We start from the raw sequence: 72,089 nt of genomic DNA, 5'->3' as shown, positions 1-72,089 counted from the left end.
GATGATCTTTGTTATTTGTCCAGTGGCTTCCCCTGTTTGGGAGAGCGCCTTCCAGGCCTTAATAGCCGCGGAGGAAATTTGGGCATAAGCTCCCCAGTGATAATTTGTTTGATCAGCGGTATAAGCTCCCTGACCCGTTAACAGGTCAAAGGTCCAATCTCTCTGCTCTGGAGTCAAAGCGGCAGCATTTGCTCGGGCCTGCGTTTGTGCAGCCTCTTGCCATAGTGCTCTCCATTCCATATATTTGCCCGCACTGGGGAGAGTGGCTTTTGCAATCATTTGCCAGTCGGCAGGAGTTAATGCCTCGCCAGCAAGCCTGTCTAACTGCACCAAGGTAAAATTAGCATTGGCTCCATATTTACTGACCGATTCGGCAAGCTCTTTAATCTGTGTATAATCTACCGGAGCATGAACACGTCCACCCTCGGCTCCTTCAAAGACCGGAAATGCCTGTTGTATCTTCCTTTGTACCTCTCTTGAAATGAACGAGTCCTCGCACTGCCTCTCTGCACAGGGCTGACTCACTACGCAGGGCGGGGGCTCCACATAGGACGGAGGTGCACTATGACTTTGAAGCCGACTGCCCGGAGGTCGAGCAGCAAGCTGGCCTTTGCCAGCCGCTTTTGGCTTCTTTCTTGACCTATAAGCTGGCATTTCTCTCTCATAACGAGCTGCTTCTTCCTCCAAGTCTGTTTCCTCAGAGGGGCTAATTTCTTCATCTGATTCACAGCTACTAAGAACTGGCTCTTTAAACTCATCTCTTTTCTCCTCTTTCCCTCTAATCTCTCCCCAGGTATTTTTTCCCTGACATTAACTTTTCCTCGGGTTCAAGACCCGTGGAAAGGCCTGTATACTTATTTGGTGCACCATGTTTCCTCTTTTTTCCTGCTCTCTCTCCCCGCTTTACTTCTGATAGACTGTCTTGAATTTTGTCCAGAATTCTCCATCCCACCTTAACCACTTGTTGACATATGAAAAGGAACAAAAAGGCTTTTAACACTAGAGAAAGTTCAAGACCAGACATACCTTGTAAAGCTGTAACGCGTCTCGCTGCAGTTCTGGTTCCGCTCCGTCCCCCAGCTGAAGAGTTCTGAATCCACACCGGATCCTTCTCAACAGTCTGTTTTGCAGGAACACTTCATTACCACAGTTCCCCAGCTGAAGAGTTCTGAATCCACACCGGATCCTTCTCAACAGTCTGTTTTGCGGGAACACTTCATTAACCGCTCCTTCCCCGTGATGCAGTAGCTCCCGGGTTTCGGCACCGTTTATTGCCCGCGCTTTTGTTCCCCCTGGTAAGAACACGCTCAGGGCAACCGGAATCTTCTGCGGCACAAGCTTTATTGCTTACCCCTTCAGGAGCCAGTGGAGAAGAGAGCCAGAGAGAGAGAGATAGAGAGATCGATAGAATGGCGGAAACCCATCCCTTTTATGGAGGACTGTCCTCCGCCTCGGACGTGTCGCTCCCTGATTGGCTGCAGCCCATCGGCCGGAGTTGTCGTCACAGGGAAGGCAGAGCACATGGGGTGGGAAACTACCCTGGCGCATGCACAGATGGTTCGATTACACGGGTGCCAGTGCCATCAGCACCATCTTGTAATGGCGAATGTGAGGGCGGCTCCTTACAATCAGGGAAATGAAAATCAAAAGGACCCCTGATATTCCACCTCACACCAGTCAGAACGGTTAAGACAAAAACCTCAGGTGACAGAAAATGCTAGAGAGGGTGTGGAGAAAGAGCAATACTCTTCAACTGTTGGTGAGATTGCAAGGTGGTACAACCACTCTGAAAATCAGTCTGTCATTTCCTCAGAATAGTGGACATAGTACTATCTGAGAACAAAGGTATACCACTCCTGGGCATATGCCCAAAAGATGCTCCAACTTCTAATAAGAACACATGCTCCATTATGTTCATTGCAGTCTTATTTATAATAGTCAGAAGCTGGAAACAACCCAGATATCCTTCAACAACTGAATGGATACAGAAAATTTGGAACATTTACACAATTGAGTACTACTCAGGTATTAAAAACAATGACTTCATGAAATCCTTAGGCAAATTAATGGAACTAGAAAATACCATCCTTAGTGAGGTAACCCAATCTCAAAAGAACAGACAAGGTATACACTCACTGATAAGTGGATATTAGCCCAAAAGCTTAGAATACCCAAGATACAATTCATAGACCATATGAAGCTGAAGAAGAATGAAGAATGAAGCTCAAGAAATGTAGTTGTGTTGGTCCATCTTAGAAGGGGGAACAAAATACAGAGACAAATTGTGGAGTAGAGACTGAAGGAAAGGCCATCCAGAGAGTACCCCACCTGGGGATCTGTCACATATAGAGTCACTATCCACAAATCAGTCACTATTGTGGATGCCAAGAAGTGCATATTGACCGGAGTCTGATATATCTGTCTCCTGAGAGGCTCTGCCAGTGCCTGACATATTCAGAGGTGGATACTCTCAGCAAATACTTTGGACTGAGTCCAAGGTCCCCAATGGCAGAGCTAGAGAAAGGACTGAAGAAGCTGAAGGGGGTTGAAATCTCATAGGAGGAATAATAATATGAACCAACCAGTACCCCCGGAGCTCCCAGGGACTAAACCACCAACCAAAAGTACACATGGAGGAACCCATGGCTCCAGCTGTGTATGTAGCAGAGAATGGCCTTGTTGGACATTAATGGGAGGAGAGGCTCTTGGTCCTGAAAAGGCTTGATGCCCCAGTATAGGGGAATACCAATATAGGGAAGCAGGAGTGGATGGGTTTGTGATTAGTGGCAGAGGGGATGAGACAGGGAGTTCTCCGAGGGGAAACCAGGAAAGGGGATAATATTTGAAATTTAAATAAAGAAAATATCTAACAAAAAATGAGAGAAGAGTTACTTGGTGTTGTGAATGCTTGATGCCCCAAAGTAGGGGAATGGAAGTGTGGGGAGGCAGGAGTGGTTGAGTCTGTGGGGGAACACCCTCACAGAAGCAGGGGAAGAGGGATGAGATAAGGGATCTTGGGGGGACAGGAAGGGGGATAACATTTGAAATGTAATTAACAAAAATATTCAATTAAAAATACAAGAAAAACCCATAGAAATGCGCTGAAGTTTCATGAGTTTATCTATTGTTCTTGCAGCTAGAGACATTGTTATTCTATTCATTAACCTTTCTCCCATACCAATGCATTCAAGGGTATTTCCCCCTTTCTCTTCTATGAGACTCAGTGTATCTGGTTTTATTTTTAGGTCTTTCATCCACTTGGACTTGAAGTTTGTGCAGGTTGATAAGTTTGAATCAGTTTTTATTCTTCTACATGTAGACATCCGGCTAGTCAAGCACCATTTGTTGAAGATGTTTTCATTTTTACATTGTATGGTTTTGGCTTTTATATCAAAAAATCAAGACTATAGATATATGCATTTGTTTCTGGGTCTTCAATTTCATTCCATTGCTCAATGTGTCTGTTGCTGTACCAATACCATGCTGTTTTTATTGGCAGCCCACAGATAGGGATATCTTTATCAACCCTACATTTGACAGAGGGCTAATATCCAAAATTTACAAAGAACTCAAGAAGTTAGACACCAGCAACCCAAATAACCAAATTAAAATTGGGGGTTCAGAAATAACAGAATTCTCAACAGCTGAATCTCAAATGGCTGGGAAGCAGTAATAGAAATGTTCAATGTCTTTAGTCATCATCAAAATGCAAATTAAAAAAACTTTTAGGTTCCATCTCAAACATCCATCCAAATGGTTAAGATCAAAATGTCAAAAGATAGCACACGGTGGTGAGGATATGGAGCAAAGGGAACACTCTCCCTTTGCTGGTCGAAATGTAAACTTGTACAACCACTTTGGAAAACAATTTGGCAGTTTTTTTTTTTTTTCAGAAAACTGGGAATAGTTCTACCTCAAGATCCAGCTATACCATTCCTGAGCATACACCCAAAAGATGTTCCACCATCATACAAGGACAATTGCTCAATTATTTTCACATCAGCCTTATTCATAATAGCCAGAAGTTGGAAAAAAAAAACTAGATGTCCCTCACCTGAAGAATGGATAAAGAAAATGTGGTAAACCTACCCAATGCAATACTATTCAGCCATTAAAAACCAAGACATTATGAATTTTTCAGGTAAATGGATGGAACATGAAAATATCATCCAGAGTAAGGTAACCCAGACCCAATAGGAAATTCATGGTATATACTCTTTATAAGTGCATATTAGCCATAAAATACAGGTACCATGATACACTTCATTGACACAAAGAAGCTAAAGAAGGAAGGTCCAAGCCAGGAAGCTGAAACCTCACTTACAAGGGATAATACAATAGTCATAAGAGGCAGATGGGATGGGAAGAAGAATTGGAAACTAAGGATCAGGTATTGGAATGACATGAGATATGGCTATTTGGCCTTGAAAATGAATGGAAATCTGCAAAATTTGGAAGGAGGGATGCACCTCCAGTACATGACATGACATAGGACAAGAGAGGTGCCCAAAAATCAATGGGGGTGATCTTAACTACGACTCACTACATTGGGAATGTGGAAGATGAAGAGTACACCTACTGTATACAGACAGGAACACCAATGCAGCCATAGATACACCAACTCACCTACCAAATTTCAATCCCAAATTTTCCTGTCTACAAGTAATGCAGGCATCTGGGAGGGAGCAGTGACTGAGGGAAGTCAACCAATAACCATACCCTCTAGAGACCCAACCCATAGGCAAGCACCAGTCACTAACACTATTAATGATACTCTATTATGCTTGCAGACAGGAGCATGGTGTCCTCTGAGAGGCTCCACCCAGCAGCTGACTCAGATAAAGATACCCACAACCAAACAGTGGGTGGAGCTTGGGGATTCTTATGGAAGAATTTCATCTCTTGAAGGGGATAGAAACTCCACAGAAAGACCAACAGAGTCAATTAACCTGGACCTTTGGGGATCTTAGAGTCTGAAACACCAACCAAAGAACATGCACAGACTGGTCCTGGGCCTCCACTCCTGTATGTAATAAATATGATGCCTCCCGTGGGTTCTGGACTGCTGGAGTGGGGCTTATCCCAAAAGCTGTTTCATCTACATGGTGAGAGACCAAATCTTTTGGATTCAGATTACATCTTAGAGAACTTGACCTAGGTTAAACTCGAGTTAACTAGCAAACTGATACCTAGCAACAGTTCCAGTTTACTCCCCGCAAAATGTGAACCTTGAGGTTTCATGTCTGTCCCTGGCAATTCACTTCTGAACAACCACCAGTCAGGATGGAAACAGAAGTTAAGTTTATGCTGTGGCTCCCAGCACCAACCAATTATGTTAAAGGCCATAATGGCCCTGCAGTCAAATGTGTCACAGCCTAGAAACCCCCTTACTTCTTTGCTTGCCTCTATAAATGCTTTCCTGAAACTAGGCTTGGGGCTCTCCACCTTCCTGTCCTGCTATGCTAGGTTTGACAGGAATCTCAAGCCTAAGCCTGATTAGAGACCCTAAAGTGATTGCATCTGAATCGACTCTTTGGTGGCCTTTTGGAGTTAAAGAACACGTCCCAGCACAACACTATCTGATTCACAATGGGGTCCAAAACTCAAGCTCTGTTTATTTCCAGAATCCCAAGATAGGTAATTTTAAAAGTATGTAAGATATTTGTATTAGAAGATAATAGGGTCTATGAAAGAAATCGTTCTCCCCTCTGAAGTTTCTATAGCCCAGGAACACATTAAGATTACTGCACAATTCTGTGTTCTAAAGTGAACATAGTTTTATAAAGTTTTTAATACATTTATAGAACAAAGGAAAATACAAACCAAGGTAAATTTAAAGTGCATTGGTGGACATTCAAGAGAGGTGGTTACACTGAGACAGGGCAAACTGTTTATAGACCAAAGATGTTATCTGATGACATTGTTAGCCCTTGGATAGGTGGGGGACAAATTAACGGTGTCTAATAGGATTTATGTATTATCATGAGATGTTAATTTCAATTAACAGCTTCTAAAATATATTTCTATCTTGCATCATGAGGTGATAGTTTGAATATAGAGTAGGAAAAGGAATGGATATTCCAGAGGCTAAAATAATGTCATGAGTATCTGTTCCTAAAAGTGTCCAGCTTCTCTACAGATCTGAAACTGCAGTCTGTCAACATGTCTCTGCCAACACAGACTCAACCAGAGGATTTTGGTTTATAGCCAGACACACACTCTTTTCAGCAATTCTTATTCACAGCAGAAACTGCACATTTGTTCCCTCACTTCCCATATAAAGGCTATTATGTTTAGAAAGAACAAATGGAGGCCACTGGAGATGCTTCTACCATGGAAAATGTTGAACACAAACCAATATCACATTCAGAGAAAGATTGGAGAAATCAATGCCAGCATCTATGATTAAAAAGTTGCAGAGGTTGATTCTTTGAATACTTTTTCATGTTTCCACTTGGTTGATTTCGCCCCTGAGTTTGATTATTTCCTGCTGTCTACTCCTCTTGGGTGAATTTGCTTCCTTTTGTTCTAGCGCTTTTTGGTGTGTTGTCGACCTGCTAATGTGTGCTCTCTCGAGTTTGTTTTTGGAGGCACTCAGAGCTATGAGTTTTCTTCTTAGAAATGCTTTCATTGTGTCCCATAAGTTTGGGTATGTTGTGGCTTCATTTTCATTAAACTCTAAAAAGTCCTTAATTTCTTTCTTTATTCCTTCCTTAACCAAGGTATCATTGAGAAGCATGTTGTTCAGTTTCCACGTGAATGTTGGCTTTCTATTATTTATTTTGTTATTGAAGATCAGCCTTAATCCATGGTGATCTGATAGGATGCATGGGACAATTTCAATATTTTTGTATAGGTTGAGGCTTCTTTTGTGACCAATTATGTGGTCAATTTTGGTGAAGGTACCATGAGGTGCTGAGAAGAAGGTATATGCTTTTGTTTTAGGATAAAATGTCCTGTAGATATCTGTTAGATCCATTTGTTTAATAACATATGTTAGTTTCACTGTGTCCCTGTTTAGTTTCTGTTTCCATGATCTGTCCATTGGTGAAAGTGGTGTGTTGAAGTCTCCCACTATTATTGTGTGAGGTGTAATGTGTGCTTTGAGTTTTACTAAAGTTTCTTTAATGAATGTGGCTGCCCTTGTATTTGGAGCATAGATATTCAGAATTGATAGTTCCTCTTGAAGGATTTTTACCTTTGATGAGTATGAAGTGCCCCTCCTTATCTTTTTTGATGACTTTGGGTTGGAAGTCGATTTTATTAGATATTAGAATAGCTACTCCAGCTTGTTTCTTCAGACCATTTGCTTGGAAAATTGTTTTCCAGCCTTTCATTCTGAGATAGTGTCTATCTTTTTCTCTGAGATGAGTTTCCTGTTAGCAGCAAAATGTTGGGTCCTGTTTGTGTAGCCAGTCTGTTAGTCTATGTCTTTTTATTGGGGAGTTGAGTCCATTGATATTAAGAGATATTAAGGAAAAGTAATTGTTGCTTCCTATTATTTTTGTTGTTAAAGTTGGAATTCTGTTCTTGTGGCTGTCTTCTTTTAGGTTTGTTGAGGGATTACCTTCTTGCTTTTTCTAGGACGTGGTTTCTGTCCTTGTATTTTTTTTTTCTGTTATTATCCTTTGAAGGGCTGGATTCCTGGAAAGATAATGTGTGAATTTGCTTTTGTTGTGGAATACTTTGGTTTCTCCATCTATGTTAATTGAGAGTTTGGCTGGGTATAGTAGCCTGGGCTGGCATTTCTGTTCTCTTATTGTCTGTATAATATCTGTCCAGGCTCTTCTGGGTTTCATAGTCTCTGGTGAAAAATCTGGTGTAATTCTGATAGGCTTGCCTTTATATGTTACTTGACCTTTTTCCCTTACTGCTTTTAATATTCTATCTTTATTTAGTGCTTTTGTTGTTCTGATTATTATGTGTCGGGAGGAATTTCTTTTCTGGTCCACTCTATTTGGAGTTCTGTAGGCTTCTAGTACGTTCTTGGGCATCTCTTTCTTTAGGTTTGGGAAGTTTTCTTCCATAATTTTGTTGAAGATATTTGCTGGTCCTTTCAATTGAAAATCTTCATTCTCATCTACTCCTATTATCTGTAGGTTTGGTGTTCTATTGTGTCCTGGATTTCCTGGATGTTTGGAGTTAGGAACTTTTTGCATTTTCTATTTTCTTTGATTGTTGTGCCAATGTTCTCTATGGAATCTTCTGCACCTGAGATTATGTCTTCCATCTCTTGTATTCTGTTGCTGATGCTCGCATCTATGGTTCCAGATTTCTTTCCTAGGGTTTCTATCTCCAGCGTTGCCTCACTTTGGGTTTTCTTTATTGTGTCTACTTCCCTTTTTAGGTCTTGGGTGGTTTTATTCAATTCTATCACCTGTTTGGTTGTGTTTTCCTCCAATTCTTTAAGGGATGTTTGTGCTTCCTCTTTAATGTCTTCTACCTGTTTAGCAGTGTTCTCCTGTATTTCTTTAAGTGAGTTATTAAAGTCCTTCTTGATGTCCTCTACCATCATCATGAGATACAGTTTTAGATCCAGGTCTAGCTTTTCGGGTGTGTTGGGGTGCCCTGGACTCGGCGAAGTGGGAGTGCTGGGTTCTGATGATGGTGAGTGGTCTTGGTTTCTGTTAGTAAGATTCTTCCGTTTACCTTTCGCCATCTGGTAATCTCTGGAGTTAGTTGTTATAGTTGTCTCTGTTTAGAGATTGTTCCTCTGGTGACCCTCTATCTGTTACCCTCTATCAGCAGACCTGGGAGACTAGCTCTCTCCTCTGAGTTTCAGTGGTCAGAGCACTCTCTGCTGGCAAGCTCTCCTTTTACAGGGAAGGTGCACAGATATCTGGAGTTCGGACCTCCCTCCTTGCCAAAGATGGAGGCCCAACACAGGAACTATCCCAGAATCTGTGTTGCTTTGGCCTGTCACAGAAGCTGTTAGCTTCTGTAGTCCACACCCTCACCTGTGCAGACTACTTTCAGCAGAGTCTCTGAACCGAGATGTCTTCTGCCAATGCTGAGGCAAAGCCCTCCAGGACTGGGCAGACACCTATCCTCTGGCCAGGAAGGTGGCTGGATGTCTGGAGTCTGAAAAGGGGGCTGCCTCAGAAGCTCTGTGGCTCCCGCCTGTCCCAGAAGCTGTTAGCTTCTGTAGTGCACACTCTCAGCTGTGCAGACTATTTTTGGTGGAGTCCCGGAACCAAGATGGCAGTTCCTCAGAAAATTGGACATAGTACTACTGGAGGATCCCGCAATACCTCTTCTAGACATATATCCAGAAGTTGTTCCAACCAGTATGAAGGACACATGCTCCACTATGTTCATAGCAGCCTTATTTATAATAGCCAGAAGCTGAAAAGAACCCAGATGAGCCTCAACAGAGGAATGGATACAGAAAATGTGGTACATTTACACAATGGAATACTACTCAGCTATTAAAAAGAATGAATTTATAAAATTCATAGGCAAATGGATGGACCTGGAGGGCATCATCTTGAGTGAGGTAACCCAATCACAGAGGAACTCACACACTATGTACTCACTGATAAGTGGATATTAGCCCAGAAACTTAGGATACCCAAGATATAAGATACAATTTGCTAAACGCTTAAAACTCAAGAAGAACGAAGACCAAAGTGTGGACACTTTGCCCCTTCTTAGAATTGGGAACAAAACACCAATGGAAGGAGTTACAGAGACAAAGTTTGGAGCTGAGACAAAAGGATGGACCATCTAGAGACTGCCATACCCGGGGATCCATCCCATAATCAGCTTCCTAACACTGACACCATTGCATACACTAACAAGATTTTGCTGAAAGGACCCAGATATAGCTGTCTCTTGTGAGACTATGCCGGGGCCTAGCAAACAGAAAAGTGGATGCTCACAGTCAGCTATTGGATGGATCACAAGGCCCCTAATGGAGGATCTAAAGAAAGTACCCAAGGAGCTAAAGGGACCTGCAACCCTATAGGTGGAACAACATTATGAACTAACCAGTACCCCGGAGCTCTTGACTCTAGCTGCATATGTATCAAAAGATTGTCTAGTCGGCCATCAATGGAAAGAGAGGCCCATTGGACTTGCAAACTTTATATGTCCCAGTACAGGGGAACGCCAGGGCCAAAAAGTGGGAGTGGGTAGGGGAGTTGGGGGGGTATGGGGGACCTTTGGGATAGCATTGGAAATGTAAATGAGGAAAATACCTAATTAAAAATATTAAAAAAAAAAGGTGCAGAGGTAATGGCTACCCCACACAAGCGTATATATTATTTGACCTCTATGGAACACATCTGGAGAATTCCATGGTGGAATATTCATTCATGGAAAATTTCTCTTTTCTGTTATTAACTCAGTGAGAGAGTAACTCCACTCCAATTGATAAAGCAGATATGTTTTCTTTTCTTGGACTGATTACAGATTACAGATTACTTTCTGATTCTTGTAAGCAGATAGTGATCTCACAAATGCTTTATAAAAATACTTGCTCATAAGTCTAACTAAAGGCATTTTGTTTTTATTTGCCATCCAAGGAGCAAATTCTTATATTTCTACCTCAAACTATGTTAATTCTCCAGCCCTATTTCATAAAATTGTTCAAAATGGTATAAATCCTGTGCCTCTTCCTCAATATATCATGCTGGTCCACTATATTGATGACAATATATTCTGAGATCAGGTAAGCAGAAAGTAGCAGCCTTTGAGGACTTGCTGATAAAAATACCTGCACATTAGAAGATGGGAAAATAATTCCAGCCAAAATTCAAGCAGTGTCTTCCTTAGTCAAATTACTAGGAATCCAGTATCCTGTAGTGTGTTAAGTAAATAAAAAAAGATATGCTGGTGCAATAGTGTCACAAAGCTTGTGAGAGTAACCAACCAATATCTGATTTGAATTAAAGCATGGAGTCCATGGGGTTGAATCCATACCCAGCACTGTTTGGGTTGTCAAGAACATGAAACTTTTATATAGGCCTGTGACCAAGGAGAAAACCAAATACTAGTGTCCTAGTAAAAGAATGTAGCAATAAAATGACTACTAATGACATACTTATAAATCTAAGTCTCAGTCAATCATCATCAGAGCTCCCTCAGGCAGAAGACGCAGATAAAAACACAGATTCACAGCTAGAAAACATGAAGAGAGTGGGGAACATTAAGACAGCTAACCATACATGGAAAGTCTCCATCAAATTCTTTCTCTCAGTGCACAGGGAACTTTGTGGAAGATGTGGTAGAAAGACTAGAGGAGCCAGAATTGATGGAGAACACCAAGGCAAAAAGCTTTCTAAACACAACCCAGTGGACTCACATATAAACTCAGAGTCAGTGACAGCACACAGAGGGACTGCAGAGGCTTGTACCCAACAGGGTCCTACAACAGCCATAGTAGATACACATCCCTTCCATAACTGAGAAGCTATCTCGTTTTGATAGCCACCTGCAATAAAAATTTAGTTTTCTCCAAGGGAGCCTTTCTGGAGAAACTAACTTCCCCTAAGGATAGGCTCCATGCCATGCAGTCATACCCAACACAAATTAACTTAACAGAGTCTTACTGATCCTTTGCATATATATATTATGACTTCTGTTTTTGTATCTTGTGAGATCCCTGTGTAAGAACTTGTGTGTTTCTCTTTTTAGTTGTTGTACTTTTGCTTTGGCACCTTTCCTTCTGTGTGTTTTGTCTTATTGTGATTCATTTAATTTGTCTTGTTTATTTTATTGTTATTACTAAGAAGCATGTAACTTTTCTAAAGAGAGAAAGAAATGGTGTCAATTTGAATGGGGTAGGAGGTGAGGAGGAACTGGAAAGATTTAGGGGAGGGGAAACTCTAATTAGACTATACAGTATGAAATATTTCCTCAATGAAAAAGGAATAACTTTTAAATGGGGGAATGTATGGTGGTGAACATTTCTAATACTAGAGCTAGAGAAGCAGAGACAGGAGAAGCCCTTGGACCACCATCTTGACACAGGTCACAGAGAGAAAGATGCTCTATTAAGGCAGCAGGCAAATGGCAATGACAAAACAAACAGAAACAGCAGGTGTCTCCTGGCTTCCATGTGTATACATACATACATACTTCATCTGTGCACACACATACATACATGCATACAGGTACACAATGAACACATTTACAATATGTGTGTATCTAAACAATTTTTATTTACTAATAATATTTTAATACATGTAAATGAAATGAAGTACAAATAAACAGGCACATGATATTTTCATATAAAATTGATTAAGTAAATGTAGTAAAAATGAACACATTTACAATATGTGTGTATCTAAACAATTTTTATTTACTAATAATATTTTAATATATGCAAATGAAATGAAGTACAAATAAACAGGCACATGATATTTTCATATAAAATTGATTAAGTAAATGTAGTAAAAAAACATTGGAACCCTAAACTCACAGTATTTTTATGGACCAGAAAAATTATAATTAGGGAATAGAATTAAAGCTACAATAAAATATTTAAGCTATTCTTGGTGAGAGAGAGTAGACTGAAATCTTTTGGAGAGAAAGCTTAGAAAGTCACTATTAGCAAGGGTCTTCTTTGGAGTAAACTCAGCAGCAAGGGAATATTCATTTTACAAAGTACAAAGGAGAAAGAGAGATTTCATGTAGAAATATCAACTTATCGTGGACAATTAACTTAAAAACTCTCTAGTACTTAGCAACAGAAATGTCAAAAAATGTCTATGAATGTCTATGTGTAATAATGCAAATTTTTATTAAATCATATGAACAATCCTGCTTTGCTACCTGAAACAATGAGTTTAATTTTTTTATTAGGTACTTATTTCATTTACATTTCCAATGCTTGTCCTTCTTACTGGGTGGAACATCTTCTTGATATATTCCCAGGAGAGGTATTGCGGGATCTTCCAGGAGTACTATGTCGAATTTTTTGAGGAACAACAACATACCCAAACTTATGGGACACAATGAAAGCATTTCTAAGAGGGAAACTCATAGCTCTGAGTGCCTCCAAAAAGAAACTAGAGAGAGCACACATTAGCAGATCGACAACACACCTAAAAGCGCTAGAACAAAAAAGGAAGCAAATTCACCCAAGAGGAGTAGACAGCAGGAAATAATCAAACTCAGTGGCGAAATCAACCAAGTGGAAACAAGAACTATTCAAAGAATCAACCAAAGGAGGAGCTGGTTCTTTGCGAAAATCAACAAGATAGATAAAACTTTAGCCAGACTCACTAGAGGGCACAGAGAAAGCTTCCTAATTAACAAAATCAAAATGAAAAGGGAGACATAACAATAGACCCTGAAAAAATCCAAAACACCATCAGATCCTTCTACAAAAGGCTATACTCAACAAAACTTGAGTTTAATTTTTAAGGAACTTCATTTATTCATTCATTCATTCACTTAAATATCAACCAGGATCCCTCTCACAGGGTTCCATCTCATGTCCCTTATCTTTTTCTCATCTGAGACGGTGCCCCACACAATTGTAATACCACAGTCAGGCACATAAAGTCTCTGCAGGGTTAGGTGCATCTTCTCCAGCTGAGACTAGAAAGGCAGTTCTGTTGGGAATGGATTCCATGACAGACAGCAGCTTTAGGAACAGGCACCACTAGTTGGGGGAATCCACATGAAGGCTGGTTTGTACATCTGCTACATATGTGCTGGGGACATTAAAGTTTTAAAGAAACTGTATTTTAGAAAAAAAATAATTGGTGCTTTACAGAATGACTCCTTACAGCCATCTATAAGTCCAATTTCAGGGAGTGTCATGACATCTTCTCACCTCTATGTGTAGCAGGAATGCACTCATAGATACATACTGGCACAACACTCACACGTATAAAAAAAATAATAAATTAGTAGGTTTTTAAAGAAATAAAAAAATCGTTTCAAAAAAACCTCTGGTGGTGCTTTGAGTGCATGTTTTTCAGCATAATTATTCTGTTATCAGAACTGATTTGTATCAAAGGAGTAATTGTGGGAAAGGCATACATTACAAACTTCTGAACCCTCAGGATGACTGGGTCATACATCCACAACAGGACTGATATAGCTGAGATGATGAAGTCTACCCAGTACATGACCACAAAGAAAATAACCAGCAGCAAGATCGCCTGAGTGGCTCTTTTCTCAGGGGAAGCTCTCAGGTGGTTGATGCTATGAAGATGCTTGCATTGCCTCTGATGTCTGCACAAAATAATCACCATGTATGTACTTGTGATCAGCGTGACTCCTACAAGAAACACATCTCTGGAGATTGACACTGTAAACATCAATCCCCTGATGATATAGTTCATGGGGAAGAGTGAGCAGGATTCAGTGACCTGCATCTGGTTAGTCTCACTCACATTAGTAAAACCATGAACATAGAAGAACCAGTTACTACTGTAGGACAAATTGAAAGACCAAATACACAAGAAAACATAGGTCATGTGTTTTTTTTAGTTTTTGTTTAAAATTTGCCAACATTGAGGTATTGGGACTGATAGTGACAGCCTGGAACACACGCAGGAAACAAGTGATACAGATAGAGAGGCCTCTTGTCACCCTGCTTATGTAAAATGTTGCCTTACATATGAAGTCATTATCAATATTCAGCGATGCAAATATGTCTGTAATTAACAGGTTGCCTCCAGTGAGGAACATCATCATTTGAATAAAGGTGAGTTGACAGGAGATCAAGTCCGTGGGTTTAAGTCTGTTACCTATGAGTATGAAAATATAGAAACAAAGAAGAAACATATTGGCTAAGCCTCCCAGTCCAGCTTGGAAATAAAGGACATTCTTGAATGCAAACATAAGTTAAACTTGGATTCATCTTAAGAGCATGGTGGATGTTCATTTCAAATATCTGAAAAAAATAGAGTATAAATCAAGCTGTGATACACTTGATAATAAGACTCTATCCTCATTTTATTTTCCTTACTACTTGAAGATTGCCTTGTCTCGTTAACATTTTATGTTCCAGATTTTACATCATAGCCTGCATTTTATATGCTTTCCATGTATTTCCTATACACATACAATATTATAGACAATAAATACATTCACACATACATAATTCATAATTTGTGAGCTTTTATTAACCTTGATTCTCACACCTTAGAAATCCAATCCTGTTGATTTATATTGCTCCATTTCATACTTAACATACAAAACAGTCATGGTGAGCACAGAATATTAATCACATTTGTACACCTGAATAAACTTATAGTGATTTGGAAAATAGTTACAAAAGGTATCAAAAATATTGAGGCGAGCTCATAATTTTACTGAGCTCTATTTTATAACCATCTATGTTATGACTTATAATTCTAATGAAAGCATGGTGCAAATTCATGATAATCCTATCATTTTAATTAGTAAATTTCTTCCTAAATTCATCTCTGTTTATGTTCCATTTCCAAAGAAATCTAATATGAATTTAAGACTAGATATATTTGAAGACCAGTAGTGTGCTTTCTACATGATATAACCAATAATTATCATTATAAATATTCATAGGTGGCACCCAATTGAGTTCCCATCCCATCACCTTTTATGGCACTGAACCTCAGGTTTAAAAAAACTAACTCCCAGTTTCCATGGCAAATATTGTTTTTATTTTGTTTTGAAGAGAATTGAAAATTAACAGAATGATAAATTATGGCTTTTCAGAAATTCATGTTGATATTTTACCTAACGACCTCTTTCTTCTGTATTTATCTCCCTCCACTCTCTATGGAGCCCCCCCATTTCTATTTTCCTGTTAAGATACTTGTACTGTGCAATTCTGATTTTTATTGCTCCCACCCCCCAACCCTATCCTGGCAATGGTTTTGTTTTCCTGGTTTCTTTTTTTTTTTTTTTAATATTTTTATTACATATTTTCCTCAATTACATTTCCAATGCTATCCCAAAAGTCCCCCATAGCGCCCCCCACTTCCCTACCCACCCATTCCCGTTCTTTTGGCCCTGGCATTCCCCTATATTAGGGCATATAAAGTTTGCAAGTCCAATGGGCCTCTCTTTCCATTGATGGCCGACTAGGCCATCTTTCAATACATACGCAGCTAGAGACAAGAGCTCCAGGGTTCTGGTTAGTACATCATGTTGTTCCAACAATAGGGTTGCAGATCCCTTTAGCTCCTTGGGTACTTTCTCTAGCTTCTCCATTGGGAGCCCTGTGATACATCCAATAGCTGACTGTGAACATTCACTCCTGTGTTTGCTAGGCCCCGGCATCGTCTCACAAGAGACAGCTATATTTGGGTCCTTTCAGCAAAATCTTTCTAGTTTATGCAATGGTGTCAGCGTTTAGAAGCTGATTATGGGATGGATCCCTGGATACGGCAGTCTCTAAATGGTCCATCCTTTCATCACAGCTACGAACTTTGTCTCTGTAACTCCTTCCCTGGGTGTTTTGTTCCCAATTCTAAGAAGGTGCACAGTACCTTCTCCTGGATATATGCCCAGGAGAGGTATTGCTGGATCCTCCGGTAGTACTATGTCCAATTTTCTGAGGAACCGCCAGACTGATTTCCAGAGTGGTTGTACAAGCTTGCAATCCCACCAACAATGGAGGAGTGTTCCTCTTTCTCCACATCCTTGCCAGCATCTGCTGTCACCTGAATTTTTGATCTTAGCCATTCTGACTGGTGTGAGGTGGAATCTCAGGGTTGTTTTGATTTGCATTTCCCTGATGATTAAGGATGTTGAACATTTTTTCAGGTGTTTCTCTGCCATTCGGTATTCCTCAGGTGAGAATTCTTTGTTCAGTTCTGAGCCCCATTTTTAATGGGGTTATTTGACTTTCTGGAGTCCACCTTCTTGAGTTCTTTATATATATTGGATATTAGTCTCTTATCTGATTTAGTATAGGTGAAGATCCTTTCCCAATCTGTTGGTGGTTTTTTGTCTCATTGATGGTGTCTTTAGCCTTGCAGAAGCTTTGTAGTTTCATGAGGTCCCACTTGTCAATTCTCGATCTTACAGCACAAGCCATTGCTGTTCTATTCAGGAATTTTTCCCCTGTGCCCATATCTTCAAGGCTTTTCCCCACTTTCTCCTCTATAAGTTTCAGTGTCTCTGGTTTTATGTGAAGTTCCTTGATCCACTTAGATTTGACCTTAGTACAAGGAGATAGGAATGGATCAATTCGCATTCTTCTACATGTTAACAACCAGTTGTGCCAGCACCATTTGTTGAAAATGCTGTCTTTCTTCCACTGGATGTTTTTAGCTCCCTTGTCGAAGATCAAGTGACCATACGTGTGTGGGTTCATTTCTGGGTCTTCAATTCTATTCCATTGGTCTATTTGTCTGTCACTATACCAGTACCATGCAGTTTTTATCACAATTGCTCTGTAGTAGAGCTTTAGGTCCGGCATGGTGATTCCACCAGAGGTTCTTTTATCCTTGAGAAGAGTTTTTGCTATCCTAGGTTTTTTGTTATTCCAGATGAATTTGCAGATTGCACTTTCTAATTCGTTGAAGAATTGATTTGGAATTTTGATGGGGATTACATTGAATCTGTAGATTGCTTTTGGCAAGATAGCCATTTTTACAATGTTGATCCTGCCAATCCATGAGCATGGGAGATCTTTCCATCTTCTGAGATCTTCTATAATTTCTTTCTTCAGAGACTTGAAGTTTTTATTATACAGATCTTTCACTTCCTTAGTTAGAGTCACGCCAAGATATTTTATATTATTTGTGACTATTGAGAAGGGTGTTGTTTCCCTAATTTCTTTCTCTGCCTGTTTATTCTTTGTGTAGAGAAAGGCCATTGATTTGTTTGAGTTAATTTTATATCCAGCTACTTCACCGAAGCTGTTTATCAGGCTTAGGATTTCTCTGGTGGAATTTTTAGGGTCACTTATATATACTATCATATCATCTGCAAAAAGTGATATTTTGACTTCATCTTTTCCAATTTGTATCCCTTTGATCTCCTTTTGTTGTCGAATTGCTCTGGCTAGGACTTCAAGTACAATGTTGTATAGGTATGGAGAAAGTGGACAGCCTTGTCTAGTCCCTGATTTTAGAGGGATTGCTTCAAGCTTCTCACCATTTACTTTGATGTTGGCTACTGGTTTGCTGTAGATTGCTTTTATCATGTTTAGGTATGGGCCTTGAATTCCTGATCTTTCCAAGACTTTTATCATGAATGGGTGTTGGATCTTGTCAAATGCTTTTTCCCCATCTAACGAGATGACCATGTGGTTTTTGTCTTTGAGTTTGTTTATATACTGGATTACGTTGATGGATTTCCGTATATTGAACCATCCCTGCATCCCTGGGATGAAACCTACTTGGTCAGGATGGATGATTGTTTTGATGTGTTCTTGGATTCGGTTAGCAAGAATTTTATTGAGGATTTTTGCATCAATATTCATAAGGGATATTGGTCTGAAGTTTTCTATCTTTGTTGGGTCTTTTTGTGGTTTAGGTATCAGAGTAATTGTGGCTTCATAGAATGAGTTGGGTAGAGTACCTTCTGTTTCTATTTTGTGGAATAGTTTGTGAAGAACTGGGATTAGATCTTCTTTGAAGGTCTGATAGAACTCTGCACTAAACCCATCTGGTCCTGGGCTTTTTTTAGTTGGGAGACTATTAATGACTGCTTCTATTTCTTTGGGGGATATAGGGCTGTTTAGATCATTAACCTGATCTTGATTCAACTTTGGTACCTGGTATCTGTCTAGGAACTTCTCCATTTCATCCAGGTTCTCCAGTTTTGTTGAGTATAGCCTTTGGTAGAAGGATCTGATGGTGTTTTGGATGTCTTCAGGATCTGTTGTTATGTCTCCTTTTTCATTTCTGATTTTGTTAATTAGGATGCTTTCCCTGTGCCCTCTAGTGAGTCTGGCTAAGGGTTTATCTATCTTGTTGATTTTCTCAAAGAACCAGCTACTTGATTGGTTGATTCTTTGAATAGTTTTTCTTGTTTCCACTTGGTTGATTTCACCCCGAGTTTGATTATTTCCTGCCGTCTACTCCTCTTGGGTGAATTTGCTTCCTTTTGTTCTAGTGCTTTTAGGTGTGTTGTCAAGCTGCTAATGTGTGCTCTCTCTAGTTTCTTTTTGGAGGCACTCAGAGCTATGAGTTTTCCTCTTAGAAATGCTTTCATTGCATCCCATAAGTTTGGGTATGTTGTGGCTTCATTTTCATTGAACTCTAAAAAGTCCTTAATTTCTTTCTTTATTCCTTCCTTGACCAAGGTATCATTGAGAAGAGTGTTGTTCAGTTTCCACGTGAAGGTTGGCTTCCTATTAATTATTTTGTTATTGAAGATCAGCTTTAGTCCATGGTGATCTGATAGGATGCATGGGACAATTCCAATATTTTTGTATAGGTTGAGGCCTGTTTTGTGACCAATTATGTGGTCAATTTTGGAGAGGGTGCCATGAGGTGCTGAGAAGAAGGTATATCCTTTTGTTTTAGGATAGAATGTTCTGTAGATATCTGCCAGATCCATTTGATTCATAATTTCTCTTAGTTTCTCTGTGTCCCTGTTTAGTTTCTGTTTCCATGATCTGTCCATTGGTGAAAGTGGTGTGTTGAAGTCTCCCACTATTATTGTATGAGGTGCAATGTGTGCTTTGAGATTTACTAAAGTTTCTTTAATAAATGTGGCTGCCTTTGTATTTGGAGCATAGATATTCAGGATTGATATTTCCTCTTGGAGGATTTTACCTTTGATGAGTATGAAGTGTCCCTCCCTGTCATTTTTAATGACTTTGGGTTGGAAGTCAATCTTATCAGATATTAGAATGGCTACTCCAGCTTGTTTCTTCATACCATTTGCTTGGAAAATTGTTTTCCAGCCTTTCATTCTGAGGTAGTGTCTATCTTTTTCTCTGAGATGAGTTTCCTGTAAGCAGCAAAATGTTGGGTCTTGTTTGTGTAGCCAGTTTGTTAGTCTATGTCTTTTTATCAGGGAGTTGAGTCCATTGATATTAAGAGATATTAAGGAAAAGTAATTGTTGTTTCCTGTTATTTTTGTTGTTAAAGTTGGCATTCTGTTCTTGTGGCTGTCTTCTTTTGGGTTTGTTGAGGGATTACCTTCTTGTTGTTTCTAGGGCGTGGTTCCTGTCCTTGTATTGGTTTTTTTCTGTTATTATCCTTTGAAGGGCTGGATTAGTGGAGAGATAATGTGTGAATTTGGTTTTGTCGTGGAATACTTTGGTTTCTCCATCTATGTTAATTGAGAGTTTCCTGGGTATAGTAGCCTGGGCTGGAATTTGTGTTCTTTTAGTGTCTGTATAACATCCGTCCAGGATCTTCTGGCTTTCATAGTCTCTGGTGAAAAATCTGGTGTAATTCTGATAGGCTTGCCTTTATATGTTACTTGGCCTTTTTCTCTTACTGCTTTTAGTATTCTATCTTTATTTAGAGCATCTGTTGTTCTGATTATTATGTGTCGGGAGGTATTTCTTTTCTGGTCCAGTCTATTTGGAGTTCTGTAGGCTTCTTGTATGTTCATGGGCATCTCTTTCTTTAGATTTGGGAAGTTTTCTTCTATAATTTTGTTGAAGATGTTTGCTGGTCCTTTGAGTTGAAAATCTTCATTCTCATCCACTCCTATTATCCGTAGGTTTGGTCTTCTCGTTGTGTCCTGTATTTCTTGGATGTTTTGAGTTAGGATCTTTTTGCATTTTACATTTTCCTTGATTGTTGTGCCGATGTTCTCTATGGAATCTTCTGCACCTGAGATTCTCTCTTCCATCTCTTTTATTCTGTTGCTGATGCTTGTATCTATGGTTCCAGATTTCTTTCCTAGGGTTTCTATCTCCAGTGTTGCCTCATTTTGGGTTTTCTTTATTGTGTCTACTTTCCTTTTTAGGTCTAGTATGGTTTTGTACATTTCCATCATCTGTTTGGATGTGTTATCCTGTTTTTCATTAAGGACTTCTACCTGTTTGATTGTGTTATCCTGTTTTTCTTTAAGGACTTCTACCTGTTTGATTGTGTTATCCTGTTTTTCTTTAAGGACTTGTAACTCTTTAGCCATGTTCTCCTGTAATTCTTTAAATGAGTTATTAAAGTCCTTCTTGATGTCCTCTACCATCATCATGAGATATGCTTTTAGATCCGTGTCTAGCTTTTCCGGTGTGTTTGGGTGCCCTGGACTGGGCGAAGTGGGGGTGCTGGGTTCTGATGATGGTGAGTGGTCTTGGTTTCTGTTAGTAAGATTATTACATTTACCTTTCGCCATCTGGTAATCTCTGGGGTTAGTTGTTATTGTTGTCCCTGTTTAAAGATTGGAGCAGAAGCTGTGTTCCACTCACCAGCAGTTTCAAAATCCTGCGGTGGGGGTCGTGGGAAGCTGGCGGTACCCTGGTGCTGGTCCAGCCGGAAGAGGCCTGTGGTCCTACTCAGGCCGGTTTTCTGCTTCCCTAACTAATGCAGTCTCAGGTCCCGCGTGCAATTGGATTGGAGCAGAAGCTGTGTTCCACTCACCAGAAGTCTTAAGATCCTGTGGAGGGTGTTGTGGGTAGCTGGCGAGTGTCAGCCGACCCTGCGCCCTAGCTGCCCCAGTGCTTTTCTGACCGGAAGAGGCTTGTGGCCCTATGTAGGCCGGATTTCTCTCTCCCCAACCAGAGCAGTCTCAGGTCCCGCGTGATTGGACTGGAGCAGAAGCTGTGTTCCACTCACCAGCAGTCTCAAAATCCTGTGGCAGGGGTGTGGGTAGCTGGCGGGTGTCAGGCGACCCTGCGCTCAAGCTTCCCCTGTGCTGATCTGGCTGGATGAGGCCTGTGGCCCTACTCAGGCCGGTTTCTGCTTCCCTAACTAATGCAGTCTCAGGTCCCGCGCTCAATTGGATTGGAGCAGAAGCTGTGTTCCACTCACCAGAAGTCTTAAGATCCTGTGGCGGGTGTTGTGGGTAGCTGGCGAGTGTCAGCCGACCCTGCGCCCTAGCTGCCCCGGTGCTTTTCTGACAGGAAGAGGCTTGTGGCCCTATCGTTTTCCTGGTTTCATTTTTACACGTGAACACGTAGCATTTGGAGCCTCCAACAAGAGGCACCAAGTTACATTCAGAAAACCACTATTTTCCAAACATTATTACAAACATTCACTTGCTGAAGATGACCTGATTGTGATGCATCTGGAAATTTCTTGTTTAAAACAGATTCCTTCCCATGTAATGGAAAACAAAGTCCCCAGTGTTATTAATATGTCATCAGCACCCACATATGTTCAATAGTTTCACTCAACAGTCTTACCTTTAGTGCCCATGATTTTTATTTGGGTGGTTACTAGGATCATTTTATTATGAAATTAAATTACTTAGTACTTTAAAGTCAGTTTGTGAGAAAGAAATAGAATAAACTTTATTGGTCAGATTCTTGTGAGAAGCCTGATTATATTTTCAACTTCATTAGAATAGTTCATATATATATATATATATATATATATATATATATATATATATATATATGAATGCATGCATATATGTATAGAAAAATGCAGAACATAGTGCCTGAGACCATTCCTAAGTATATTTGAACTTACTAGACTGGAAAAACACTGATAAACATGGTTTTTTTTTTTTTTTTTTGGTTTTTCGAGACAGGGTTTCTCTGTATAGCTCTGGCTGTCCTGGAACTCACTTTGTAGACCAGGCTGGCCTCGAACTCAGAAATCCGCCTGCCTCTGCCTCCCGAGTGCTGGGATTAAAGGCGTGCGCCACCACGCCCGGCTCTGATAAACATGTTTTATACCCTTGTCTAAATTTCATATAAATAAAGGCATACAGTCAGTTACCTTAAGAAAAGTAGTCAGAGAAAATACAAATTACAATTTAAATGTACCTTAATATGTACACCTGCACACCAATAAAAGTCTGTGCTCTGTTTTTACCCCTATGATATATCCCAGGTATTTTGATACAGGGATGGAAAAGTAACACAGTTGACCATACCTAGGTCTAACCATGATCTTAAAATCATAAGAGCACATTTTCAAGAGAATCCTCTTTCAGATATGTGTATTGGAAAGTTGAAACTGGAGCTATATTTTAAATATATATCAGCATACAGTCATTGTAAAAAGTGATGGGCTTGATGACATTTTCATTTAGTATATAATACACATTTATCATCTTCGTGCTATGAGACTTTCCTGTCTCTATTCTCCCTTCTGCTGGGCTCTGCTCTCTTACCAATACCCACTTTTACTGTCACATACAAAGTAAGAAATTATATTAAGTAAAATCCATGTTGTTATTAACTATTACACTGATATTTTATGCCTGAAAGCATCTCTTTTATTTGCTTATGGTATAATATAACTCAAAAATAAAATTCTAAGCAGTGACTTCCCTAATCATTTATTACAGAATCATTCTAACATCTACTTACAGCTCTTACTATAATAAAGAGAAAAAGAAACACCCACCCACCTGAGTCTTTGAAAGACATCTAGGCAGAATGAGACCCGACGAAGTAGTTATATGGAAGAAATGTCATTAGATCATCTCCCTCTACACCCATACTTATCATGTCATCTGGAGAGGGCAGTTTTGACTTTATGGTTGTTAGAAAGTGTCACCATCAAATGAAAAAGTGAACTTCCCTAATTCCAGGAGAACAGTGGAGTAGAAACAGCTGAGCTCGGGGTTTCCCAGCTGTGAGCTGTTCTCTCTAGGCATTAACTGTGTGTGTGTATTAATTGATACAAGTCCTTGTGAACAGTAAAACTAAAAACAATAATATTCCATTTAAAATAAGTAGAAAACATTTTACATCCCCCAAGGTATTCATCCAGCTTCCAAAACATTCATGGCACCCTCCATATGTGCTTGACAGTGGCTTCATGGATTCACCTAAAAAATAACATCTCTTTTGCTAAAATAAAAAAATGTTACCTCCAGCAAACATACTTGGGGGAAGCCATTTTTCTTAGAAAGGAAAAAGACAGGAGGTAATATAACTCTATCAGTGGAAATAAAGCTGTTGTGATAGAAATGTGGTTACTTGGTAGAGTACATAGAAGTATTGAGTATGTAGGACCTCATGACATACATCAAAACTTGAAATTATAATCACAGGCCAGAGGGCAAAGAGAAGTCAATGTCAGAGATGTATTTGCAACTGGGATGTGGAGCAGTCAGAGGGTGGATGGGGAGGGGGATGGAATATGGAGTGTAAAAAATAAATTAATTTTTTAAAAGGAAGAGTGCAAATATGTACGTACTTATCACAATACACAAAAGCCAACTAAAAATGGATGAAAGTGCTCAATGTAAGGCCAGACACACAGAACATGAAAGAATAAAACCTTGATAATAGCCATGAACTCCCTGTGCCTGGAAAAGCACTTTCCTACTAGAACACTGCTTACACAGGTACTAAGAACAACAATTAATTAATGGGATCTTGAACTAAAAATCTTCAACATGGAACAACACATATTCATTCAACCAAATAAGACAGAATGAAATAAGATAACTTTACCAACTGAACATCTCCTATATGGCTTGTCCTAGGGTTTTTATGCAGTGATAAAACTAAGTTGTGGAGGAAAGAGATTATTCAACTTATACTTCCACATTTCTTTTCATCACCAAAGAAGTCTGGACAGTAATTTCCACAGGACAGGACAGGATCCTAGAGGCAGGAGCTGATGCAAAACATCAAGGAGGGGGATACTTACTAGCTTGCTTCCTCTGGCTTCTATCACCTCTTTTGTATAGGACCTGGTATCACCAGCCCAGGGATGGTACCACTCCAAATTGGCTGGGTCTTCTGCCATTGATTGTGAAAATTGGGAAAATGCTTTACTCAATTTGATTGACCTCCTAGGGACATTTCCTCAACTGAGGCCCCTTGCTTTTTGATGACTGTAGCTTCTGTCAAGTTGACAGAAAATAAGCCAGCACAGGGCTAATATACAGAACATGTAAAGAACTTAAAAAATTGACATCAAACAAACAAATAATTCAGTTTAAAAGTGGAGTAGAAACATAAGCAGAGAATTTTCAAAAGAGGAAACTCAAATAGCTTAGAAACATTAAAAAAACTTTAAACTTCACTCGTCATCAGTACATGCAAATTAAAGCTACTTTAAGATTTAACCTGATTCTTGACAGAATGGCCAACATGAGTAATAGCAATGGCACCACAGACAGGCAAAGATGTGGAATAAGAACACTCATGTGTTGCTCTTGGTAGTACAAACTTGTTCATGCACTGTGGAATCAGAGTGGTGGATTCTCAGGTCTTTGGGTATAGATCTAGTTCAAGACACAACTATGTCACTATTGGTCCCAGAGGACACACAATCTAATACAGGACTGCTTATTTATAAATATTTGGATACTGGAAAAAAAACCTAGATATCCCTAAACAGATGAATGAGTAAAGATGAATGAGTAAGCAGATGAATGAGTGAAATGTAGCATATGAAGTGGAAATTTCTCGTTCCGCTGGAGACTCAGTTGTGTCATGTGATATTCTTCTGGAAACAGGCTTATGAAAGGTTGTTTTGCTAAGAACAGACACATGATGTTTTTCATGAAGCTTTCTGGTGAAAGGGTATGTAATGGTTCATTTGAGTGGATGCTTAAGATGAAATGTGATGTTTGGAAAGAGTATATGTATAACCCAATGGACAATGGATTATGCTCTTGCATTCATTTGTCTTGCTTACTTCACTGATTTTTGTTTTGTTGTGACTTCATAGAGAGAAACGCACCAAAGACTGGTGATAATCCAGCTGCTTCTTGCTGCTTCTGCAGACTCAGGCAGACTGGTGTGGCCTGGTCTTTTCTTCTGGATTGAGCTGCTACTGTGATTCATTTTTAGTGATGTGAAATGGACTGGACTGCTGACAATGAAAATTGATTCCATCCCAAAGAACTATCTTTAAACATGTTCAAATCCCAGTTTCTTATTAACTTTCTTTTCCTCTGCCTCTGTGGGTGGTAGTCTAGAAGGGAGGCTGAAGCATTAAAGAACCATAATTAAAGTAGGTTTTGAAATCTCTAAGCATGAAGGTAGCTGTCAATATTGCTTAGGTATAATGGGTAACCCTACTTCTAAAGTATTAGTGGAATAAACAGGTTTTAGATGGGCTAACAATGTTATATTTGGACATTGGCAAAATTGCAGCTACTGTTGCTGGGTGATCTCCTGCCTTGCTCCTCCTGGAGGGTTGTTTGTTTGTTTGGTTGGTTTGGTTTATAGTCTTCATGAATACCATTTTGAAAAAATATTCAGGGGAAAGATGAAAATTCAGAAGGATCCCTCAATTACCTTGTGTTAGAGAGAAAATTTGAAAAGATGGTTATGCACTTAGAGAGTTTGCAAATAGATAAAGTTCAGAAAGTAAAAAGAGCCAGTTGGAGGTGAACAACAGGGTGCAGACTTGGAGTCTGAGTCTGGAAATTTACCACATGATGAAAGAGGGAAGCAAAGTATGCTGGAAAACTGCTACCCCACCCTGGTCCATGTACTTTCACTGCCAGGTGAGTTTCCCTTGTCTCAGTGAGACAAGGGGCTTTGTAGAGCAAGAGGAGGTAAAGGGACAATGGGTAAGTGTTTAAACAAGTGCTCCATCTGAACAGTTGCTTGGGTGAATACAGGCACCTTCATTCTTTCCAGTGTTTGTATAGCTTTTGCCTGCTAATGGTAGTGGTCATGTTTATAATGAGCTGACATAGCATCCAGTAGAAATGACAGATTTATAGCATTTTAAAGAGGCCATTATAGTATATGGCTTGCATTCTCCATTTGTTAAAGAAATGTTAAGTAACTGGGCTACCCAGCACAGAGTTTCCCAAGAATGGAATGGGTTGTCATCTGCACTCGAAGGTAGATAATATTTGTCAGGGAATTAAGTCAGAAAAATACATGCATAATTTAGCAAGGGGGATAAATGTTACTAAAGAACAACTGCTTAGTGAAGGGCATTATGCTGACTTATAAAAACAAATCAGATTTATAATGTCATAATTGAACTATGTCATGTTGTGAGTGTACAATGTGGATATGACTGAGAAGCCAGGTGAGGCTGGGGGATCCATCTCATTTACTAATGTAATACAAGGTCTTGCAAAAGCCTTTACAGACTTCTTACAGAGACTGGGTTCATCTGTAAATACAGTAATATCAGACTCTGAAACTCGATAGTCATTGATAAAAACTTTTGGACTTGAAAATGAAAATGCAGAATATAAGAGAGAAATCAGAGCATTGAAAGCACATGGAGCCCTGATAGATGGATGGATAAAAGAGACAACTGGTATTGGTTCTCAGGAGCATAATGCCACCATCATGGGGCAACTTGTAGCTAGAACTTTTAGGAATCAAAGTGACAGATGCTTCAATTTTGATGACTTTGGACATTTCCATAGAAATTGTATGGCTAGTAGATTCAGAGGACAAAATAGAAGGCATATTGACTGTGGAGAATATGGTATTCTTATAAGAAAACAAGCAGGTTGTTGCTGCAATGAAGCACAAAGGCATTCAGGGTATTGCAGCAACTGTGGAAATAGCAAACATTGGTCAAAGGATTACAGGTCCAAGAGAAACATACAAGGTAACATCTTGCCATTGGGAAATGAACAAAAGGGCCTGTCAGCTCAAGGTCCTGCAGCAAACAATATGAGCCATCCTCCTTTGGTCAGCCTGAAGGTACCAAGTGGGCAAGAAAATCAACACTAAGTATTTCTGATCTTATACATACTACAGAAAGAAGTGCAGACTTGTTTCATGGTCTTATACCTTAAGGGATAGTAGGAATAATCTTGGGAGGAAGTGGATTAACTTCTATAATTTGATGTATTATCTACATATAGTAGATCACGATAGCAAGAAAGAAATAAAAATAATAGCATATGTGAAAAAAGATGCAAATTGATATAGGGGATAGAATTGCTGAACTATTGTTTCTGTACATCAAGGGCAAGACTCTCAAGTAGGAAAAAAACCAGGACTTTTGGAGTATTGGAAAACATGTGCTCTAGGAATCAATGATTAATGATGAGAAACCCAAATTAATGGTAGAAACACAGTACCTGAAGTTAGTATACTTTCCTAAAATTCTTGGAATCTAGGTTGGCCACTTCACAAATTTTACATACAACTTATTGGAGCTGCTAAATTATCATGAATAAGAAAAAGTACCTGATAGATTAACTGTATGGGACCAGAGGGGCAAACAGGAAAGTTGATACCTTATGTGGCAGACATAGACATACATTTATGGGGAAGGGATCTTTTACAACAACGGATATTCAAAATAATCCTGAGATTCCAAGAACAGTAAATGAAAAAATTAGGGTTGATATGATAAATGCTCTTGATATTTTATATATTGAAGGTATTGATATGGGTAATTTATACCAACTGCATGCTGTCCCAAAAATACAAACACAGGACATCATAGAGATTGCATTTCCAAAAATTTAAAAGGACCCACTGCTGACATACCAGCAGCCTTGCCCCTAAAATTGTTATCAAACCTACATGGTGACAGCAGGGGCTCATAACAAACAAAAAATTCCAGGCACTTGAATTACTGGTAAAAGAACAGAGGGAGGGTCAACATATAGTATAGTCCACCAGCCTATTGAATTCTGCTGTGTTTGTTGTAAAACAAAGAAATCGGGAAAATGGAGTATGATCATTAATTTAAAAGTAGTTAATAGATGTATTCAACCAATGGTTTCTTTACAGCCTGGACTTTCTTTACCTACTTTGGTACCAAGATCCTGGAGTATAATAATAATCGACTTGAAAGACTGCATTTTTTTATAGTACCTTTGCATGAGTGTGATAGGGAAAGGTTTGCTTTCTCTAAAAAAGAGTTGTCCAATAATAAGATACCACTAGCAGGTACTTCCACAGGGAACATTAAATTGTCTAACGTTATATCAATATTTTGTGCAACAACCATTAGAAATAATTGTTAAGCAATTTCCTTAATTTATTATCATTATATGAGTGACATTTTGCCAGCTGATTCTGATATGTTTTAGAGAATATGCTTAAGGAAATACAAAGTATTCTGCCATGTTGGAAGTCATGAAAAAAAAAATACAAAGAGATTCACTGAGTTAATTGGGTTTTTAAATCAGTTCACAAATATTTGACCAGAAAATGTACATATCAGTAGGAACCAATTGAAAACTCTTAACGATTTTCAAAAATTAATGGGAGATATTAAGTGGCTGAGGACTACCTTTGGATTAGGTCTAAATGAGTTAAGCAATTTGTTTCAATCAATACAAGGAGATTCAAATTTATCTCCTTAATGTATCAAATAGTTGAAGCAGTAAAAGTGCAATTTCCTGTAGACCAAAGACTGAAAGATGCATATGCAGTTAGTGTTGATCCTAAATTTGATTATATTTTGGTCATTTTGCCTTCAATTAATAATCCTTTTGAGCTCATTATGCAAAGGGAAGACATTATGGAATGGATTTTCTTAGTTCATACACAATGTAAACATAAAGACATTTAGAAAAGACTTATTAATTAATTATATAAGGCAGAATAAGTCTATGTCAATTGTCAGGAAAAGATCCAGCCAAAATTGTAGCACTTCTTACTAATTCTGACGCTATGCCATTATGGTTTATTAATAAAGATTGGCAAAGAGCTTCTAGTAACTATTTGGGAGAAATTCATAACAAATGTCTGCACAACCAACCTATACAGTTTATAAAATGAAATAAATAGATTCTTCCACATATAGTAAAGATAACACCAATTCGAGAGGCACCAGCATTTTATACAGATGCAAACAAGATGTGTATGGCTGGATAGAAGTCAGACAAAACAGGAAAGGTGATCAAAAGTCCATCTACCTCAGTTCAAAAATCAGAATTGTATGCAATCCTTATGATATTGCTATTTTATCCTGAATAAGTTAGTATAATTACTGATTCTTTATATGCAGAAAGTTGTTTTGCATATAGAAGCTGCTGATTTTTTTCCTGATTACTCAGAATTAACTTTTAGTTTGTACACTTTCAACAGGGTATCCAATGTAGAAACTCTTCTTTTTATTTTACTCTACTTGGTCTCATACAGGTTTACCAGTTCCATTAGTACAAAGAAATGAGCAAATTGACAATTGCTAATGTGAAATGTGTTAGGAACCTCTACATTTCATAAGAAGCCTCATGTTAATGGAAAAGGCTTAAAGAAGAAAATTCCATCACTTAGGAAGAAGCCACAGATATAATTTTTAAATAATTATCTACATATTCTCTATACTACTAAAGTTTGTTATCTGCTGGTTAAAACCCTACGGGTACCAAAATAAATAATATCAGGCAGGTAGATGTTTTTCATTTTGCAGAATTTGGAATACAAAAAAATTGGAAAAAAATATACCATACCATTGATTTGTACTCTGGGCTACAACGGGCGAATGCTTTAAGTTCTGAAAAGACTGATTGTATAATTACACATATTGGAAATATGGTAATTGTGAGGATACCTGCACAAATTAAGATTGATAATGCTCCAACATATGTACCCAATAAGATGAAGCAATTCTTTTCCAAAATCCTAAGATATATAATTAAGCTATCATCTTAGAAGTTGGCAGCATTGATGAAAGGAATAGCTTTTACCTCAAAAGTGCTTAATGCCCAAGAATACAGGTAGAAATTACTCCAAAATTCTCTCTTCCAGTGTGGAAGCAGTCTTATAAACTTTTTATATTTTTACAGAACAAAGAAAACTATCAAACAAGGCAAATTTAAAATGCATTTGTAGTCATGTTAGAGCAGTGGGAACACTGAGAAAGGGGAAGCTTGTTTATTGTCCCAAGATAATATCTCTTGATATTCTTAGCTCTCAGATTGGTGAAGGCTAGTGTCCTGCTAATTTAATAGCTTCTAATAGTTGTATTTATTATCATAAGAGTTCAATTTAAATAAATGGCTTCTAAAATATTTTTTTCTATCTAGTACCATGAAATGTTTGTTTAGATACAGTGTGGGTAAAGGAAAACTTGTTCCGGAGGCTAAAATTTTCCCGAGATAATGTTATAAATCTCTCTGATCCTACAAAATCTCTTCACACTACTGAAATTCCAATCTGTCCACAAGTCTCTGCAAACACAGACTCTTCAAAAGGGTTTTTAGTTCACAGCAAGACACAGCCTCTTTTCAAGAATTGTCATTCAGCCGGGCGTGGTGGCGCACGCCTTTAATCCCAGCACTTGGGAGGCAGAGGCAGGCGGATTTCTGAGTTCGAGGCCAGCCTGGTCTACAAAGTGAGTGCCAGGACAGCCAGGGCTATACAGAGAAACCCTGTCTCGAAAAACCAAAAAAAAAAAAAAAAAAAAAAAAAAGAATTGTCATTCAGAGCACAATCCCCACATTCATAACCTCACCTGCTGTGTGAGAACTATTATGTTTGGAAAGCACAAATGGAAGCCACTGGAGTTGCTCTTTCCAGGGAAAATAGAGAACATCAAACAATACGACATTCCCAGAGGGTCTTACAGAAGTCTATGCCACCCTAAAGGATTAAAAAGATTCAGAGGTAATTGTTTGTACCACATCTCTCTATATTCTTTGGCCTGTATAGAAAACAGATCCAGAAGTCCATGGTGGAGCATTCATTCATGGAAAATGACTGTTGACTATGATGAAGCTAGTGAATAAGTGATGTAAAGGTATTTTAAAATTATATTTATGAACTCTATTAGTTGTTATTTTGACCCAGCCCACCCTGTATTAATAGAGAAAACATCCTATGCACTTTTAAATAAGCTTTAGTTAATTATTGGGCAAATTTTCCCTAATCCAATTTCTCTAAGCTAGACTGTTAATTCCCCAGCTACACTCCCAAAGTACTTTCTCTTGGGTGTCATTTCTGTTCAGTCAGTCTGTCCTCAGGGGATATTTCATTGTGCCATGTGCTCCTGGTCCATCATGTATAATGGAGAACTTCTGTAGTCTCTCTCTTCTTTCTCCTCCCTCCTTCTCTATTCTCCTTCTTCTGTCTCACCTCTTTTCTCCTTCTGGATCTACCTGCAATCTTCAACACAGTAACTAAAATCTTGCCAACCTTTCTATTCTCTACAATATTTGCCCGTAGCCACTTTTACTTAACCAATAACTTTAAATTTGGGAGTAAGGTTTACATGACAAACGCTACTGTACTTGAGAATTTGGTTCTCAAGGGAAAACAGATCTTAAGATGCAGAATTTAGTACATGTATACACAGCAGAGCCAGAGCAACCACCAACAGTGTGACTTCAATTGTACTTTTTATATCAGATTGATTTGTTTTCTTGAGCAGATTAACCTAACTTTAATATCTGTAAGATGCTTTTTAAAAATATTTGTTCATCAATAAAAGAACTTCAGGACAAATCACCATCTCTGACCTCAAGCTCTACTACAGAACAATAGTGACAAAAACTGCAAGGTATTGGTACCCAGAAAGAAAGCCACATACCTCTGAAGACTTGAAATTTTTTTTAAAATCCAAAACCATAAAATTGAAAAAAGAAAACACCTTCAACAGATGGTTCTGGTCTAACTATATCTTTACATGTAAAAGAATGCAATAGAACCATATTCATCACCCTGCACAAAACTCAAGCCCAAGTGGAACAAGGAATTCAAGATAAAAGCAAATACACTAAATCTAACAGAAGAGAAATTGGAAAATAACTTTGAACACATTGGTACACATCCTTGAACATAACAACAATGGCTCAGGCTTTAAGATCAACAATTGATAAATGGAACCTTGTGAAACTGCAAAGTTTCTGTAAGGCAAAGGGCACTGTAAATAGGACAAAAAGATAGTCTACAGATTGGGAAAAAACCTATATCTGACAGAGGACTAATCTGCACAATTCACAAGGAACTCAAGAAGTTAAACACCAACAACCCAAATAACCCAATTAAAAAATGGGGCATAGAGCTACAGAGAATTCTCAACAAAAAAAATCTTGAATGGCTGAGAAGTACTTAAAGAAATGTTCAACGTTCTAACGTTCTTAGTCATCATTGATACACAAATTACATAAATCTCAGATTCTTTTTTTTAGTTTAATTTTTTTATTTATGTTCCACTTGTTGCACCCCTCAATATCCCTTCCTATAATTCCTCATCCCATTCCTCCTCCTTATTGCCTCTGAGAGAGTACACTTCTCCCCACCAGGTCTACTCCTTCCATGGGGCCTCAAGACTCTCAAGGATTCAGCACATCATCTCCCACTGAGTCCAGATAAGGTAGACCTCTGCCAGGGGCCTGGGACCAGCCAGTGTATGTTGTATGCTACTGGTAAGTAGCTGAGTCTCTGGGAGGTTCATTGAGACGGCTGGTTTTCCTATAGAGTCACACTCCCATTTTCAGCTTCTTTAGTCCTTCCCCTACCAAAGGGGTCACCAACTTCAGTCCAGTGATTAGTTTTAAGTACATGCTTCTGTCTCACTCTCTGGGGACAGCCATGCCAGGCTCCTCTCGTAAGCACATTATAGCACAGTAATGTCAGGCCTTGTCAGCCCCCACTCCATGCCATGAGATGGATCCAAGGTTGGCCCAGCCATTGGAACTCCTTTCCTTTAGTCTCTGCTCTGCTCTATTTTTGTCCCTCCAGTTCTTTTAGACAGGAGCAATTCTGGGTCAGAAATTTTGACTGAAGGTTAGTAACCCTGTCCCACCACTTGAGGTTCTATCTATTAGAGGTAGACTTTTTGAGTTCTCTTTCACCAGTGTTGGTCATTTTGGCTAAAGTCATCCTAAATGAGTCCTGAGAGTGTCTTACCTCCTGGTCTCTGGTACTGTATAGAGGGTGCCCTTACCTCCCACTCCTGGATGCTTCTTATTTTTATTTATTCTCTTAACCATTTAGGCTCCTGTCCACTCCTCCCATATCCCTTACTGTTTTACTTTTACTTTCCCCCTCTCCCCTCTCACTTAGTTTCTTTCCTCCATCTGCATCCTGTGAATATTTTCTTCACCCATCTAGGAGTGGTTAAAGCCTCCTCACTTGGGCATTTCTGCTTCTTATATTTCTTATGGTATGTAGATTGTACACTATGTATTCTATGATTTTTGCTAATATCCACTTAACAGTAAGCACATACCATGAATGCCCTTTTGTTATGAGTTACCTTCTCACTTAGGATGTTATTTTCTAGTTCCATCCATTTGCCTGTTAAATCCATGATGTCCTCATTTTTAATAGCCAAATAGTGTTCTATTGTGTTAATGAGTCACATTTTCTGCATCCATTCTTCAGTTGAGGGGGCATCTGGATTATTTCCAGCTTCTGGCTATTACAAAGAAGGCTGCTATGAACATGGTAGAGCATGTGTCCTTGTTGCGTAGTGGGGCATCTTATGGGTATATGTCCAAGAGTGGTGTAGCTGGCTCTTCAGGCAGAACTATTTCCAATTTTCCAATGAAACACCAGATTGATTTCCAAAGTGATTGTCTCAGTTTGCCATTGCACAAACAATGGAGGGATGTTCCTCTATTTCTACATCCTTGCTATCATGTGCTGTCACTTGAGTTTTTGATCTTAGACATACTGATTGGTGTCAGGTGGAATTTTGGGGTCATTTTGATTTTTATTGCTTTGATGACTGAGGATTTTGAATATTTCAAGTGCTCCTCAGCCATTCAAAATTCTTCTGCTGTGAATTCTGTTTAGCTCTGTATCCCATTTTTAATGGGCTTATTTGGGTTTTTGGAAGTTGACTTCTTGAGTTCTTTATATATTTTGTATATTGGTCCTCTGATGAAGGATTAGTGAAGTGTTTACCTCAATCTGTAGGTTTCTGATTTGTCGTAGTCACTGTATCTTTTGCTGTTCAGTTTCATGAGGTTCCCATTTGTCAATGGTTGATCTTTGAGCCTGAGGAATTGGTGTCCGTTCATGAAATATCCCCTGTGCCAATGTGTTTTAATCTCTTTTCTACTTTCTTTTTTATTAGATTCAGTGTATTTGATATTATGTAGAGGTCCTTAATCCACTTGAATGTGAGCATTGTGCGAGGTTATAAATATGGATCTATTTTCACTCTACTATATACAGACCAAAGTTAGAGCAGCACCGTTTATTGAAGATATTTTCTTTTTTGACTGCATGTTTTTGGCTTCTTTGTCAATGATCTAGTGTCCATATGTTTATAAATTTACTTCTGAGATTTTGATTAATATCCCATTGTTTGACCTGTCTGTCTCTGTATTAATACCCCGTGGTTTTCATCACTATTGTTTTGTAGTACAGCTTGAGATCAGGTGTTGTGATTCCCCCAAAAGTTCTTTTATTGTTGAGAATTGTATTTGATATCCTGGGATTTTTGTTTTTCCATATGAAGTTGAGATTTACTCTTTTCTTCTTATCTGTGAAGAACTATGTTGGAATTTTTATGAGGATTCCATTGAATCTATAGATTGTTTTCAGTAAGATTGCCATTTTCATTGTGTTAATCCTGCCTATCCAAGAGCATGAGAGATCTTTCCATCTTCGTAGGTATTCTATTTATTTTTATAAGGATTTGAAGTTCTGGTCACACAGATCTTTCACTTGCTTGGTAAGAGTTACACCAAGAAATTTTATACTATTTGTGTCCATTGTGAGGGATGTTGTTTCCTTAAGTTCTTTCTCAGACCATTTATCATTTGTATAAAGGAAGGCTACTGATTTGTTTGAGGTAATTTTTTTATCTTCCTCCTTTGGTGAAGTTGTTTATAAATTGTAGGAGGTCTTCATATAATTTGGGGGGTTGCTTATGTCGACTATCATATCATATACAAATAGTGATACTTTGAATTCTTTCTTTCCAATTGGTGTCCACTTGATATCTGTTTGTTGTCTAATTGCTCTAGCCAGAACTTCAAGTACTATATTGAATATATATATATATATATATATATATATATATATATATATATAGAGAGAGAGAGAGAGAGAGAGAGAGAGTGGGCAACTTTGTCTTGTCTACTTTTTCTCCATTTTATTTGATGTTGACTGTTGTTTTGACATATATTATTTTATTATGTCTAGGTATTGGAAACTGGTACAAACACTTTGAAAATCTATCTGGCAGTTACTCACCAAATCGGAAATAATTCTACCTGAAGACCCAGCTATACCAGTCTTGGCATATACCCAAAGGATGTCACACCCTACCACAAGGACACATGTTCCACCATGTTCATAGCAGCCTTATTTGTAATAGCCAGAAGCTGGAAACAACCTGGATGTCCCTCAAGTGAAAAATGGATATAGAAAATGTGGCTTATTTACACAATGGAATACTATTCAGCTATCATATACAAAGACATCATGCATTTTGCAGACAAATGGATGGAACTAGAAGATATCATCCTGAGTGAGATAACTCAGACCAAAAAGGAATTATATGTCCTCACTAATTAGTAGATATTAGCCAAAAAGTATAAAATACCTAGGATACAACCTACAGACCTTAGGAAATGTAAGAAGCAGAAATATCCAAGTGAGGAGATTTCAACCCCACCTAGCAGAGGGAAGGAAATAATCATCTGAGGCAGAGTGAGGGAGGAATCTAGGTGGGAAAGGGTGAAAGAAAAAAGGGAACAGAATCAGATATGGCAGAGGGTACAGAAGGGATGCCCAGAGGTCCAAGAGAATGAATAGAAATGAGCAGCCTCAGGGAGTGGGAGGTGGGTAGACTCCCTAGAAAGAACCAGAGACCTGGAAAGTGAGACACTTTCAGGACTCATTGGTTTGATCTTAGCCAATGTGTCCAACACTGGGAAAGCAAACTTGAAAGTCTATCTTTAGTAGATAGACAGGGCCTCAAGTGAAGGGACAGGTTTACTAAACCATTGTCAAAGGGATTGCAAGGCACTTTGGCTTCTTCAGTTCTTCCCTTAACTCCTCCACTGAGGTTCTCAGTCTCATGGTTGACTGGGAGAATCTTCATCTGTATTGTTCACGCTCTGGCAGATCCTTCCAGGAGACAGAGATAACAGGCTCCTTCTAGCAAGTACTTCTTGGCATCAGCAATAGCATCTGGGCTTGCTGTCTGCAGATGGGATATATCCCTAGGTGGGTCAGTCTCTTGATGGCCTTTCTGTCATTCTCTGCTCTACTCTTTTGCTCCTGCATTCCCTTTAAAATAATAATTCTGAAGAAAAAAAAAAAAAAAAAAAACAAGGCCGGGCGTGGTGGCGCACGCCTTTAATCCCAGCACTCGGGAGGCAGAGGCAGGCGGATTTCTGAGTTCGAGGCCAGCCTGGTCTACAAAGTGAGTGCCAGGACAGCCAGGGCTACACAGAGAAACCCTGTCTCGAAAAACCAAAAAAAAAAAAAATAAAATAAAATAAAATAATAATTCTGGGTTAATATTTTTGAGATGGGTATGTGGCCCCCATCCCTCAACCGGGGGATGTAACTAACCTCTGGATATGGTTTCTACAGGTTCTCTCTCCCTTTTGTTGGGTATTTGAGCTAATGTAATCCCCACTGGGTCTTGGGAGCCTCTTACTTTTCTGGTATCTGGGACTTTCTAATGGCTACTCCTAGTTCCCCATCCTTCTTGCTAAATATGTCCATTCAATTTCCTGACCCTCTGTACTTCTCCCCCATCTCCTCCCACACCTGATACTGCTACTCTTTTCCCATTCCTCCCTCTACCTCCCAGGTTCCTCCCTCTCTGTACCTCCTGTGATTATTCTGTTGCCCGTTCTTCTATGTAGGACTGAAACATCCCCACTTTGGTCTTTTTGTTTGGGCTCCATATGGATTGTGAGGTTTTTTTGATATTACAAAAACACCATGTTTTCAAACTCTTTTTACAAAAAGCAAATATCATGACATTAATTAATTAAACCCTAAAGATGGAATTAAAAATGTAAGCAGGTTAATTTAAGGGGTCACATGGAAACTTAATACAGTAGAAACTTCCTAAAATATATACAAATAAAAAGGAAATCTAAATGAAATGACCACATAATGGGGATACAGAGTCCAAAGTTAAATCTATCATTACCAAATGCAACTCCCAGTACTAGGAGTTATTTAAATTTAATTGAGATTTTTAAAATGAGGTTACATGGGAAACTCCAAACAACACAGTGAATTGTCAAGGCTATTGTTTGCTCTCCAAAAACTGGTCGTAAGGCCATATTTCTGAGGACATCATTTCTACGACTCATTTGAGCATGGAGAAGTCGAAGTTGCAAATACCTAGATCTTTTACCATAACTGTTCAAAGTTCAGGATATTTGAATGTACCATGCACACTACGTGCCAACCCAGCTAAGAAACCCTCAGACTCCTTGCTAAAGTGAGCCTTGATCTAGATGGGAGAGAAGATGAGGGAGAACTGGGAGAAGTAGAGGAAGGGGAAAATCTAATCAGAATATAATATGTGTAAAAACTTTTTCCAATAAAAGAAGTACATTATTGTTAAAGTGTTGGCATGGTTGAACCCTAGTGATCCTAGAACAGAAAAGGCAGAGATAGGAGAATCACTATCTGTTAACCTCATATTAGGTAAGAGCCTATATGGTAGGCTCCAAGTACAGAAGAGACACACTATCAGAGCATAAGGTGAATGGCATCTGAGGAATAGCAGCCAAGGTTGTCTCCTGGCTTCAATGTGTACATGAAGACACCTACTTTGTCTGTGCACATGTATACAAGACACATATTCTCAAATCCCATATTGTACATATGTATCTGTATATAAATACTTTTATTTACCAATAATATTTCTTTTAATGGCAGATAATATTCTTTTATTATTGGTATTTTATTATTTATTGGTAGTTAATATTCCTTTTATTTCTTCTTTTGAATAATCCCAGCATCAAGAACACTTCTAAGATGAAGCAACAAGTACAAAAAAGAGAATTTATGTGGAAAGAGCAACTATGCTGTACAATGAATGTAAGAAGTTTATAGTACCGTTGTCAACGATTAAGTGACCATATGTGTGTGGGTTCATTTCTGGGTCTTCAATTCTATTCCATTGATCTAGCTGTCTGTCACTGTACTAACACCATGCAGTTTTTATCACAATTGCTCTGTAGTAGAACTTGAGGTCAGGGATGGTGATTCCACCAGAGGTTCTTTTATTGTTGAGAATACTTTTTACTATCCTAGTTTTTTTTTTTTCCCCCGATGAATTTGCAAATTGTCCTTTTGAGCTCTGTGAAGAATTTAGTTGGAATTTTGATGGGGATTGCATTGAGTCTGTAGATTGCTTTCATCAAGATAGACATTTTGAAGATATTAATCCTGCCAATCCATGAACATGGGAGATCTTTATATCTTCTGAGATCTTCTTCAACTTCTTTTTTTTTCAGAGACTTGAAGTCCTTATCATACAGATATTTCACTTCCTTAGTTAGAGTCACACCAAACTATTTTATATTATTTGTGATATTTTGAAGGGTGAATGGAAAGAAGACAGCATCTTCAACAAGTGGTGCTGGCTCAACTGGCGGTTAGCATGTAGAAGAATGCAAGTTGATCCATTCTTATATCCTTGTACAAAGCTCAGGTATAAGTGGATCAAGGAATTCCACATAAAACCAGAGACACTTAAACTTATAGAGGAGAAAGTGGGGAAGATCTTCGAAGATATGGGCGCAGGGGGAAAATTCCTGAACAGAACAGCAATGGCTTGTGCTGTAAGATCAACAATAGACAAATGAGACCTCATAAAATTGCAAAACTTCTGAAAGGCAAAAGACACTATCAATAATAAAAAACGGCAACCAACTGATTTGGAAAAAATCTTTATCAAACCTAAATCTGATTGAGGGCTAATATCCCATATATAAAGAACACAAGAAGATGGACTCCAGGAAAAAAATGACCCTATTAAAAAATGTAATACAGAGCTAACCAAAGAATTCTCAACTGAGGAATACTGAATGATAGATAAGCACCTAAAAAAATGTTCAACATCCTTAATCATGAGAGAAATGCAAATCAAAACAACCCTGAGACTCCATCTCACACCAGTCAGAGTGCCTAAGATCAAAAACTCAGGTAATAGTAGATGCTGGCGAGGATGTGGGGAACGAGGAGCACTCCTATATTGCTGGCAGGACTGCAAGCTTGTACAACCACTCTGGAAATAAGTTTGGTGGTTCCTCAGAAAATTTGACATAGTTCTACTGGAAGATCCAGCAATACCACTCCTGGGCAGAAAATGCTACCCAGAAAATGCTCTAACATATAATAAGGACACATGCTCCACTATGTTCATAGCAGTCTTATTTACAATAGCCAGAAGTTGGAAAGAACACAGATGTCCCTCACCAGAGGAATGGATACAGAAAATGTGGTACATTTACACAATGGAGTACTATGCAGCTATTAAAAACAATGAATTTATGAAATTCTTACACAAATGGATGAATCTGGAGGATCCTAAGTTAGGTAATCCAATCACAAAAGAACACACATGATATGGACTCACTGATAAGTGGATATTATCTCAGAAGCTCAGAAGCCTTCTTAGAAGGGGGAACAAAATACCAATTGAAAGAGTTACAGAGACAAATTTTGAAGACTGAAGCAATGATTATCCAGAAACTGCTCCCCATGGGATCCATCTCATAAACAACCACCATACCCAGACACCATGGCAGATTCCAAAAAGAACTTGCTGACAGGCGCCTGATATTGCTGTCTCCTGAGAGGCACTGTTAGTGCCTGGCAAAAACAGATGTGGATGCTCACAGTCATTCATTGGATGGAGCACAGTTTCCCCAATGAAGGAGGTAGAGACAGTACCCAAGGACCTGAAGGGGTTTGCAGCCCCATAGAAGGAGCATCAATATGAAATAATCTATACCCCATAGCTCCTTGGGACTAAACCACCAATCAAAAACAAAACAAAACAAAAACAAAACAAAAAACAAAAGCAAACAAAAAAACAAAAACAAAAACAAAAAACAAAACAAAACAAAAAAACACATGGTGGAATTCGTGGTTGTACCTGCATATGTAGAAGAGGTTGGCCTAGTCAGTCATCAATGGGAGAAGAGTCCCTAGGTCCTGCGAAGGTTCTATGCCCCAGTATAGAGGAATGCCAGGGCCAGGAATGAGAGAGTGTGGGTTGGGGAGCAGCAGAAGGGGGAAGGGTATAGGGAATTTTTGGAGTGGAAACTAGGAAAGCAGATAACATTTGAAATGTAAATAAAATATGTAATAGAAAAAGAAGTTTGTAGTACTCAGCATCTGTAATGTCAAAAGAATGTATATTTGTAATACCACAAACTACTTGCATAATAAGAATGTCACTGTGCTACATGAACAATTGAATATTAAGACAGAGTTGTAATTCAGAACAATTGTGACACCTGTACATATAAATAAAAGTAAATGAATAATTTTTTAAAAAGAGAAATAATCATTTTTAGAAAATTTAGTGGCACTTGGAGTGGAAGTTTTTCAGTATGCTGATTACTCTCTTATCAGAACTGATTTGTAGTAAAGGAGTAATTGTGGGATAGGCATACATCACAAATTTCTGAACAGTCAGAACATCTGAGTCATACATCCATGACAGGGTTGAGGTGATGGAGATGATCAAGTCCAACCAGTACATAACCACAAAGAAAACCACCAGCAGCAAGATTGCCTGGGTGGCCCTTTTCCCAGGTGATGCTCTCACATTGCGGATGCTATGAAGATGCTTGCATTGCCTCTCATGTTTGCACAAGGTAATCACCATGTATGTGCTTGTGGTCAACATGACTCCTACAAGAACTACATCTCTGGAGATCATCACTGTTAAAATCAGTTCCCTGATGATGTTGTTCATGCGGAATAGTGAGCAGGTTTTAGTGACCTTCATCTGGTAGGTCTCACTCACGTTGATATAACCAGCAACATAAAAGATCAACCTACTACTGAATGACAAATTAAAAGACCAAAAATAGAAAAAAGCATACATGATATGTGTTTTTACTTTATTCTTATATTTTCCCAACAAGGAGGTACTGGGACTGATTGTGACAGCCTGGAACACACTCAGGAGGCACGTGATGCAGATAGACAGGCCTCTCATCACTCTGTTTATGTAAAAAGTTGTCTTACATTTGACGTCATTCCCAAATTTAAGTGACTCTAATATGTTTGCAAGCAAGTTATCTCCTTCACTGAGGATCATCATTATGTGAATGAAGGTCAGTTGACAGGAGATCAGGTCCATGGGCTTAGATCTGTCTCCTAGTATTATGGAAGTATAGAAAAAAAGGAGAAACATATTGGCTAGGATTCCAAGTCCAGCTTGGATATAAAGGACATTCTTTAATGAAGACATAAGTGGAGAGTATATTTATCCTAAGAGCATAGTAGAAGTGTATTTCATATATCTAGAAAAAAAAACAGTGTATATGTTAAAATTGGGATTCGTTGGAAAATGTATTTATATCATTCTATTTTATCTACTAATTCTTCACTAATATGTCTCTTCAATTTCTAATATTCCAGACTATACATCATAACCTACATTTCCATATACCATCCATGTATCTCCTAGATATAAATATTAGAGTTAATAAATGCCTTCACAGACATATCTGTAGAAAATGAACAGATTTTCCCATGCACCTTAGTACAATGCCTTAGAAATCCAATCCTATTGAGTTCAATAATATCATTGAATATTTAACTCCTAAAACAGTAGTGATGAGTTCAAAATATTAATCATATCTATATACCTAAACAAAATTCATGTTAGTCTGGCAAAAAAAAATCACAAAAGCAATTCAAAATATCAGGCATTTATGCCCATATTCTATAATTTTACTATTGTCTTTTGCTTCTATTCATGTTTTGACTAATAATTCTGATATAGTCACAGTAATAATTCATGATTATCTCACAAATTTAATCAAATTGTCTATCTCAATTAATTGTTTGTAAATATTTTTTCTTCATGAAATTTTGCATTCTTAGAATTTAGAATGGAAGACACAGGTAGATAATCGTCCTTTCCCACCCTATTAATAATTTAACTATTGTAGTTATTGATGTTACTAGATGAATTCGAGTTCACATTAAAACCCTTTGTGAACTTCAATTAAGGATTAAAAACCTACCATTTTTCCTTCCTTTTGTGGGGAAGAAACGTAAATCATTAACAAGATGATTCTTTATGTGTAGCCACCCATGTTATTCTACCTATCTACCCTCTTCTCTGTATTTGTCTCCCCCACCTTTTCCTAAGAAGCCACCCATTTTCCCATTTTCCTCTATGATAAATTGTGTCCTCCTTACCTTCTTCCCCACTTCTTCTGTATGTACTCTGCCTCTTAGTAGCACTGCCGTTCCCATTTTCTTGATCAGATACTTTTATCCTGCAATTCTGCTGTCTATTGCTCTCACACTCACCCCTATCCTGGCAATGGTCCGGTTTTACTTTCCTGGTTTTCATTGGTTTCTAAAGGTTACATAATTACACCTGATGAAGTGGAGCTAGGAGCCTCCAAGAAGAGAGAACATGTGACATTAAGACAAGCACTATTTTCCATATATTATGACAAACATGTAATTCTGAAGATTAGTATGTTGATATTCTGTTTGGGAATTCCTCTTTAAGATCCCATACTGTCAAAAAAAGGTCTCAAGTGGTATCATATATCACCAGGTCCAGAAATTTTAATTTCACTCAACAGTCTTCCTTTTTGTGCTTATGTAAGCTACTTATTCTGGTTACCAGGATCATTTTATCATTGAATTGATTTATTTCAGTACTTTAAAATCACCTTTGTGATAAAGAAATCGAAAATGACTACACATTGACACAGAGTTTTGTAAGAAAAAGAGTCCCTAATCATATTGTCAACTTCACTTATATATTCCACATATAGAGACACATGTATGCATGTATGCATACATGTGTAGAAGTAATGCAGAAGTTAGTTGAAGAGACCTCCCTATAATGTCCCCAGGAAGATGACATGATAAATCAAACATTTTATATTCATAGTATTTTTTACTCCTAAAATGCTTAATCTAGTAAAGAAATGGATTCATCTCAATTGCCAGAGGAAATCAAGTAATTCTCTCAACATGTATTTACAGTAGCTGCACACTAATATTCTCTTTGCAGAAAAGCTTTGGAATTAATGCTTTAGATCTGGAATATGGGTTAAGAGCAATTTTTTATTACATATTTTTCTCAATTATATTTCCAATGCTATCCCAAAAGTCCCCCCTCTCCTCCCCCCCCCAGAGATTACCAGAAGGGTTAAGAGCAATTTTAACTCTTGCAAAAGAGTAGGGTTAGATTCCCAGCAATGACATGATGGCTCATGGCCAACTGTGACTCTAATTTGGGGCAATCCATTGCCTGTGACACAGAATGTTGGTCATACAAATAAATGTAAGCAAGCAAAAGAGTTGCATATGTAAAATATAATAAATGAATCTTAAATAAAAAACTCCAGAATGATACTTAAGCCCTGCTCTCCAAATTGAAAGAACAATAGTCATATACCAATTTTAAAATTGCAAATGCACAAAATATATGGATAATGATTTTGTATTACTTTTACCTCTAAAATATATTAATATAGCACATTTAATGTGAGTAATATATAAAAAGGATAATATAAGATAATAGATAGTAATCTGAATTGATTTTTCTTTTCCCAAAGATATGTTCTTTAAAGATTCTTCACATCCATTGCTTTGTAAATGTTTGTCATGTACAGAAAATGACACATCTTCTAAATGATCAATTGGCATCTTTCTCTGGAGTTCACTGAAGGTGAGAGTGGACCAGAAAAGATTATAGCTACCGTGACTACAGAGTTGTTAACATATGCATCCACTGAGAAAAGTCACTTTTTTACTTGAAAAACAATTGCAGTTCTGGGGCCTTTCACAGTAGCTTAAATTGTAATATTTAGTTGTAAGTACTAATACCCAAATTGTACGGATAAAAAATCATAAGATTGGAGAAGCCATCACTATTAAGTTGACCCAGACTGAAAACCAAAGCATTGTGCACAGAACTGTCTCAAGAGATGTGCAATAAGAGACCAAGAGCTGCTTTATACCTAGCTCTACATTTTAAAAGAAAGATTATCTTACCTCCTCATTCTCACAGTATTTGGTTGGGAAAGTTTTTGTTTATGAATTTATGGTTATCTTTGCCTTCTGCTTTGTAGAGATTTAGTGATCTAAGGGACATACAAACATAATAGATGACAAGTATCAATTTTATTTTAGCTTCACCACAATTAGTGTGTAATGACCTAAAAGCAGTAACCATGCTCAGAGAGAAGGTAATGTGAGTATCTGACTTTCAGGTGACAAGATATCACCTGAAAGATACAGTGTTGGCTGATGTTCTCTCCACTGTCAGCAGCAAGAATAAGTCTTCAAAAATCTCAGGAGATGAAGACCTTAGCCACCCAAGCTATTCCATGGAATCTTTATGGAATAGATAATGACAACAGAAATAAACACTGATCACTTATTACGAAGGTACTAATTCATAGCTATTACCTGATACACTTAAATAACTAAAATGTGTAAATTCTTCTTTGAAAATTGAGTTTACTATGGGTATAACAGTAAGCTCACAAATACTGACTAGAATATTACAACCTCACATTTATGAGCCATTTCCCCTGAGATGAAGCAGCAGCAGCAGCAGCGGAGGTGTCACTGCAGAGACTTTGTGGAGCTAGTCATACTCAGATCTTCATTACAAGTTGCATGGCATAATTTTGGAAAAGATATGAAAATGTTCACTGGGAAATTGCGCGCGCGCGCGCGTGTGTGTGTGTGTGTGTGTGTGTGTGAAATTATTAAGCTACTGAGATGAACTATCAAACAATGACATTGTGTGGACCAGGGCAGATCACATAAATACCATTACATCAATGATTGAAAACTGGAATTAAATAAAAATATATACATGAAGTAACATAAGTAAAATGAACTTTAAGGAAAATGGAGAATGTGTCCTCTGTTTCTGATTGACTTGATCAAAACCACGGGCCCAGCCTATAGTACCAGTGCAGACATGTAATGTGAACTACTAAAAATAAACTAAAAAAATCTTTATTGATTGCTAACATAAACTCAAGAATTATCATTTGGCTATTTTAGTATTGATAATATGTGGCTGGTCACATAATGAAATTAACGGGCAATATTTTGTTCCATTTTTTAAAAAATTATCAATTTCATAATTCTATATTACCTGTTCTAAAGTTCAATATTGTTGGTGTGTGTGTGTGTTGAGGAAAGTTAGGGAGGGAAATAATGACCTGTATAATTGTACAACAGAAATTATGTTTTGTAATTATTAAAGGAAATATTGGGGGACTTGACCTTAAAATTTTTATACTGTTTGAGAATAATAAATCATTTTCTCACTACTAATGAAGTGTTTACTGAAAAATGTACCAGTAGCAATGTTAAAAGGTTTCATTGAGAAAATTTAAAATATGAAAACTGAATTCATTTTCATTGAAACACTTAATTTTCTATTGATACTTATACAGTTCACCTGTTTGAACAATAGCTTTACATGGATTTTATAAATAAGTGACATGAGACTTCCAGATCCTTTTGAAATATACAGAATGATTTACTTTATTAAAAATCTTTTGCAATAGAATAAACAAGTCTCTCAAATTAAAAAAAAAAAAACTTATTATATAATGTTAACAATGTCTTGAAAATTCCTAGGCCTTGAGTTGAGACTTTCCTAAGAATTTTCAAATGTATGCAATCATAACAAACTAGAAAATTACAGATAAACACTAAATTAGTTAATATTTCTTGAATATTCCTAACAAGTTTTATTGTATTAAGTACATACAGTCAGTTAACTGGAGAAATGTAGTAAGATGAGAAAATTCAAAATATAATTGAAAAGTAGCTTAATATTATAAAATGTATTCCTGCACACCAATAAATGTGTGTTCCTTTTCACCCTAGAAGGTATTTCAGTGTTTTGTTACAGGAATTGAAAACTAACACCATTGGCTATTGGAATTCATAGAGTACACACTCAGGAGAATTCTCTGTCAGATGTGCTCTCTACATTACTGCATGTGGACTGACTTTTACATGCCCATTAATTGGAAAATGATAGTTTTCATGACATGTTCATTCAATATATATATGAACATGATGAACTTCACCCTTTAGCCATTCCTATCTTTCTCTCCACCATTCTGCTAGGCCCCTGTCCTCTTTCTAAAAGCCCCTTATACTGTCACTTTGTCAGTTTATCACATTAAGTGAAATCTATGCTCTTTATAAATGGTTACAGCTGATACCTTCATGCCTACAACCATCTATTGAATGCTTATTGTACAGTATGGCTCAAAAGTAATATTCTAGGCAGAGACTTCTATAATCCTTTACTACAGAATGCCCTGCTTCCTTCTATCACCTACTTACAGCTTTCACTATAATTAAGTGAAGATGAAACACTCACCAGACTTGGCCTTTGAGAAGCATCCTTGTAGAATGAGTCCCTATGAAGTAGTTATAATGAAGAAATGGCATCAGCTCACCTCCCTGTAGTCCAATAATAATCATGTCATCTGGAGAAGACAGTTTTCACCTTGAGGTTGTTACAACATGGTGTCATCAAGTGGAAAAGTGAACTTCCCTAACTCCAAGAGAACAATAGAGTAGGAACAGCTGAGCTCTAGGTTTCCCATGTGTGAGTTATGTTCTCCAGGACACGTCTGTCTGTGTGGATTAACTGATTCCAGTCCTTGTGAACACAACAAACTAAAAATAATAATATTTCACTTAAGAGAAGTAGAAAACATTTTACATTCCCCATGGTATCCTTCGTGCTTCCAAAACTTTCACGGTCTCTTCCATAATTACTTGACAGTGGCTTCAGTGTCTCACTTTCAAATTAGCAGCTCTTGTGTTAAAATTAGGAAAATGCCACCTCCTCCAAACACACTCAGAAAAAGTGATCTTTCTTACATAGCACACAGCAATAAGGTACTGTAACTGTATTATCAGGAGAAAGTGACATGTGCTGGGATGTAGCTCAATGACAGAGTGCAAGTCTAGAAACTATTATGAATCAAGTTATAGGCACAGGTGATGGAACATAAACCCAAGTCAATGACAAACACAAGAAATTCAATAAAATCAAAATGAAACTAGCCTTTTTTAGCTGTCTCCTGAGAGGCTCTTCCAAGCCTGACAAATACAGTGACAGACGTCCTAGCCAACCACTGGACTGAGCACTGAGACCCCAATTGACAAGTTAGAGAAATGACTGAAGGAGCTGAAGAAGTTTGAAATTCCATAGGAAGAACAACAATATTAACCAACCAAACTGCCCAGAGCTCCTAGGGACTAAACCACCAACCAAAGAGTACACATGGAGGGACCCATGACTCTATCTGCATATGTAGCAGAGGATAGCATTATCTGGCATCAGTACTAGCAGAGGTCCTTGGTTCTATGAAGGCTTGATTCCCTAGTGTAGGGGAATGCCAGTGGGATGAGGTAGGTGGGCATGGGTAGGTGGTTTGGGGAGCACCCTCATAGAAGCAGGGGGAGGGAGGGTGGGATGGGTGGGAGCTCCAGAGGGGAAATTGGGAAAAGGGATAACATTTGAAATGTGAATACATTTAATATCCAATAAAAATTAATTATATAAAAAAGAAACCATCCCAAAGACACACCCATATACCACAAGGAGCACAGAGAAAACACAAAAAAGAAAAAAGCAGAAACAAAATTTTCAATGCATGTTGTAGGTCAAACACTAAGTATATATAAAAAGGAAACGTGGAATGAAAAATCAAAGAAAAAACCTGCCAGTTACAAATAAACAAAACCCATCAAATGGAAAAGTGAACTTCATTAATTACAGCAAAGTGTTGGAGTAGAAACTGCTGGTTTCTCCAGGTAAACTTTCAAAGCCATGAGACTCTGTAGCAATATGTCCCGAGTGTTAAATGACAGCCAAACTAAAACAATATAGTGAGCAAAACTACTGCCTTCATGATGGAAGAACAATTTTCCAGAACATAGACAGTCAAAAGAAATTTTGGCTGGCGGTGGCTGCTGGAGAGGCCCCTCCTTCTTGCTCTGCTCCATTCCCTTGCTAGTGGTCAAGCGGGCTCACAACCCTTGGCTGGCCACGTCTGGCAACGTGAAGAAGAGCTTGGGCGCAGGCGGCGCGGGGTGGCTCTGGGGGCTTGGGAGTGGGCAGACTGATCTGGCTCATGAAGGACGCCTTCCAGCTGCACCGCCACCACCACCACCATCACCTCAGCCCGCACCCTCCCTGCACAGTGGACAAGAAGATGTTGGAGAAGTGCTGGAAGCTCATGGACAAGGTGGTGCGGTTGTGTCAAAACCCAAAGTTGGTGCTCAAGAACAGCCTTATATCTTAGACCTGCTGCCTGACACCTACCAGCACCCCCACACTGTCTTGTCAAGATATGAGGGGAAGATGGAGACGCTCGGAGAAAATGAATATTTCAGGGTGTTCATGGAAAATTTGATGAAGAAAACTAAGCAGACTACCAGCCTCTTCAAGGAGGGAAAAGAAAGGATGTATGAGGAGAATTCCCAGCCTAGGCGAAACCTGGCCAAATTATCCCTGATCTTCAGCCACATGCTGGCAAAACTGAAAGGCATCTTTCCGAGAGGACGCTTCCAATGAAACACTTTTCAGATTACTAAAGCTGATGCTGCCAAATTTTGGAGAAAAGCTTTTGGTGAAAAGACGATAGTCCCATGGAAGTGCTTTCGACATGCCCTGCATGAAGTGCATCCTATCAGTTCTGGGCTGGAGGCCATGGCTCTGAAGTCCACTATTGATCTGACCTGCAATGATTATATTCCTGTCTTTGAATTTGATATTTTTACACGGCTGTTTCAGCCCTGGTCCTCTTTGCTCAGAAATTGGAACAGCCTTGCTGTAACTAATCCTGGTTGCATGGCTTTCCTGACATACGATGAAGTGAAAGCATGCCTGCAGAAGTTTATCCACAAACTGGCAGTTACATCTTTCGGCTGAGCTGTACTCGGTTGGGTCAGTGGGCTATTGGGTATGTTACTGCCGATGGGAACATTCTGCAGACAATCCCACACAATAAACCATTCTTCCAAGTACTGATTGATGGCTTCAGGGAAGGCTTCTATTTGTTTCCTGATGGACAAAATCAAAATCCTTACCTGACAGGTTTATGTGAACCAACTCCTCAAGATCATATAAAACTAACCCAGGAACAATATGAATTATAGTGTGAAATGGATTCCACATTTCAACTGTGTAAGATATGTGCTGAGAACAATAAGGATGTGAAGATTGAGCCCTGTGGACACCTCATGGGCACATCCTGCCTCACGTCGTGGCAGGAATCAGAAGGTCAGGGCTATCCTTTTTTGCCGATGTGAAATCAAAGGTACTGAGTCCATGGATCCGTTTGACCCCAGAGGCAGTGGCAGCCTATTAAGGCAAGGAGTAGAAGGTGCTCCTTCCCACAATTACGATGATGATGATGATGATGAACGAGCTGATGATTCTCTCTTCATGATGAAGGAGTTGGCAGGTGCCAAGGTGGAAAGGCCTTCCTCTCCATTCTTCATGGCCCCACAAGCTTCCCTTCCTCCAGTGCCACCAAGACTTGACCTTCTACAGCAGCGAGCACCTGTTCTCGCCAGCACTTCAGTTCTGGGGACTGCTTCCAAGGCTGCGTCTGGCTCCCTTCATAAAGACAAACCATTGCCAATATCTCCCACACTTTGCGATCTCCCGCCCCCGCCCCGCCCCGCCCCTCCAGACTGGCCTTACTCTGTTGGAGCAGAAACAAGGCCTCAGAGACACCCTCTGCCTTGTACACCAGGCGATTGTCCATCTAGAGACAAACTACCCCCTGTCCCTCCTAGCCGCCCTGGGGACTCATGGTTGTCTCAGCCAATCCCTAAAGTACCAGTAGCTACTCTAAACCCTGGTGATCCTTGGAATGGGAGAGGATTGACCAATTGACACTCGTTTCCATTCTCATTGTCCTCACAAATGGAACCCAGAGCAGATGTCCCTAGGCTTGGAAGCACATTTAGTCTGGATACCTCCATGAATAGGAATAGCAGCCCAGTCGCAGGTCCAGAGAGTGAGCACCCAAAAATCAAGACTTCCTTGTCTGCCAATGCCATTTACTCTCTGGCTGCCAGGCCTCTTCCTATGCCAAAACTGCCACCCGGGGAACAAGGGGAAAGTGAAGAGGACACGGAATATATGACTCCCACATCTAGGCCTGTAGGGGTTCAGAAGCCAGAGCCCAAATGGCCGATAGAGGCAACCCAGAGTTCACGAGCATGTGACTGTGACCAGCAGATTGACAGCTGCACCTATGAAGCAATGTATAGCATCCAGTCCCAATCACTGTCTGTAGCAGAAAACAGTGCCTCTGGGGAAGGGAATTTGGCCACAGCCCACACTAGTACTGGCCCCGAGGAATCAGAAAACGAGGATGATGGCTATGATGTGCCTAAGCCACCTGTGCCAGCTAGACTGGCCCGCCGGACCCTGTCTGAAATCTCCAATGTCAGCTCCTCCTTTGGCTCGTTGTCTTTGGATGGTGACGCCACAAACTTCAATGAGGGTTCCCAAGTTCCTGAGTGCCCCTCCCCCCAAACCATTCCCTCGGAGAATCAACTCAGAACGAAAAGCTAGTAGCTATCAACAAGGCAGAGTTGCCACTGCTAATCCTGTGGCCACAGCATCCTCACCGCAGCTCTCAAGTGAGATTGAATGCCTCATGAGTCAGGGCTATTCCTACCAGGACATTCAGAAAGCTTTGGTCATTGCCCACAACAACATTGAGATGAATAAAAACATCCTCTGGGAATTTGTTTCTATTTCTTCTCCTGCGCACGGTAGCCACCTAGCACATCTCTCCCTGCCATGGCTTCAGAGGGCCCATGAGTCAGGCTCTTAATCAAGGAGCACCTAGGAAAGCAGTGGCTTCTTTTGGGACGTCACAGTAAGATCCTGCCTTTCCTGTGGGGATCGACACATATGGTTTCAAGATTTTAAAGCACTGGAATGAAAATGGAGCAGCTAATGTGTTTCATTATTGTATTGGTCTTAAGAGTGTTTTTGTAGTTCTGCAGTCTCCAGTAGGAGAGAGTGGGTTTTTATTAAATGGCAACCTACCCCAGAAACAGCACAGGAAGCAGTAGAAGTGCTGTGCTGTGGCCCTAATTAAGGACTTAAGGCTTTCCTGTTAAGGGTGTGTGTCTCTGTGTCTGTGTGTCCTGTCATTATAAGATTATCCTGCTGTGTGTGAATCCAGGCAGGGAGTTAGCACAAGAGCTTCAGGAAGGAATCGCTGAAGACTCCCATCTTCTGTGGTATTGCACCTAGCCCTGCTGGATACTGCAACCTCAATCCTCCCCTTTGGCTTAGATTATCATGTACTTAGCCATGTTTTATATTGTTAGAATACCTGCTGTCCTTTCCCTTGGAAACTCCTTACTTCGCCTCCTCCTCATTGGTGTTCTGTAGGCTTGCTGTGACCAGTCTTACTGAAACCAAGCAGCTTATAGGATGGTCTTTCTAATGTGTGATGGTGTTGGTTTGTTTGGTAGACTACGTGGGAAGGAAAGTACTGTTCTGTGGTTAATTGATGCTAGTGCCTAACACTGGTCACTCCAAAGTGCTGTTTCTATAGGAATGTTGAATTTGGTTTTTGTTTTTTAGAGAAGTTTTAATTCTCCTAATAATCTAATGACTAGTTTGAGATAGAGGTCTTCATATACATTTTGTGTCCTCCCCAGGACATAGCCCGTGGGAGTCGGTTGCCTTCATGCCAGGTATATGTCTCTGATGTAGGTCATGAGTGTTTCTGCCTAACAGGAACAGAACATTTGTTTCCAGGGTGGCTTTCCAGCCTAAAACCATAGAGCTTTTAGGAAACGTCAGTCATATATGCTATTTAGATTTACAAGATAAACAGTTAGGACTTATCTGTTTAATCTTTCTTGCCAGTGACTAACTTCAGCTTAGGGATTTCTCCCTTGAATAGGAGCCAGGTAAGCCTTTCAGAAATGATTTCTTCCTTTGCCCTCTGAGGAACTGAGCTAACACCAGTGAGGACAGCATTTGCTGATGGCTTCTCTAGATTGGTGCACCCAGTGACTTGGTTGTCCATGTGCCTAGCTTGTCCTTTGGAATGGTCTCTCTTTCCTTTTCCTTGCCTTTTTTATTAGGTACTAGATATAACCACTGTGTCATCCATCTACCGTATTTAGATATCATTCATTGAAATTCTTTAGACAATTTGGGACAATGTAGTAGTTTGTGTATTTACAGGTTCATCAAGGAGATGTAGAGTTGTTATGGAGAGTACGTTCCTAAGTCATTGTAGTGACCTCTTGGGTTCAGTTTGTTCTCTGACTGGAGTCTTGCTGGCTTCTCTGACAGAGTTGCCCTTTCTCCTGTTGAGTGTGAGCTGGCTTTCACATGAATCCTCTCTGTTCTTTATGTCCAGGTAGAAATGACCCACCAAGAATCTGCTTTCTTTCCAGTCTTTTGCAACAAAAATCTTTTGAACTCTTCTTTTAGTTTCTTGATGCTTTAAGGTCTGGATTTTATCCTCTTACCTTAAGGCTATTCACAAGGCAGATACAGTATCTATGGTTAGCCAGTGTCTTCTCTACATAGCAATGAGTAGAAAACAATAGCTTGTCATCCACAAAAAGTTTGTGATATTCAATTTTGTGTTCATTTGAATAATGAAAGCCTAAGCCAGGCTTGGTGGCATCTCAGTACCTGAGAGATGGTGGCAAAATGATCAGGAGTTCAGCACCAGCTCAAAGCTCCTGAAACCCTGTCTCAAAAATAACAGGGATTAAAGAGATGACTTCAGTTAAGAGCAGCTGTTCTTGCAGAGGATCTAGGTTTGGTTCCTAGCACCCATATGAAAGGTTTCTTAGATGTATAAGCAACTCACAACCATCTATAACTTCAGTTCAGAGGAATCTGATGCCCTCTTTTGGCTTCTGTGGGCACCAGGCACACATACAATGTGCATATATACATGCAGGCAGAGCATTAAATAAGTACATATGAAAAAATTTAAAAATGAAAATTAAAAGCCTTAAAGGAGAAGTAGGGAAAAGCTGCAGGCTCTAGTCTGTCTATATTGGAGTGTCTTTTTTCCTTGTAGCTATTGCCCAGAATCTGAAGATGTATCAAGGAAACAACACTGGCTGCAGGGCTTTTGCCTTCTTTGTGCATCTGTCTTGTGTGGAGGCTAAGGAGATAGCTCAATTGGTTGAGTGTTTGTCTGGCATTCACAGAGCCATGGTTCAGCCCCCACTCTGCACAGAAGAGTGTGCTAAGGCACACCTCTGATCCTTAGCACTCGAGAGGTAGAGACTGCATCAGAAGCTCAAGGCACTCCTGGTTTAAAACTAGCCTGGACTACATGAAACCCTGCCTCCAAAAGAAAACAAAAACCAAATCCGTGGGGATTACTACCCATACTATTTAGGGAAATAACAGTTTTGTCCTGCTGTCTGCTGAGGTATGAGCTCTGGAATGGGTGTGGATAGGGTAGGTGGGTATTGAGTCCCTAGACTAGACAGGCACGTCTCTGATTGACTTGGGTGTTGGTTTATCAGATGTATACCTGCAGGCGTTAAGGTTTAAGGCCATTGTGTGTAGGCCTCCTCTGAGTTTACCTAAAACTGCCTTTTCATAAACAAGCTTTATTTTGAGTCTCCCTAGCTATTTTTGGCAAGCTCACCCCCTTTCAACTCAAGTCAGTGGACTCTGCATCCAATCAAGAAGTGGCACTAAACTTTGTAGCAAACATGGATAATCTATGAGGTATACACAACAGAATCTCCCAAATATTATCAAAGCCACAGGAAGATAACCGGGGTTAATCGGAAAGTCTCGGGCCAGTTTTAAGTGAACCAGCTCTGTAAGGGAAGATAAGTCTACATAAGAGAGCCATGAATACACATGTGCACAGCCAAATGCAAAAAAAAAGAGCCAAGGGCAGCCCAAGCTTAACTTCCCAATACCAGAAAACCACCAGGAGGTGGTAGGAAAGAGCAAATAGCTGACATTTCTGACACACAGTAATCACTCAAACATCTGTAGCCAGGACACTGGCTGTAATACTCTATTCAATGGAGTGATCATTCCAGACTCAGAAAGGCCAACAGAAAGAAGGAAGGTCTGAGAAGGCCAGTAGTCTTCTGATTCTCATGATGTGAGGTAGGAGAACATTCAATATTAGCATCATGGCTAACACAGAAAGACTAGATCTTGTTAATGGTGCCATAAAAGGAATACACAGATGGTCCCTGGTTTGGTCTGCAAGCAAGGTGTGTTGCAAAAATTAACTTGTAAGGTGGATACTTGGACCCTAAAACAATTCTTACTTTCCTACAGAAGAAATAAATATTTTAACTATGAAGAATAGTGCCTTTTATCCATCTCAGCTGCCCTATGCCAGCACGACTATCACACATTGTAGTCTAGTGATAGGCATGTCTGAGAATTGAAAGAGAAAGACAAAATGGCAGAGTATGCAGGGTAGGGCTGGGAGGAGTAAGAAGAGTATGGAGAATGGCCGGCCAGGGTCAATTCACAAAAGCTGTCTAGTTTGTTAATTAGAAAGAGATATACTTCAGAACCCACAGGTTTTAAAAATCATTTTAAAAACTTTTCACTGAAACGTAAATAAAGAAAATATCCAATTAAAAAAAAACCCAAAAGCCAAAATTTTCACTTTAGAAGGACAGTGGGAGGGACAGCTATATCATCCAGTTCTGGAACTAGACTAGAAAAGCCTTGCCTGGAGTCCTGGCAAGATCTGAGCCATCAATAAGGTGGTGTGTAAAGCAATGCACAAAGACACAGAGAGAGCAAGGGCCTGTGTTGAATAAGAGGGAAAAATATCAGGACATAGTCACAATCAAAGGCAAAATTAAACTCCAACTGTCCAATGTCTGGGTTCCAACTTGTTCTTCTGGGCTCCTCCAAGATTTTGGGTCACTTCTCCAGCACTGTCCTTTGTAGCACACAGCTTGCCTGTAGACTACAGATGCCTGTACTACACTGCTGCTGCTGTTCTTGGTGGTCATATCATGGTACTGGCATCTTCAAAACAATGCACAACCCCTCCAGTCCTGGGCCATCAATTGCAACTGAGGCTGTACCTTCACAAATGGCCTTCCATGGCCTCTCACAGTGCCGAGCCTCAGCTGCTCTTTGTGTCCCCTTCATGCCTTCAAAACCAATAGCACCTGTGTAACTCTTAAACATTACTAAGTCCAGCCACAGCCCAAGGTACAACCTTGGCTATCACTGGAACACAGCCTCTGTGCTCTCAGAAAACACTTCCCAGAAGATGTCACCACAGTGATGCTGGTCTCTTCTTAATCACCGATAATTTCTTAGCTCCAGGTAACCAGCATCAATTGTCCCAGTAATGCAAAGTTTTCTCTTTAGTAGTTCTGAAATCTTGTTAACCACAGGTGATTCTTCAGTCACAGCTAACCAGAACCACAGAATCTTCACAATCCAAATTAGCAATGGCCCTGAAAAGAGTCTTTAATTTTCCCTCTGAAATTTCACAAGCCAGGCCTCCATTTTCTGCACTGTTCTCCACATTATCTTCCAAGCTCCTACACAACATCTGACAGATCCACTGAATGGATCTTCTGGCCCAAAGTTCCAAAGTCCTTCCACAGTCCTCCCCCAAAATGGTCAGGTTGTCACAGGAATACCCCACTATGCTGGTACCAATTTGTCTTAGTCAGGGTTTCTATTCCTTCACAAACATCATGACCAAGAAGCAAGTTGGGGAGGAAAGGGTTTATTCTGCTTACACTTCCATACTGCTGCTCATCACCAAGGAAGTCAGGACAGGAACTCAAGCACATTAGGAAGCAGGAGCTGATGCAGAGGCTATGGAGGGGTGTTTCTTACTGGCTTGCTTTCCCTGGGTTGCTCAGCCTGCTCTCTCATAGAATCCAAGACTACCAGCCCAGAGATGGTACCACCCACAAGGGACACTTCTGCCTTGATCACTAATTGAGAAAATGCCCCACAGCTGGATCTCGTGGAGGTATTTCCCCAACTGAAGCTCTCTCTCTGTGATAACTCCAGCCTGTGTCAGGTTGACACAAAACTAGCCAGTACAGGGTTACCACATGTGAAACTGTATTAAAAGGTCACAGTATTAGGAAGGTTGCGAGCCACTGACAGAGGATTAAAAATTTTAAAGATAAAATAGGAAAGATTCTTTAATTAAAATGTGAAACTGGATGGGCTGCCTTGTCTAGCCTCAATAGGAGACATTGCACTTAGTCCTCTTTCAATTTGATTTGCCAAGGCAATTGATATCCACAGGAGGCCTCCCCTTCACTGAAGAGAAAGGGAGAGGGTATTGGGGAGAAGGGAGGTGAGGCAGAGGGACTGGGAGAGAAGAGGGAAGAGGAAGCTATGATTGGGACGTAAAGTAAATATTAATTAATGAAAAATGTAAGTGAACCATAAAAAATTAATAAATTGGTAATTCATTACAATAAAGAAGTCTTTTAAAACTCCATGTGGATTAAGTTATATGCTAGAATAAAAATAATATTTAAAAATTTTAGTTTATAACAAAACTAAGGACAGAATCTATAATACATCCTCATTCTCCCTCTCCCTCTCCCTCTCCCTCTCCCTCTCCCTCTCCCTCTCCCTCTCCCTCTCCCTCTCCCTCTCCCTCTCCCTCTCCCTCTCCCTCTCCCTCTCCCTCTCCCTCTCCCTCTCCCTCTCCTTCTCCCTCTCCCTGTCCCTCTCCCTCTCCCTCTCCCTCTCCCTCTCCCTCTCCCTCTCCCTCTCCCTCTCCCTCTCCCTCTCCCTCTCCCTGTCCCTCTCCCTCTCCCTGTCCCTCTCCCTCTCCCTCTCCCTCTCCCTCTCCCTCTCCCTCTCCCTCTCCCTCTCCCTCTCCCTCTCCCTCTCCCTCCCTCCCTTCCTTCCTTCCTTCCTTCCTTCCTTCCTTCCTTCCTTCCTTTTCCTCTCTCTTTCTTATAAAATCTGGCCCCTCCATGTAACTGGTGTGGCAGATACAAGGACATTATAAAGAGACTGTCTGTCAATATGATAATTAGACTGTTGAAAGAATAAAAACTTGCTAAGGATAAGGGAGTTTCCTGTGACTCCCGTCTTCAGGGAAGGAAAGAGCAGCAACCAGAGAGTGAACTTGTCTCCCAGAAAGAGACTTCAAACAATTCTAATATCTTGTCAGGCCACATTGCAGGATGAGCTTAAAACCTAGACAAGGAAGAGTCAAAGATGGGAGTAACTAGGGCTGCTTAGCTGTGGAAATCCTAAGCCCTCTATTTAAATTGTGTGCTCACTTCAGGACTCTAAAAATGTACTTGAGGGATGTGTTAGACTACTTTGTCCCTCTTCCCAAAGTGGCTCCATTGAGTAGATCTCCCTTTTCTGCTTTCCACTTTTAATTTTGGCTCTTTTTATTGGCATTTTGAGAAGTGGCTACACCAACCTCTGACTTGGTCACAAGTTGTGATCTCCAAGTGTCACCGGATGCTAACTCAGGCCCACTCAGACCCAGTGTATAGTACTTAGTGTTTATAGACACCTTTTCAGGCTGGGTAGAAGCTTTTCCTACCAGGCCTGAGACAGCAAATGTGATGGCCAAGAAGATCCTAGAAGAAATCTTCCCAAGGTTTGGGATACCCAAGGTAATCGGGTCCAATAACGGACCTGTCTTTATTGCCCAGGTAAGTCAGGGACTGGCCAAGACAGTGGAGATTGATTAGAAGTTACATTGTGCACACAGGCCCCAAAACTCAGGTAGAGAGGATGAATAAAACCATAAAAGAGACCTTTACCAAATTGACAGTGGAGACTGGTGCTAATGATTGAATAGCTCTCCTACTCTTTGTGCTCTTTAGGGTTAGAAACACCTCTGGACAGTTTGGACTGACCCCCTATAAATTACTCTATGGGGGGGGGGCTCCACTTGTAAAAATAGCCTCTGTACATAGTGCTGACATGCTGTTTTCTCAGTCTTTGTTCTCTAGGCTGAAGGCGTTTGAGTGGGTGAGACAGTGAGCTTAGAAGCAGCTCCAGAATGCCTACTCAAGAGAAGTAGACCTGCAAGCCCCACATCTCTTCCAACTTAGAGATTCGGTCTACATTAGTCACCTCCACGCAGAAAACCTTGAGACTCGGTGGAAAGGCCTTTATCTTGTAGTCTTGACCACCCTAATTTCTACCCTTTTTTTTGTTATTGTTGTTTTTGTTTTGTTTTGTTTTTTCAAGACAGGGTTTCTCTGTGTAGCCCTGGCTGTCCTAGAACTCACTCTGTAGACCAGGCTGGCCTCAAACTCAGAAACTGGCCTGCCTCTGCCTCCTGAGTGCTGGGATTAAAGACGTGCACCACCACGCCTTTATGGGACCCCTTTTGATTTTGCTTCTGCTTTTAATTATAGGTCCATGAGTGTTAAATAGGCAAGTCGCCTTTATTAGAACAAGAATTAGTGCAGTGCGGCTTTTAGTTTTGAGACAACAGTACTATGTCCTAAAGGATCAAGTGAGTCAGGGAGAAAATAGTGTCTAGTTCTAAGATTAGAACTAGAAATAAGTAGAAGTGGGGAATGAAAAAGTATAATGTAAAAGCAAAATTCTAGGACTTTAGTTCCAGGCTTGCGAATGTGACCTCTGTGACTCAATGCTCCAAGGTATGCTAATCATAAAACAGATAGTGACATTCCTTTACCCACCTGCTTCCTGGGCTCAAGAAGTGTTCATTAAAGGATGTCACCCTGATCCACCCTGACCATTGCTGGAACCAGCTATGCAAATGTGCTATTGTTAGGGGCTCTTAGAAACTGTCTTGAGAAATAACCTGCACAATTACCAAGCATTCCTTGCAGAACTGCTGAGGTAAGGCTTAACTTATTTCTTTTTGACCACTGCCTGGCAGCATTTCTCATGCCATTTATCATATTCTACATAAGACTAAAGTGACTACATTTTAGAAAAGATTCCTTCTATTAATATTCATTTCTGTCATTATTAAATAATTATTTAATATATATAAAACAATCACTCAGTATTAGCTCACACTTTTGGGCAGAATTCTTTAGATGAGCAAAGATGTCTTGTAGTGATACTATGTAGACAAATAGATGATTTAATTCTTAATGATGATCTCATGAGAATTTCTAAAATTATATTAGTAATTATTAAGCACTTTATAGTAGTACTACGATCTTTGACATGAAAAATGCAATTAGAATTCTACCAGTCTCCAAGTGTCACAAATTGCTTCTGAGATTAAAAAGTAGGCATTTACAACTTAAAACACATTCCAGACATTGTAAAACAATTAACAAAGGGACGAAAAATGGAACTAAATAATTATTGTAGGTGTAAGAACAGAAGATAAAATATTGGCTGGGTTTTGATGATAGCTTAGATACAAAAATTAATGGATTTTTTTCAATGAACTTGTAGAGCCAGTGACAAATAATGTCTAATCTTATGAGAACACATGTAAATATCTATGTTGTAACCTTTGTATTCAATTTATGATTTGATTTATGTGGAAATTTGTTGGAAATTTTTAACCATGTGATCTATTCCCCTGGAAAAGGTACTAAAAACTAAGAATGATTACATTAGTTTTCTAAGACATGAGACTAAGATACAATATAGGTATACAAAGTATGCATACTGTATAAATACATGTGAAATCATTTGCTGTCTTATACACACACACACACACACACACACACTTAGGAGATACATGGACGGTATATAGAAATACAGGTTATAAAGATCTAAAGTTATAGAAACAGACTAATCCACAATTGGTAAGGAAAATAGAAAGATGATAGAGCCATGTTGTCTAGTGAATCACAGGTTTGATGTATAATCAATTACTTTTTTCATATATATGGAGTAAATATCCACTATGCTCTTAAGATGAAAACATTCTTCACTTATATCTTTCTTCAAGAATGTACTTTATTTCCAAGCTGGACTTGGAGCCCTAGCCAATGTTTCTTTTTCTTTTCTATCCTTTCATAATCCTTGGTCACAGACATAAACCCACAGACCTGATCTCCTGTCAACTGACCTTCGTTCACATAATAATGTTACTCACTGGAGGGGACATTTGCATCACAGATATAGTTGAGACACTGAATTTTAAGAATTCAAGAGTAATGCAATAATTTTCATAAGCAGAGTGATGAGACTTCAGACCAGTTTCCCTTATGAATATTGATGCAAAAATACTCAATAAAATTCTCACTAACCGAATCCAAGAACACATTAAAGCAATCATCCATACTGACCAAGTAGGTTTTATTCCAGGGATGCAGGGATGGTTTAATATACGGAAATCCATCAATGTAATCCATTATATAAACAAACTCAAAGACAAAAACCACATGATCATCTCGTTAGATGCAGAAAAAGCATTCGACTAGATCCAACACCCATTCATGATAAAAGTCTTGGAAAGGTCAGGAATTCAAGGCCCATACCTAAACATGATAAAAGCAATCTACAGCAAACCAGTAGCCAACATCAAAATAAATGGTGAGAAGCTTGAAGCAATCCCACTAAAATCAGGGACTAGACAAGGCTGTCCCCTCTCCCCATACCTATTCAACATTGTACTTGAAGTCCTAGCCAGAGCAATTCCACAACAAAAGGAGATCAAGGGGATACAAATTGGAAATGATGAAGTCAAAATATGACTTTTTGCAGATGATATGATAGTATATATAAGTGACCCTAAAAATTCCACCAGAGAACTCCTAAACCTGATAAACAGCTTCGGTGAAGTAGCTGGATATAAAATTAACTCAAACAAATCAATGGCCTTTCTCTACACAAAGAATAAACAGGCTGAAAAAGAAATTAGGGAAACAACACCCTTCTCTTTATTTTTTCTTTTTTTTTTTAAGTTTTTTTTTCTTTTTTCTTTTTTTTTAATTTTTAATATTTTTATTACATATTTTCCTCAATTACATTTCCAATGCTATCCCAAAAGTCCCCAATAGCGCCCCCCACTTCCCTACCCACCCATTCCCATTCTTTTGGCCCTGGCATTCCCCTATATTGGGGCATATAAAGTTTGCAAGTCCAATGGGCCTCTCTTTCCATTGATGGCCGACTAGGCCATCTTCGATACATATGCAGCTAGAGACAAGAGCTCCAGGGTTCTGGTTAGTACATCATGTTGTTCCAACAATAGGGTTGCAGATCCCTTTAGCTCCTTGGGTACTTTCTCTAGCTTCTCCATTGGGAGCTCTGTGATACATCCAATAGCTGTCTGTGAGCATCCACTCCTGTGTTTGCTAGGCCCCAGCATCGTCTCACAAGAGACAGCTATATTTGGGTCCTTTCAGCAAAATCTTGCTAGTGTATGCAATGGTGTCAGCATTTAGAAGCTGATTATGGGATGGATCCCTGGATACGGCAGTCTCTAAATGGTCCATCCTCTCATCACAGCTACTAACTTTGTCTCTGTAACTCCTTCCCTGGGTGTTTTGTTCTCATTTCTAAGAAGGGGCACAGTGTCCACACTTCGGTCTTCATTCTTCTTGAGTTTCATGCGTTTAGCAAATTGTATCTTATATCTTGGGTATCCTAAGTTTTGAGCTAATATCCACTTATCAGTGAATACATATTGTGTGAGTTCTTTTGTGATTGGGTTACTTCACTCAAGATGATGCCCTCCAGGTATATCCATTTGGCTAGGAATTTCATAAATTCATTCTTTTTAATAGCTGAGTAGTACTCCATTGTGTAAATGTACCATAATTTCTGTATCCATTCCTCTGTTGAGGGACATCTGGGTTCTTTCCAGCTTCTGGCTATTATAAATAGGGGTGCTATGAACATAGTGGAGCATGTGTCCTTTTTACCGGTTGGGACATCTTCTGGATATATGCCCAGGAGAGGTATTGCTGGATCCTCCGGTAGTACTATGTCCAATTTTCTGAGGAACCGCCAGACTGATTTCCAGAGTGGTTGTACAAGCTTGCAATCCCACCAACAATGGAGGAGTGTTCCTCTTTCTCCACATCCTCGCCAGCATCTGCTGACACCATCAATAAGACAAAAAAACCACCAACAGATTGGGAAAGGATCTTCACCTATCCTAAATCAGATAGGGGACTAATATCCAATATATATAAAGAACTCAAGAAGGTGGACTCCAGAAAGTCAAATAACCCCATTAAAAATGAGGCTCAGAACTGAACAAAGAATTCTCACCTGAGGAATACCGAATGGCAGAGAAACACCTGAAAAAATGTTCAACATCCTTAATCATCAGGGAAATGCAAATCAAAACAACCCTGAGATTCCACCTCACACCAGTCAGAATGGCTAAGATCAAAAATTCAGGTAACAACACCCTTCTCAATAGTCACAAATAATATAAAATATCTTGGCGTGACTCTAACTAAGGAAGTGAAAGATTTGTATAATAAAAACTTCAAGTCTCTGAAGAAAGAAATTATAGAAGATCTCAGAAGATGGAAAGATCTCCCATGCTCATGGATTGGCAGGATCAACATTGTAATAATGGCTATCTTGCCAAAAGCAATCTACAGATTCAATGCAATCCCCATCAAAATTCCAACTCAATTCTTTTTTTTTTTTTTTAATATTTTTTATTACATCTTTTCCTCAATTACATTTCCAGTGCTATCCCAAAAGTCCCCCATACCCTCCCACCCACTCCCCTACCCACCCATTCCCATTTTTTTGGCCCTGGCATTCCCCTATATTGGGGCATATAAAGTTTGCAAGTCCAATGGGCCTCTCTTTCCATTGATGGCTGACTAGGCCATCTTTCGATACATATGCAGCTAGAGACAAGAGCTCCGGGGTTCTAGTTAGTACATCATGTTGTTCCAACAATAGGGTTGCAGATCCCTTTAGCTCCTTGGGTACTTACTCTAGCTTCTCCATTGGGAGCCCTGTGATACATCCAATAGCTGACTGTGAACATCCACTCCTGTGTTTGCTAGGCCCCAGCATCGTCTCACAAGAGACAGCTATATTTGGGACCTTTCAGCAAAATCTTGCTAGTGTATGCAATGGTGTCAGCGTTTAGAAGTTGATTATGGGATGGATCCCTGGGTACGGCAGTCTCTAAATGGTCCATCCTTTCATCACCGCTACGAACTTTGTCTCTGTAACTCCTTCCCTGGGTGTTTTGTTCTCATTTCTAAGAAGGGGCACAGTGTCCACACTTTGGTCTTCATTCTTCTTGAGTTTCATGCGTTTAGCAAATTGTATCTTATATCTTGGGTATCCTAAGTTTTGAGCTAATATCCACTTATCAGTGAATACATATTGTGTGAGTTCTTTTGTGATTGGGTTACTTCACTCAAGATGATGCCCTCCAGGTATATCCATTTGGCTAGGAATTTCATAAATTCATTCTTTTTAATAGCTGAGTAGTACTCCATTGTGTAAATGTACCATAATTTCTGTATCCATTCCTCTGTTGAGGGACATCTGGGTTCTTTCCAGCTTCTGGCTATTATAAATAGGGGTGCTATGAACATAGTGGAGCATGTGTCCTTTTTACCGGTTGGGACATCTTCTGGATATATGCCCAGGAGAGGTATTGCTGGATCCTCCGGTAGTACTATGTCCAATTTTCTGAGGAACCGCCAGACTGATTTCCAGAGTGGTTGTACAAGCTTGCAATCCCACCAACAATGGAGGAGTGTTCCTCTTTCTCCACATCCTCGCCAGCATCTGCTGACACCATCAATAAGACAAAAAAAACACCAACAGATTGGGAAAGGATCTTCACCTATCCTAAATCAGATAGGGGACTAATATCCAATATATATAAAGAACTCAAGAAGGTGGACTCCAGAAAGTCAAATAACCCCATTAAAAATGAGGCTCAGAACTGAACAAAGAATTCTCACCTGAGGAATACCGAATGGCAGAGAAACACCTGAAAAAATGTTCAACATCCTTAATCATCAGGGAAATGCAAATCAAAACAACCCTGAGATTCCACCTCACACCAGTCAGAATGGCTAAGATCAAAAATTCAGGTAACAACACCCTTCTCAATAGTCACAAATAATATAAAATATCTTGGCGTGACTCTAACTAAGGAAGTGAAAGATTTGTATAATAAAAACTTCAAGTCTCTGAAGAAAGAAATTATAGAAGATCTCAGAAGATGGAAAGATCTCCCATGCTCATGGATTGGCAGGATCAACATTGTAATAATGGCTATCTTGCCAAAAGCAATCTACAGATTCAATGCAATCCCCATCAAAATTCCAACTCAATTCTTTTTTTTTTTTTTTAATATTTTTTATTACATCTTTTCCTCAATTACATTTCCAGTGCTATCCCAAAAGTCCCCCATACCCTCCCACCCACTCCCCTACCCACCCATTCCCATTTTTTTGGCCCTGGCATTCCCCTATATTGGGGCATATAAAGTTTGCAAGTCCAATGGGCCTCTCTTTCCATTGATGGCTGACTAGGCCATCTTTCGATACATATGCAGCTAGAGACAAGAGCTCCGGGGTTCTAGTTAGTACATCATGTTGTTCCAACAATAGGGTTGCAGATCCCTTTAGCTCCTTGGGTACTTACTCTAGCTTCTCCATTGGGAGCCCTGTGATACATCCAATAGCTGACTGTGAACATCCACTCCTGTGTTTGCTAGGCCCCAGCATTGTCTCACAAGAGACAGCTATATTTGGGACCTTTCAGCAAAATCTTGCTAGTGTATGCAATGGTGTCAGCGTTTAGAAGTTGATTATGGGATGGATCCCTGGGTACGGCAGTCTCTAAATGGTCCATCCTTTCATCACCGCTACGAACTTTGTCTCTGTAACTCCTTCCCTGGGTGTTTTGTTCCCAATTCTGAGAAGATGCACAGTGTCCACACTTTGGTCTTCATTCTTCTTGAGTTTCATGCGTTTAGCAAATTGTATCTTAAATCTTGGGTATCCTAAGTTTTGGGCTAATATCCACTTATCAGTGAATACATATTGTGTGAGTTCTTTTGTGATTGTGTTACTTCACTCAAGATGATGCCCTCCAGGTCCATCCATTTGGCTAGGAATTTCATAAATTCATTCTTTTTAATAACTGAGTAGTACTCCATTGTGTAAATGTACCATAATTTCTGTATCCATTCCTCTGTTGAGGGACATCTTGGTTCTTTCCAGCTTCTGGCTATTATAAATAGGGCTGCTATGAACATAGTGGAACATGTGTCCTTTTTACCGGTTGGGACATCTTCTGGATATATGCCCAGGAGAGGTATTGCTGGATCCTCCGGTAGTACTATGTCCAATTTTCTGAGGAACCGCCAGACTGATTTCCAGAGTGGTTGTACAAGCTTGCAATCCCACCAACAATGGAGGAGTGTTCCTCTTTCTCCACATCCTCGCCAGCAACTGCTGTCACCTGAATTTTTGATCTTAGCCATTCTGACTGGTGTGAGGTGGAATCTCAGGGTTGTTTTGATTTGCATTTCCCTGATGATTAAGGATGTTGAACATTTTTTCAGGTGTTTCTCTGCCATTCGGTATTCCTCAGGCGAGAATTCTTTGTTCAGTTCTGAGCCCCATTTTTTAATGGGGTTATTTGACTTTCTGGAGTCCACCTTCTTGAGTTCTTTATATATATTGGATATTAGTCCCCTATCTGATTTAGGATAGGTGAAGATCCTTTCCCAATCTGTTGGTGGTTTTTTTGTCTTATTGATGGTGTCTTTAGCCTTGCAGAAGCTTTTTAGTTTCATGAGGTCCCACTTGTCAATTCTCGATCTTACAGCACAAGCCATTACTGTTCTATTCAGGAATTTTTCCCCTGTGCCCATATCTTCAAGGCTTTTCCCCACTTTCTCCTCTATAAGTTTCAGTGTCTCTGGTTTTATGTGAAGTTCCTTGATCCACTTAGACTTGACCTTAGTACAAGGAGATAGGAATGGATCGATTCGCATTCTTCTACATGTTAACAACCAGTTGTGCCAGCACCATTTGTTGAAAATGCTGTCTTTCTTCCACTGGATGGTTTTAGCTCCCTTGTCGAAGATCAAGTGACCGTAGGTGTGTGGGTTCATTTCTGGGTCTTCAATTCTATTCCATTGGTCTATTTGTCTGTCACTATACCAGTACCATGCAGTTTTTATCACAATTGCTCTGTAGTAGAGCTTTAGGTCCGGCATGGTGATTCCACCAGAGGTTCTTTTATCCTTGAGAAGAGTTTTTGCTATCCTAGGTTTTTTGTTATTCCAGATGAATTTGCAGATTGCACTTTCTAATTCGTTGAAGAATTGATTTGGAATTTTGATGGGGATTGCATTGAATCTGTAGATTGCTTTTGGCAAGATAGCCATTTTTACAATGTTGATCCTGCCAATCCATGAGCATGGGAGATCTTTCCATCTTCTGAGATCTTCTATAATTTCTTTCTTCAGAGACTTGAAGTTTTTATTATACAGATCTTTCACTTCCTTAGTTAGAGTCACGCCAAGATATTTTATATTATTTGTGACTATTGAGAAGGGTGTTGTTTCCCTAATTTCTTTCTCAGCCTGTTTATTCTTTGTGTAGAGAAAGGCCATTGATTTGTTTGAGTTAATTTTATATCCAGCTACTTCACCGAAGCTGTTTATCAGGCTTAGGAGTTCTCTGGTGGAATTTTTAGGGTCACTTATATATACTATCATATCATCTGCAAAAAGTGATATTTTGACTTCATCTTTTCCAATTTGTATCCCTTTGATCTCCTTTTGTTGTCGAATTGCTCTGGCTAGGACTTCAAGTACAATGTTGAATAGGTATGGAGAAAGTGGACAGCCTTGTCTAGTCCCTGATTTTAGAGGGATTGCTTCAAGCTTCTCACCATTTACTTTGATGTTGGCTACTGGTTTGCTGTAGATTGCTTTTATCATGTTTAGGTATGGGCCTTGAATTCCTGATCTTTCCAAGACTTTTATCATGAATGGGTGTTGGATCTTGTCAAATGCTTTTTCCGCATCTAATGAGATGACCATGTGGTTTTTGTCTTTGAGTTTGTTTATATACTGGATTACGTTGATGGATTTCCGTATATTGAACCATCCCTGCATCCCTGGGATGAAACCTACTTGGTCAGGATGGATGATTGTTTTGATGTGTTCTTGGATTCGGTTAGCAAGAATTTTATTGAGGATTTTTGCATCAATATTCATAAGGGATATTGGTCTGAAGTTTTCTATCTTTGTTGGGTCTTTTTGTGGTTTAGGTATCAGAGTAATTGTGGCTTCATAGAATGAGTAGGGTAGAGTACCTTCTGTTTCTATTTTGTGGAATAGTTTGTGAAGAACTGGGATTAGATCTTCTTTGAAGGTCTGATAGAACGCTGCACTAAACCCATCTGGTCCTGGGCTTTTTTTGGTTGGGAGACTATTAATGACTGCTTCTATTTCTTTGGGGGATATAGGGCTGTTTAGATCATTAACCTGATCTTGATTCAACTTTGGTACCTGGTATCTGTCTAGGAACTTCTCCATTTCATCCAGGTTCTCCAGTTTTGTTGAGTATAGCCTTTGGTAGAAGGATCTGATGGTGTTTTGGATGTCTTCAGGATCTGTTGTTATGTCTCCTTTTTCATTTCTGATTTTGTTAATTAGGATGCTTTCCCTGTGCCCTCTAGTGAGTCTGGCTAAGGGTTTATCTATCTTGTTGATTTTCTCAAAGAACCAGCTCCTTGATTGGTTGATTCTTTGAATAGTTTTTCTTGTTTCCACTTGGTTGATTTCACCCCTGAGTTTGATTATTTCCTGCCGTCTACTCCTCTTGGGTGAATTTGCTTCCTTTCGTTCTAGTGCTTTTAGGTGTGTTGTCAAGCTGCTAATGTGTGCTCTTTCTAGTTTCCTTTTGGAGGCACTCAGAGCTATGAGTTTTCCTCTTAGAAATGCTTTCATTGCGTCCCATAAGTTTGGGTATGTTGTGGCTTCATTTTCATTGAACTCTAAAAAGTCCTTAATTTCTTTCTTCAATCCTTCCTTGACCAAGGTATCATTGAGAAGAGTGTTGTTCAGTTTCCACGTGAAGGTTGGCTTTCTATTATTTATTTTGTTATTGAAGATCAGCCTTATTCCATGGTGATCTGATAGGATGCATGGGACAATTTCAATGTTTTTGTATCTGTTGAGTCCTGTTTTGTGCCCAATTACGTGGTCAATTTTGGAGAAGGTACCATGAGGTGCTGAGAAGAAGGTGTATCCTTTTGTTTTAGGGTAAAATGTTCTGTAGATATCTGCCAGATCCATTTGATCCATAACTTCTGTTAGTTTCACTGTGTCCCTGTTTAGTTTCTGTTTCCATGATCTGTCCATTGGTGAAAGTGGTGTGTTGAAGTCTCCCACTATTATTGTATGAGGTGCAATGTGTGCTTTGAGATTTACTAAAGTTTCTTTAATGAATGAGGCTGCCTTTGTATTTGGAGCATAGATATTCAGGATTGATAGTTCCTCTTGGAGGATTTTACCTTTGATGAGTATGAAGTGCCCCTCCCTGTCTTTTTTGATGACTTTGTGTTGGAAGTCAATCTTATCTGATATTAGAATGGCTACTCCAGCTTGTTTCTTCAGACCATTTGCTTGGAAAATTGTTTTCCAGCCTTTCATTCTGAGGTAGTGTCTATCTTTTTCTCTGAGATGAGTTTCTTGTAAGCAGCAAAATGTTGGGTCTTGTTTGTGTAGCCAGTTTGTTAGTCTATGTCTTTTTATCAGGGAGTTGAGTCCATTGATATTAAGAGATATTAAGGAAAAGTAATTGTTGTTTCCTGTTATTTTTGTTGTTAAAGTTGGCATTCTGTTCTTGTGGCTGTCTTCTTTTAGGTTTGTTGAGGGATTACCTTCTTGTTGTTTCTAGGGCGTGGTTCCTGTCCTTGTATTGGTTTTTTTCTGTTATTATCCTTTGAAGGGCTGGATTCGTGGAGAGATAATGTGTGAGTTTGGCTTTGTCGTGGAATACTTTGGTTTCTCCATCTATGTTAATTGAGAGTTTGGCTGGGTATAGTAGCTTGGGCTGGAATTTGTGTTCTTTTAGTGTCTGTATAACATCTGTCCAGGATCTTCTAGCTTTCATAGTCTCTGGTGAAAAATCTGGTGTAATTCTGATAGGCTTGCCTTTATATGTTACTTGGCCTTTTTCTCTTACTGCTTTTAGTATTCTATCTTTATTTAGTGCATTTGTTGTTCTGATTATTATGTGTCGGGAGGTATTTCTTTTCTGGTCCAGCCTATTTGGAGTTCTGTAGGCTTCTTGTATGTTCATGGGCATCTCTTTCTTTAGATTTGGGAAGTTTTCTTCTATAATTTTGTTGAAGATGTTTGCTGGTCCTTTGAGTTGAAAATCTTCATTCTCATCCACTCCTATTATCCGTAGGTTTGGTCTTCTCATTGTGTCCTGTATTTCCTGGATGTTTTGAGTTAGGATCTTTTTGCATTTTCCATTTTCCTTGATTGTTGTGCCCATGTTCTCTATGGAATCTTCTGCACCTGAGATTCTCTCTTCCATCTCTTGTATTCTGTTGCTGATGCTTGCATCTATGGTTCCAGATTTCTTTCCTAGGGTTTCTATCTCCAGTGTTGCCTCATTTTGGGTTTTCTTTATTGTGTCTACTTCCCTTTTTAGGTCTAGTATGGTTTTGTTCATTTCCATCATCTGATTGGATGTGTTTTCCTGTTTCTCTTTAAGGACTTCTACCAGTTTGGTTGTGTTTTCCTGTTTTTCTTTAAGGACTTGTAACTCTTTAGCCATGTTTTCCTGTAGTTCTTTAAAGTCCTTCTTGATGTCCTCTACCATCATCATGAGATATGCTTTTAAATCCCGGTCTAGTTTTTCAGGTGTGTTGGGGTGCCCTGGACTGGGCGAAGTGGGAGTGCTGGGTCCTGATGATGGTGAGTGGTCTTGGTTTCTGTTAGTAAGATTCTTACCTTTACCTCTCGCCATCTGGTAATCTCTGGAGTTGTTATAGTTGTCTCTGTTCAGAGGTTGTTCTTCTGGGAATTCTGAGTATCCTCTGTCAGCAGACCTGTACAGACTAAGTTCGGCGGAGTCCCGGAGCCAAGATGGCGCTCCCTGCAGGGCAGGTCACTGTCCTCCGGCTGGGAGGGTGTCGGATGTCTGCGGCCCCAAAAGGGTGCTGCCTCAGCGGTTCTGTGGCTCCCGCCTGTCCCAGAAGCTGTCTGCCTCTGTGGTCCTCACTTTGACCTGTAGAGACTAAGCTCGGCGGAGTCCCGGAGCCAAGACGGCGTTCCCTGCAGGGCAGGTCACTGTCCTCCGACTGGGAGGGTGCAGGATGTCTGCGGCCCCAAAAGGGTGCTGCCTCAGCGGCTCTGTGGCTCCCGCCTGTCCCAGAAGCTGTCTGCCTCTGTGGTCCTCACTCTAACCTGTAGACTAAGTTCGGCGGAGTCCCGGAGCCAAGATGGCACTCTCTGCAGGGCAGGTCTCTGTCCTCCGGCTGGGAGGGTGCCGGAAGTCTGCGGTCCCAAAAGGGTGCTGCCTCAGCGGCTCTGTGGCTCCTGCCTGTCCCAGAAGCCGTCTGCCCCCGTGGTCCCCACTCTGACCTGTAGAGACTAAGCTCGGCGGAGTCCCGGAGCCAAGATGGCGCTCCCTGCAGGGCAGGTCACTGTCCTCCGACTGGGAGGGTGCCGGATGTCTGCGGCCCCAAAAGGGTGCTGCCTCAGCGGCTCTGTGGCTCCCGCCTGTCCCAGAAGCTGTCTGCCTCTGTGGTCCTCACTCTAACCTGTAGACTAAGTTCGGCGGAGTCCCGGAGCCAAGATGGCACTCTCTGCAGGGCAGGTCTCTGTCCTCCGGCTGGGAGGGTGCCGGAAGTCTGCGGCCCCAAAAGGGTGCTGCCTCAGCGGCTCTGTGGCTCCTGCCTGTCCCAGAAGCCGTCTGCCCCCGTGGTCCCCACTCTGACTTGTAGAGACTAAGCTCGGCGGAGTCCCGGAGCCAAGATGGCGCTCCCTGCAGGGCAGGTCACTGTCCTCCGACTGGGAGGGTGCCGGATGTCTGCGGCCCCAAAAGGGTGCTGCCTCAGCGGCTCTGTGGCTCCCGCCTGTCCCAGAAG

The 72,089-nt window shown here is 39.7% G+C and overlaps 1 protein-coding gene and 2 pseudogenes across 1 annotated transcript; 1 reads left to right on the top strand and 2 right to left on the bottom strand.

Annotated features, from left to right (window-relative positions):
- Window positions 1–13,892: 13,892 nt before the first annotated feature.
- LOC110289114 (vomeronasal type-1 receptor 90-like) lies at window positions 13,893–14,802 on the bottom strand (annotated as a pseudogene).
- Window positions 14,803–38,536: 23,734 nt separating this feature from the next.
- Window positions 38,537–45,127, bottom strand: LOC110288443 (vomeronasal type-1 receptor 100-like). The gene is made up of 3 exons (XM_085839684.1): window positions 45,038–45,127; window positions 43,217–43,379; window positions 38,537–42,309 (listed from the first exon to the last, which is right to left on the bottom strand). Exon 3 carries the CDS (start codon window positions 42,255–42,257, stop codon window positions 41,358–41,360), a length of 900 nt encoding a protein of 299 aa, XP_085695810.1. The 5' UTR covers window positions 42,258–42,309; window positions 43,217–43,379; window positions 45,038–45,127; the 3' UTR covers window positions 38,537–41,357.
- A 3,331-nt stretch (window positions 45,128–48,458) lies between these two features.
- Window positions 48,459–51,897, top strand: LOC110288442 (E3 ubiquitin-protein ligase CBL pseudogene; annotated as a pseudogene).
- The last annotated feature ends 20,192 nt before the right edge of the window (window positions 51,898–72,089 follow it).

The sequence above is a fragment of the Mus caroli genome, unplaced genomic scaffold (genome assembly GCF_978045245.1).
Source record: "Mus caroli unplaced genomic scaffold, Mus_caroli_1 scaffold_7, whole genome shotgun sequence".
Lineage (NCBI taxonomy): Eukaryota > Metazoa > Chordata > Mammalia > Rodentia > Muridae > Mus > Mus caroli.
This window is presented reverse-complemented; position numbering and strand designations above follow the sequence as displayed.

Excerpts from the sequence above, each read along its gene's own strand:
- LOC110288443 (XM_085839684.1), bottom strand. The coding sequence starts at position 42,257 with ATGTCTTCATTAAAGAATGTCCTTTATATCCAAGCTGGACTTGGAATC.